The sequence below is a fragment of the Onychomys torridus genome, chromosome 6 (assembly GCF_903995425.1).
Source record: "Onychomys torridus chromosome 6, mOncTor1.1, whole genome shotgun sequence".
Taxonomy (NCBI): Eukaryota; Metazoa; Chordata; class Mammalia; order Rodentia; family Cricetidae; genus Onychomys; species Onychomys torridus.
In genome coordinates this window covers 61685380-61757468 of record NC_050448.1, presented here as the reverse complement: position 1 = coordinate 61757468, position 72089 = coordinate 61685380, and the positions used below count along the sequence as shown (strand labels likewise).

The 72089-nt window shown below is 46.3% G+C and overlaps 1 protein-coding gene across 1 annotated transcript; it reads right to left on the bottom strand.

Moving 5' to 3' along the window:
• Window positions 1–25819: 25819 nt before the first annotated feature.
• Window positions 25820–66687, bottom strand: Tmem154 (transmembrane protein 154). The gene is made up of 7 exons (XM_036190682.1): window positions 66502–66687; window positions 49293–49556; window positions 49167–49205; window positions 41514–41541; window positions 40488–40573; window positions 38437–38494; window positions 25820–27955 (listed from the first exon to the last, which is right to left on the bottom strand). Exons 1-7 carry the CDS (start codon window positions 66563–66565, stop codon window positions 27940–27942), a joined length of 555 nt encoding a protein of 184 aa, XP_036046575.1. The 5' UTR covers window positions 66566–66687; the 3' UTR covers window positions 25820–27939.
• Window positions 66688–72089: the final 5402 nt, after the last annotated feature.

Here is a 72089-nt window from a genome sequence, read left to right as displayed (position 1 = left end):
CGTTTCTGTTAATTAAAGTTAACCTTGAATCAAGAGGAGTAATCATAGAACATGAGAGGGCATCTAGAAGAAGATAGAGAGATGCACCAAAAGTAATAGGAAGAATTTTGAGTGGTGTGGCTTTTTTTGTTTTGGTGGAGTTGAAGGATGTGCTTTTGGGGAGGCACCAGCAAGAAGAGAAGGTTAGCCAGCTGCTGGAGGTAGCAGGTTTTCACACCAGCCTTTGAATCTCGAGTCTTATTTATAAATAGAACAATAGAGACTTAGTTAAATTTTCCTTTAGTGGCAGGGACAGAGCAGGTGCCAGGAGAACAGAACAGGCTGGTAACTGTCGAGCTGTAATTGCTGGTTGAAATAGCAGGAAATTAAAGCACAACAACTGTGCTGAAGATTAACCAATACTTATTTCCTCCCCTAGATCCTCCTTCTCCCTCTGTGACTTCTTTTCTCTTCTTTCTTCTAGAATTTATGGAGCTAGATAAGAGACTAATGTGGCTCTCAGAAAGTGTGAGTCTCAAACTCCTTCATTGAGAATTATCTGGGAGTTCTCCTTAAATGTGCTGACTGCTGGGCCAAACCCTGAGTTGCTCTTTAGCTTCTGGGATGATGACAACTTTTAGAAGTTTCTTTGGTCTTTATCACACACACACCTCAGCCTGAGAACTGGCTTCAAAATAATTTAACTTTGCATATTTATTTTGTAGGCGGGTAACCTGAGGCTCAGATAAGAGGAATACCCTTCCCTATGTTGCCAGCTAGCTAGAGGTCTTTGGGAGAGGAAATACATAGGTATTCTTTTCAGCAAAGGACACCTCAGGGTGTATAGATGTGAAACTTCCACAGATAAGCAAATGCCGAGTTCAAGCTTCTCTCCAGCTAGCTCTGGACCTGGCTACAGCAATGTAGGACTTATTGACATATTTCACACCAAGTATAAAATTCTACATTTCCAAATGGAGCCAGAATCTAGTTTATGCCCAGTGAAAACAAATTAATTTTAACAAGGGCCTCCCTTACAGTGTTTACGGACTTTTACATATTTCATCTGGTAATTTAATGCGATTCTGCCTTGAGTGCTGATATCAAATTGATGAGGTGTTTTTAGGACAACAAGGAAAAGACTGTAAATATAACTATTCTCCAGCCTTTTAAATTCCACAAGATAAAACTCAGATACAGTAGCGAAGAGTAGGTAACAGCAGAGGGATGGGCAAATGGCAATGGTAAAGGGAGAAGATGGCAAGGGATACTGACAGAACAGAGAGCTTGCCCGACCTCCAATCCCACTGTCCCCGTAAAGCATTATTGTGCATGTATTAGTTTATACAGCGCAATTCAGGGACAGAGTCCATGGCTACCGTCACCTTCAGACTGTCTGTCAACTCCGCCTTGGGAATGAGAGGAAGCACATGCTGAGGGGGTAGAATCAGGTGAGATGGGGAGTATGAGAACATATGAGGATGAGGCAGAGAACATGGAGCCAGTGAGGGGGCATTGGGTTTACCTGCTCCTCTAGGACCCATGTGTTCAGAGAGGGATCCAGTATTGGGGGGCTATGATGGAGGCGGACTGTAGTGGGGGCAGGGAGGCACAGATGCTCTCGGAGAAAGAAAACAAGAGCAGTAGAGCTGAAATTAAGGGCATTCTCGAGCCTGCCCACCCACTTCAGATCTCTTGGCATGCAAACAGCAAACCCGGCTGAGACAGTTTTCTGTTGTAATTTCATTCGTTCACTTTGTTCTCTGATTTGATTCTTCAAAAACTATTTGCTGTCCTTTAAACATGATGGCCATACAATGACCACCGTGTTGGTTTGTGTAAAAATGGTCTCCATAGGCTCATGAACTTGAATGCGTGGCCACAGGGAGCGGCAGCATTAGGAGATATGGTCTTGTTGGAGGAGGTGTGTCACTACAGGGTAGGCATTGAGATCTCAGAAGCTCAAGCCACACCCAGTGGAGCAGTCTCTTCTTGCTGTCTGCTGATCCAGATGTAGGACTCTCAGCTCCTTCTCCAGCATCATGTCTGCCTGTGTGCCGCCATGCTTCCCACTACCATGACAATGGACTACATCTCTGAACTGTAAGCCAGTCCCAATTAAATGTTTCACTTTATAAGAACTGTTGTGGTCATGGTGTCTCTTCACAGCAATAAAACCCTAACTAAGACACCCACCTACCCTGCACATAGAGAGGACCTGGGCCCCATAGAAGCTGGGGACTCTCCTAAGGACACAGCTGGTTGTCAAACCCAAGCCTGTTCCCATCTCTGAAGCTGCTGCCGCCATGCTGTATGCAATAAGCCCCTACTCAGACATGCTGGGAGTCCTGCTGCAACCTCCCCAGGGAGTCTGCTCTGCCACTTCACCAACGGGGTCCCACTCTGGTCCTAACTTTCTGCTCATGTGCCGTGAACATTTGGCCAAGTCTCTTCATTTCTGGGTTGGGTCTCTCTGTTAATCAGAGGCAGGTTGTGGCCTAGTCATCTTGGAGATTGCTCCTTCTCTGCTTCTAGGTATGCGCTTGGGACCACTGTCATTCCTTCTGGGTGGGAGAACGTTGATGTGACTTCATGTCTCTCTGATGACCTTGACTGTCTCTTCTAGTCATCATCCATTTCCTACCCACTATTCTGTAGCCACAGAACCTTTGACCTTGTTCAAAGGAGCTATCTCTAGGACTACATTTCCCAGATTTCCTTAGCAAGGTAAAGTCTTGGTCCTTGGGATAGAAGTAGAGCAGGGCTTTCAAAGGATACTTTTCACCTCCTTGCCTTGTTGTGGTTTGAATGTGAACTATCCCCCCATAGGCTCTTGTGTGGAATGCTAGTTCCACAGGTGGTAGGGTTATTTTGGGAGATGGGACCTCGCTGGAGAAAGTGGGTCACTGGGCATGTGTCTTGGAGGGTTAATATATGGTCCAGTCTCTTCCTGCCTCTGTTTCTAGTCCGGTATTGAGTGAGGAGCCTTATTTACTACAGGCTTCCATAACCACAATGTTCTCCCCAAGCATCATAGCCAAGCTCAAGCCTAACCAAGCATGGGTAGACCACTGTGAGCCAAAACACATCTTCCCACGTTTGTTTATGCTGCACTTTCTGCCACAGTGAGTAAAGAACTGTCACTAACTCCCCACAACCCCACACTGTTCTTTCCCTAGCTGCCAGGAAGATAAGTTTGATGGCGAGAACCCCAGCGGCCATCTCAGACCATAGCAGGCAGGGGACAGGACCTATGTGTTAAGTAGAGGGGAGCAGAGGTGAACACCACTCTCACAGGACCATTGCATCACCTCACCAGGACTGGACTCCCTACCCCACCCACCCACCCCAATTTCTTTTATTTGAGAGAAAAATAAATACTTCCATGCTTAAGCCTCTGTTAATTTTATCTGGCTGTATGCAAATAACAAATTATAACTCCTCCACCTTCAGAATCACCACTTTCCCTTTCTCTGGCTGAAATAGTTCCCTAGAGCTGTAGTGGTAAATCTGCTGTGGTCTTCTGGCTGGCCCAACTTAGTCACTTCCAACCAACATTCAAGGTGCCGCCTCACAGTCGTGCCTGGGCTGTCGTATCCCATGTCCCCGTCCTGCAAAAGGCAACAATCCTTTTCCTGTCACCAGTGACCAGAAGCCTAGTTTAGCTTTTATGCTTTCTTTCGATCGGTTTCCAAACACTATGCGTCCTTCATTCACTCATAAAACGCCGGGAGAACGTATGTCTCAGGAGAGGTAAGCAGAACACGGTGAATTGTTTCGGGGAGGCTTACAGTCAAGACGCTAGTTAAATAACCACACAGATGCACCGTGGTAACCGTCATGTGCTACCAACGGGAGATGCTGAGACAGCACGGAGGTGAACAGGACTGTGACTGAGAATAGGGAGGATGGAGACTCTGGGGAGGGGTGGAGCTGTAGTGGAGAGAGCACTTGGGGAGGCTGAAGAAGGGAGGGTCAGAGTGCATCCCATGAGGATGTAGGCTGAAGTACCAGGTGCTCACAAGGGTGAGTCCAAGAGGCAAATGCGGGCTCAGAGCATGACTTGGGACTTCTTCAAGGGCCAGAGGGAAAGCAGTGCAGGTGCTGTGGTAAAGGGCTGGCGGGCAAGGCCTGCAGGATCTTCCCGCCTCTCCTTTCCCTCCCTTTCTCCGCCTCTGCCCCTGGCTGCCTGTGGAGCCTGCAGTCATGAGCTCTCTCTTGCTAACCCAACCCCCTGCCTGACCTTGCCTGTTCTACACTGTATTGTACTTTTCCTGTCTAGTCTCCCTCTTTGGGCTGGAATGTCACTTTCCTGAAGGGCCATTTGTCTTCAGACCCATCTCAAACATGCCTCCTCTGTAATACAGGGCCGTGTGTGCTCTCTGGGGAATCCGTCACCCCCCCCCCCCCACCCCTCCCCCCCCCCCCCCCCCCCCCCCCCCCCCCGCACGCTCACTGTCTGAAGGAGTTTCTAGCAGGGGAGCCTCTCACTTCCATTCTGCTGCTGGCTCTTATCCGAATAAAGGGCTCAGTGAGAGCAGCAAACAAATGCTGCCCCCAGAGGTGGGCATGTAGAGTCTAACCAGACACAGTCACTGTCAGGGTGTTCCTCTAAGTGAGCCTGGGAACAGGCGGGCTGACTTTGAGCAGGGAGTAAGTATCTGGGTTCAAACTTCAGTTCTGTATGATCATGATTAAGTTGGCTCATCCCTCTGCGCCATCTGTAAATTGGAGATAATCGCCTCGGTAACCTGGGGAGCTGAGTGAGCTACTCACATGACACACTTCAAAGACTGTGGATCCTGTATCATGTCTAAGCTCTCAGTCCCTGAGGAGGCTGAGGGAGAAGAATCATGACTTCAAGGCCAGCTTGAGCTCCATAGTGAGTTCAAGGCCAGCTTGGGGAACTTAGCAAGGCCCTGTCCTAAACTTAAGGAAAACAAAAACAAACAAACAAAAAACTAGAAGAAGGTGCTTATCACGGTAAGCACTCACTATGTCTTTATCGCCATTCCTTCAAGTCCAAGTCCATGTAGAATCACTGTCACTGTGAAAAAATGCCTCCATGTCCTGGTGGCCTGCCACACAGTACCGGGCCTTGAGTGACATTGTCTCTTACAGACTGTAAGAGCAGAGCATCCTAGCTCCTCTAGACCAACACAAAGAACACAGCCAGCTCCTCCCCATGCTTCACAAACCACTGTGCTTTTCAACGGCTGTCAGTGTCTTTATGTAAAAAAAACAGAACCCAGCACTACACAACTCTTATCGCACCCGCACGTGGCTGAATCGACTCTTGTAGTTTTCCCAAAGAACTTAGGGAAGTCGGCGTCAAAGGTCAGGTGAACCAAGAGGCATCGTCAGCATTTACACACAGGCTCCTGCCACGGTGGGTGTTCAGCCGCTCTCGGTGCCTCTCACACCAGGGACATGCTCACTGTTTCCCGAGTGAGAATCCCAGGGCCACCTTCAGGAACACTTCATAGCACTTCCCAGTCAAAGAGTTATTATCAGCTTCTTTGCCACTGATCCACAGCTTCAGCGATCGGTCAACTTGACATAAATCTGGTGTCACCTGAGAAGAGGGAGCCTCAGCTGAAGAACTGAAGCGGTCAGACTGGCTATTGGCCTTGTCTGTGAGACATTTTCTCAGTTGCCAATTGATGTAGGAGGGTCCAGCCCATCATGGAAAAGGTTACCCCTCGGCAGTGAGCCCTGGGCTCTATGAGAAAGGTAGCTGAGCAGGCCAGTAAGCAAGCCAGTAAGTGGTGTTCTACAGTCTCCACCTAAAGTTTCCATCTTGAATTCCTGCCTTGGCTTCCTTCCCATGATGGGCTGTAATCCTGGAAGGTGAAACAACCTTCCCTAGGTTGTTTTTCATTATGATGTCTGTCACAGCAACATAAAAGGACACCTAGGACATCCTTCTGGTCACATCAGCACCACTGGTCCACACCTTGGTCTTTTCAGAAAGCCTGGGTCTCCACACCAGGCTCCTGGAGGACCGTTCTCCATGTAACTTCACTTGTGGGCCATTCCCAGGCCACTTCTTGCTTAGAGATAAAACCTCCCAAGGATCCCTAAAAAATAGGAAATACTTTGCTAGGCTGATGGAATTTAAATGATTTAAGATTTTTCTTGGTTGATAAATCCTGAAGCATCTATTAGCATATACAAATTTTACAAAATAATGGGTTACACTGTGACATTTTTATAGTAAATAGCATACTTTGATTGTGTTTACCATCCATCACTATCTCTTATCCATAACTCTTGCCATTCCTTCTATCCCTTTGTCTTCCTTATTAGTCTCCTCTACATTTATGGCTTTCCCCCGCTCCAGAATCCAGTATGGGAGAAAACACATGACATTTGTCTTTCTGAATCTGGCCTCTTTTGTTTAGCCTGTTGCTCTCCAATTCCATCCATTTTCCTGGGAGAAACGTGATTTTTATTTTTCATGCCTGATTGTGTACAATGTGCCACATTTTCTTTGTCTGTTCTTCTGTGGGGTGGCAGCCAGGCCAAATCCATGACCTGGGAGCTGTGAACGGTGCCACAATAAACATGGGTGTGCAGGCACCTCTGTTGTGTACTGCTTTTGATTCTTCTGGGTGTGCACACAGGAGTGTAGTAACTGGATTGTATCACAGCTCTCTTCACGTTTTGTTATTTTAGAACATGCCCACCAATTTCCATGCTGGCCACACTGGTTTACATTCCCACCAACAGTGGATAAAGAGTTTCTTTTTCCTTCACCCTGGCCAGCAATTGTTTCTCATTTTCTTGATGACAGCGATTCTAATTGGGCTGAGGTGGAATCTTGGTGCAGTCTGAGTTTGTGCCTCGCTGCTGGGAAACATTTTTCCCCCGTCATGTTGAACTGTTGTTTTTTTGTTTTTTGAATTTTATTTAGCTTTATTTTATGTGCATTGGTGTGAAGGTGTCAGATCCCCTGGAATTGGAGTCACAGACAGTTGTGAACTGCCATGTGGGTGCTGGGAATTGAACCCGGGTCCTCTGGAAGAGCAGCCAGGGCTCTTAACCGCTGAGCCAACCCTCCAGCCCCCTGAACTTTTTCTCATGTATTTATTGACCATTTATATCTTTTTTGTTGTTGTTGTTTTTTTGGTTTTTTTTTTTTTTTTTTTTTTTTTGTTTAGGGAACAGGGTTTCTTTGTGTAACTCTGCCTTTCCTGGATCTCGCTCTGTAGACTAGGCTGGCCTCCGACACACAGAGATCCGCCTGCCTCTGCTTCCCGAGTGCTGGGGTTAAAGGCATGTGTCACCACCGCCGGCCATTTGTGCCCCTTTTGAAAGGTGTTTACTTCCTCACTTCTTGGTTGGCATGTTTGTTCTGTTTGGTATGAGCTCTTTCTATTTTGTGGTATGAATTCTGGAGGAACAGCTGCAGATCTCTATTCCCACTGGGTAGACGCTCTCTCCTCACGCTCGTCATTGTCATTCTTGTGCCTTTGACCTTGATGGGATTCTATTTGTCAGTTCTGGACTGTATTCCTAAGCTGGTCAGAAAACCACCCCCCCATGCCGGTGTCTTCCAGTGTGTCTCCTCTGTTGCCTTTGGTGGTTTCAAAGAGCCAAGCGTTACATTAACGCCTTTAATCCATTTTAAATTGACTTTGGCACAAGTTAGACATAGGGATTGAGCCTTCTTCTGCAGGCAGATACCCAGTTCCCCCAGCATTATTTGTTAAAGAAGCTGTCTTTTCTCCACCGTATATTCTGGGACCCTCTTTGGGAACCCAGGAGCCAGGGGGATGCAGCTGCAGGGATTATTTCTGGTCCTCACTTGGTCGTGTGTCTGATCTCCTGGGACCCAGCTCCTGTAGTTACTATGTTACTATGGCTCTACAGTGTAATTTGAAGTCTGGTATTTTCTGCCTCCAGTCTGACTCTCTGCTCAGGTTTGCTTCGGCTACTCAGAGACCTCTGTGCTTCTGCATGAGTTTTAAGTTCGTTTTGTTTTTTTTTCCTATTTCTGTGAAGAATCTTGTTGGGATTTTGGTGGGGGTTACATTTTCTCTAATTTCACAGTATTGATTCTGCTGGTCCATGCACATGGGAGTTTTTCCCCTTCTCTAACATCTTCCATGTCTTTCTATGATATTTTATGGTTTTCATTGTTGAGCTCTTTCTCCTTCTAAGTTAAATTTATTCCTGGATGTTTTGTCCTTTTTAAGGTCCCTGTGTTTGGGATTATGTCTCTGATTTCTTTCCCAGAGCATTCATTATAAGTGTGAAAAAAGAAGCTACTGATTTTTGGATGTTGGTTTTGTTTCTTGCTACTAGGCTTTTTTTTTTTTTTTAAAGAATTTATTTTTATTATTTCAAGGTGTGTGTGTGTGTGTGTGTGTGTGTGTGTGTGCGCATGCATGCATGCATGAAAGTATCCTCAGAGGCCAGAGGCATCAGATCCCCTGAAGCTAGAGTTACAAGTGACAGAGACCTGTCCAACTTGGTGCTGGGAGCAGACCCTCGTCTTTGGAAGAGCTCCTAGCTACCAGGCCATCTCTCCCATCCTCCCGTACCTTATTCTTGAATAGAATCCCAAACTCCTGTGATGGAGACTTTAGAATCTTCGAAGTACAGGGTCATATCATCTAAAAAACGGATAGTCTGCTTTTGCCTGTTACGTCTCTTTTATTGCCATTTTATCCTTTGTTACTCTGGCTGACATGTCAAGGACTGTGGTAAACAAGAACAGCGAGAGGGCTTGGTGGTCTGTGCCCATGGCCTCAGAATTTGGAGCTGGAGGTGGGAGGATTAGGAGTTCAAGACCAGCCTCAGCTGCATATTCAGTTCAAGAGCGGCCTGAGCTACTCGAGATCTTGGCTTGAAAAGAGAATTTGAGTTGCCTTGTGCCTGGTTTTAGAAGAAATGCTTTCAGTTAGCCCCCACCTCCCATTCCGTACAAAGTGCATGGGTTTCTTAGATGTGGTCTTTACTGTGTCGAGATATGTTCCTTCTGAACTTATTTCCTCCAGAGGCTTTTTTTTTATTATCACAAAGTGATGTTCAAATGCCATTTCTGTCTCTAGTAAAATGATCATGTGATTTCTTTTTGCTTGATTCTATTTATATGATCTATTGCGTGTGATTTGTGTGGGTTGAACCATCCTTGACTCCCTAGGATGAAACCTTTATGAACATGGTATGTGATTTTTTTTTTAAGATTTATTTATTTATTATGTATACAGCATGTGTGACTGCAAGTTAGAAGAGGGAACCAGATCTAATTATAGATGGTTGTAAGCCACCATGCGGTTGCTGAAAATTGAACTCAGGACCTCTGGAAGAACAGCCAGTGCTCTTAACCTCTGAGCCATCTCTCCAGCCCCAGTATGTGATCTTTTAATGTGTTGCTGAATTCATCTGCAAATGTTTTGCTGAGGATTTTTGCCTCTGTTCATTGAGGATAGTGGTCTATAATTCCTTTTGATGTGTTTTCATCTGGGTTTTGTGTCAGGGTAATACAAGCTTCCTAGAGTGAGTTGGGAAGTGTTCCTTCTCTTCCCACTTCGTGCCCAACAGATGTTTCTGATGATGTGATTCCATCTTTACATGTTTGCAAAACTCCTCTTCTTTCCAATGCTGTTCATGTCTGACTCCATCCCATTTTTGATCTGGTAAGATTCGAGAAATTATTTTTTTTTTATTTTTAGTGTTTGTTGTGATTTGCTTTATGACCCAAAATACAATCTATTTTGGAGAAATTTCTGTGAACTATCAGGAAAGAATGCTTATTCTACAGTGTTGGGCTTTTCCTCTCCAGGATTTTTATCTTTAAAATCATTATCACTATTGAACGTCTCTTTCTTAGACTGTTTCATCATCCTTAATTTGTCAGTTCCCATCCACTTGTATTTTCTTAGGACTTGCCCCATCCTTTACAAAATGCTTTTTTCAGTTTTTTAGTATCTTTGCAGTCAGTCACTATAGGATTGTGGACTGTCAGAGGGGTCAGGTTGCCTTGTGCTCTCAGGCTTTTGTTTTTGTTTTATCTTCTCTGCTGTGATTTGCACGCTGTTTGGAGATCTCTTTATGAAAGGGCCTTCTCTGACATTGTGTGGCGAGCTCTCAGACTGTCATGAAGTGTGGCATTTCCTTCGGCCAGGAAATTAGAACGCTTTCCCTCCTCTTTGGTGGTGACTATTGTTGGACAGAACAGATGTTGCATCTGACCCTGAGGACCCTCCTTCTTTGAAGGTCTTACAAGACTGGTCGCTTCTAGTAGATCAGGCAGATGTGTTGCAGACAGTGTAATCCTTGGGCTCTGTGACCCACTCATAGTCCTGCAAAGGTGTATGACATGAAGGCTTTAGGAGTGAGCTCCATACACTATAGTCCCTTGAGGGCTTGGTGCACATGGTATTTTCTTTGTTTCTCCTTGTTGCTGTAGGGATGGATTTCCAGGAGCATGCTCAGACCCTCCACATCTGCTCCTACTTGGCTCAAAGTTTTGTCTTCCCTATTCTTGGAGTTAGTTGCCTGACATTTCAGGGGGTGGGCTGTGGGTGCAACAATGTGTGTTGACTCTTAGCTGAGCTGAACGTGTAGCTCAACAGCAGGGCTCCCCTAGTGTACTCAAGTGTCTGGCTTAGTCCGCAGGACCCTGTAGAAAGTAGGAAAAGGAGAACAGTAAGAGCGACAAATAGGTGTGATAAAGTAGAACCTCACACCAGAACCAGCTCCAGCATCTGTAACTATGGGAACAAACGGGTGGGGTGGACACAGGAATCGAGCAGTGAGCAGAAGAAAAGAAGGAAAAACAATGAAAAGGAAATGGAAATCAAAAGAATAATAGAAAAGTGAAAAAAATGTAAAGAGGAGAGAGATAGGAAGGGAAGGTGTACAGACAGAGACACAAAAGAGAGACAGAGACTGAAAGAGACATAGAGAGAACAAGTAACAGAGACACCCGATGAAAACAATGAAAGCAGACAAACAAAATGCATAAGCCACATCAAGCCAACCAACCAAACCAACCAACCAACAAAGTCAACCAAACTAACCAAACCAACCAACAAAACCAACCAACCAACCAACAAAGTCAACCAAATCAAACCAACCAACCAACCAAACCAACCAACCAACCAACCAAACCAACCAACCAACCAAACCAACCAACCAACCAACCAAACCAACCAAACAAACCAACCAACCAACCAACAAAGTCAACCAAATCAAACCAACCAACAAAACCAACCAACCAACCAACAAAGTCAACCAAATCAAACCAACCAACCAACCAAACAAACCAACCAACCAAACCAACCAACCAACCAAACCAACCAAACAAACAAACCAACCAAACAAACCAACCAAACCAACCAACCAACCAACCAAATCAACTAAATCAACCAACCAAACCAACCAAACCAACCAAACAACCAATCCAGCCATTAGGATGGAGGATTGCCTAGGGTTTGAGGACAGTCTAAACTACATAGTGAGTTTTAGGCTAGTCTGGCCTAGAGCAAAACTGTCTCAGAAAGCCTAAAAAGAGCAACCTGGGTTACATCTGAATGACTTGTTAAAAAACAAAACAAAACACCAAAGCCAATCAAACAAAAGCAAAAAGTAAATTAAAAAAATAAAACAACAAAAAACAAAAACAACAACAAAAAAACAACCCTAAGTTTTGCAAATGAAAGCATCACCTTTGCTGGGACAGCAGAGCAGGCAGCCATGGCTGCTGTCTCCCTCTGCCAATAGGCATGGTTTTCTGTGTCTTTCCAGCAGGGAGTACTGCCAGCTTCCTGTTGTGTGCCTTACTCCCCCAGTCAGTCAGTTGGAGCGGTTGGGTTGGAAGCTGACAGGAAAGCATTTCAGCTTCCCTCCCTTTTAGTAGGTGTGGTACAGCCAGAGTTCAATCCAGACAGACCTGCCAGCCCACTCCCAGGCACCAGTGCCTCAGAGAAGAGGGCCTGCAGGAAACTGTCCTGGTGCAGGGGTGCTGCGGTCCTTCGCATCCTTCCTCCAGTGACTGCGGTTTTCTGCGGCCCAATCTTCTCTGCAATCACCAGCCCCGATGGGACTGCTGACCATCTTCAGCTGGTTGCTAAAGATGAAGGACATGAAGGGAAAGTGGATGCCACTTCATTCCAGGTCGTTAACCCAAAATTTCTCAATGGATTTGCTTCACTGGCATTTTGCCAGGGTCCGCAGATGGACTCTGGCTAGAACGACCTGGCAATACTTGCCAGGAAGTCCAGGGGAAAGGAATATGTCAGGAATCTACTTCCCAAAATAGCAAGCTTGGACAGCGACCTTCTAATGAAGGTTGGAGCACCCCAGATGGAGAGCATGTAAGACCTCCAGGATCAGATGGTCTGTTCTGTATGTGTGTCTGAGCCAGCCTCCTTCCACATCTACCCCTTTCTTGTCAGGGGCAGGGTGGACTCATGGCTCACAGGCTCCCTCTGTCCCATTAACCACTCTTGGGGGCTCTCTAACTCTGCTACAAATAGTCACCCACCTAACAGAGAAGCTGTCTTCTGACTAAGCAGCTGGGAAGCATTGCTCACTTCTAACGGGCCGGCCGCCTTGGCTCCCCCCTCCCCTGCCCCCATCAAATGTTTTTTTTTACTGAACTTTATTTTCAATATGTCTTTTTTAACTCTATGAAAAATGTACAATGTCAGTTACAGAAACTTTAGAAATGACGGAAATGCACGAGAAAAAGAATTTAAAATGAAGGACTTTTTTTTTTTTTTTTTTGCTCTCTTCAAAATATTCTTTTGTATTAAATGATACTTTCGGTAAAAGAAAGGAACTCAAGTGATTAGATATTATGTGTTTCAGGGAGAAAAAAGACAAAATCTTTCCAGTTCTGCTTTGCTCCCATTCAGCTTCTCCAGGTTTTGACAATGAACTCCCTTCTTCCTCACCCCTACTGTCCTAGATGGTGAAGAGAGCCACAAGGTAAATGCAGATGCCCAGAAGCCACCTTGAGCATTCCACAGTTCCCACAAGGAATTGGGAGGGGGGGTGTATCCAAGTGTGGTCTGGATTACAGGAGTGCCATGCCTGTAACCCAGCAATGGACCTACCTCTGGTAGTGAGGGAATGAGGGAAGGACAGATGCACAGACATACAGACGGAAAAGCTGGCATCAGATGGTCTGAGCTTTCAGATGAAGAAACCACAGCATACCAGAGTGATTATTACATACAGCTGAACAGTGAGGCAGCGTTATTGTGTACAGCGGAGCAAGGAGCCAGGCACAGCTCACCTCAGTAGGAGCACTCTCCGGAGGGGAGCACCCTCCGGAGGGGAGCACTCTCTGGAGGGGAGCACTCTCTAGGCAGTAACCATCCAGAGGGAGAAAGCAACGATGGACATTTCCTCCGCACACTGTCAGCATTCCCGTTCAGACCACTAGAAGGCTTTGCCATCCCTCTGAGTCTCACCCAGGGAAAGCTGTCCCAGGAGCCAGAAGCATTGGCGCCCTTGCCATACACATTCACTCATGACTTCACCCACTCCCTACAGGAGTGTTTGTAAGAAACAGCATGGACACCTCCCACACTCTGGAAGTCATCTTTGAAGGGTCCTGCCTCTCCTTTCAGAATCTTTTCTCTTTAAAAAGTGCACATACCTAACTATAGTTGTTCAGGCTTGCAGGAGTAGTACATCTAAAACTGGATTCCTCTCCCTTCAATTTTGGTCTTTATTTGGTATTTGGTCTTTTTTAAAAAAATTGTTTTTATTCTGTGTGCATTGGTATTTTGCTTACACATATGTCTATGTAAGGGTGTTGGATCTCTTAGTACAGGAATTACAGACAGTTGTGAGCTGCCATGTGGGTGCTGGGAATTGAACCAGGGTCCTCTGGAAAGCAGCCAGTGCTCTTAACCACTGAGCCATCTCTCAACTCCCTGTATTCTTTTTTGTTGTTGTTAGGTTGCAGAAGTAAAAGTTACTTACTGTAGGACATTGAAAAGTATTAAACATGCTCAAAGGAGGAAAGGAAAAGCATCAGTAGATCCACCATCCAGAACACTTGGCCCATCCTCAAATTTCAACTCTGGATGTGGACAAGTGAGTGGAAAGGGAAGGAGAAACACATGTGGAGGAGAAGACTCCATGTCTGTCTGGTCCTAAACGCCAGACATCTGGTCACAGCATTCTCAAACTCTTTCTTTTGTTTTGTTTTGTTTTTGGTTTTGTTTTTCGAGACAGGGTTTCTCTGTGTAGCTTTGTGCCTTTCCTGGATCTCACTTGTTAGCCCAGGCTGGCCTCGAACTCACAGAGATCTGCCTGGCTCTGCCTCCTGAGTGCTGGGATTAAAGGCGTGTGCCACCACCGCCCGGCTCAAACTCTTTTAACACTGTTCCCTCTTGCATTCTTTCCCTCATAACCACTACCAGACCACCTACCTATTCACTCAGCCAACCATTCGACCAATCACCTAAACACCCAAATGTCAGTCTACTAATTCCAATGCTTTGCAGGGTTAGTCATTATCTTACTGTGTGGTTTTTTGTGTGTGTTTGTTTGTTTGTTTGTTTTTCTGCTGCTAAAGCAGTGTACCTGAGATTGGGCATTTATAAAGAAAGGAGATTTATTATGCCTTATCTTGTTAGAGTTTTATTGCTGTGAAGAGACATCATGAACACAACAACTCTTATAAAAGAAAGCATTTCATTGGGACCAGCTTACAGTTGCAGAGGTTTCGTCCATTATCGTCATGGCAAGACATGGCAGCACGCAGACAGACACGGTGCTGGAGAAGGAGCTGAGAGTTCTACATCTTGATCCATAGGCAGTAGAAGGAGACTGTCTCACAAGGCGTAGCTTGAGCATATGAGACTTCAAAGCCCGCCCCCACAGTGACACTTTTCTCCAACAAGGCCATGCCTCCCAATAGTGCCAATCCCTATGGACCAAGTATTCACATACATGAGTCTATGGGAGCCACACCCATTCAAACCACCACGTGGCTCCTGATCCTGGAGGATAGGGAGTTCAAGAGCATGGTGCCAGCATACACTTGCTTGTGCTAATAGACTTGTGCTTCTCCCAGTATGGCAGAAGAGACCAAGGGAAAGTGGGTGTGTGAAGAAGAGACAAATCCTGAGGGATAGACTTGCTTTATAATCCCTTGATCTCAAGTAACCCAGTCCCAGGAAAGCAGGAACTAACAGGAGAAAGGTGTCAATCACTCATGGGGGCTGCAGTTCCATCATCAAGCCCTCCCCTGGGCCACACCTCCCCATCCTGCCACAGTCTCAGTTACTTTAGGTGTTGTTGGAACAAAGTGCCCGGCAGAAACAACTGATGGAAAGACAATTTATTTTGGCTCACAGTTTGAAGGGATGCAGTCCACAGTGGCCTGAAGGTGTGTGGCAGTTGGACACAGGCAGTCACTTTGCATACCCAGGCAGGAAGCAGAACCATGAGTCCTGCTGCTCAGCTGGCTTTTTCTTTGTTGTTCATTCCTGGATCCCAGCCCATGGAATGGTGCCACCTACATTTAGGGTGGTTCTTTCCTCAGTCAGCCGACTCCAACAAATCCTTCACAGATACACTCAGAGGTTCATTTCCATGATGACTCTGTACCCTGTCACATTGATAGCCATGATTAACCATCATAGCCACATTGAGGAATTACGCTTTAACATGAGTTTTGGTGGAGACAACCCTGAAACCTAGATAGTTCAACCAAATCCCTCCTGGGGACTTTTATTAGTCTGAAGCAGAGAAAATGACTCATTTCTACTTCAGTAGTAAAAGCAGGAAGTCCCTTGGAGCTACCAGCAACAGCGTGGCAGTGCTGTGGGAAAGTTGTCTTAGAAAATGAAAGGGAGGAGCTGCCCTGTGTGCTCTGTTCTGCTGGTTCCGAGGCCCCCTGTACCAGCTTCCGCTCTGTGCTATTTTAAGTGAGATTTTTTTTTTCCTCCATGAAAGCCAGAGTCTTAAATAAATACACACATTACTTTTAAGGAGAGATGAAGGAGCAATAATTATTTTATTCACATGGAGTGTTGGGGCTCATGTCACCTGCTCTGGATAGGGCCATGTCACTGCCTCCTCCCTCAAATGGCTGTAGAAGGAATCAGAACAGGTGTCCTGGTGCTGTGGGAACATGGGAGGCATCTGAGGGTCTGTTTACCACTGTCCATCTGGATGGAGGTTTCCCAGTTAAACATGATGGATGGAGAACTTAGACAAAGAGAAGATATTGGTTACCTAACATCCATCTCATTCTCTGGCCAGGCTGACCCATGTTCATTGTGCGTCTGGGACCAATTAGAGCAGACTCTGACTAGCTCAGCCTCCTGGGGGGCAGGAGCAAGGCCCATTACTTATTTTTCCACTCTGACTCTGACTGACTCTTGCTTCTAGCCTGTCTCTGATTTTTACTTTTCCCCCTTTGGTTATAACAATAACCTTAGTTTAAAAAAAAAAAAATAAGATTTTTTTTTTTGAGCTGAGGATTGAATCCAGGGCCTTGTGCTTGCTATGCAAGTGCTCTACCACTGAGCTAACCCCAACCCAAGATTTTATTTTTAATTTTTTGTATGTCCATGTGTGTATCAAAGTGTGAGTATGCACATATGAGTGCAGTACCTGAAGAGGCCAGAAGAGGGCATTAGAGACTCTTGAGCTGGTGTTACAGGTGCTTATGAGCAGCATGATGTAAGTGATAGGAAACAAACTCCAAACCTCTACAAGAACAGTAAGTTCTCTTAGCGGCTGGGCCATTTCTTCAGCCTCCCAGCCCCTTTAAAAAAGTATTTTTATCTAACCTTAGTTTAGTTTGTTGAGTTAGAGAACTTTCTAAGAGCATTTATCCTCACCCTTCCATCTTGTTTTCTGTTCATGCCCCTGCTCCATTTAGAACGTGAACCCTACAGTTAAAGCATTTGGCTGCTTCCCCAAGTACATCCATTTCAGCTGCCTGAAGGACTGGACAGTGTGAGACAGAGGAAAGACACAAGTGCATTTAGAATGGAATGGGGAAGGGCAGGTGTTCAGCTTTCCAACACTGTAACAACGTACCTGCTGTAATCACCTAATACAAAGAAAAGGTTTAGGTGGCCGACAGCTTGGAGGTTCTAACTCATGACTGATTGGCACCATTGCTTTGGGCCAGTGATGAGACAAGAAGTCATGTTAGGGGCACATGGCAGAGTAACACTGCTCACCTCATGGTCAAGAAGTATCAAAATGTGAGGGTGGACCTAGGATCCACCCTCCCTTTTGAAGGCCACACCAAATATTTCTAAACATCTTCCATACCCCTTAGAGGGCCTACCACCTCCCAGCAGCACTTCCCTGGGGACCAAGAATTTAGCTCATGGGCTTTTGGAGACTGCCACAATCCAACTGTGGCAGTTGGTGGAGTACTCACAGAAGGGAAGAGCAATCAGTGGCCACTACAGTAAATTGGAGATACTGCTATGCAGGTAAGAGATGAAAGGGTCGCACAGGTTGCTGTCTTGCTCCATTGGCTGTAACTCTTTTTTTTTTTTTTAGAAGTCAAGCTCTCCCTATTTGCAGATGATGGCTGTAACTCTTAATCTCACCTATAATTGACAGTGACTAAAGAACATCTTGAGAACAACTTAAAGGACTTCTTATTGTCATTGTTGTTCTTTTGAGACAAGGTCTTGCTTGCTATGTAGCCCAGGCTAGCCAGCACTCGAGAGGCAGAGACAGAAGGCTCAGGAATTCAAGGTCAACTTCAGTTACAAGATGAGTTCTAGGCCAGTGTGGCTAGAAGAGACCTGTCTTAACAAACAAACAAAGCTAAGGAATGGATCCAGGTAAGGTGGTACCCACCTGTAATTCCAACACTCAGGAGGCAGAGGCAAAAAGGTCTCTGCAAATTTAAGGCTGACCTGGTTCTACATAGCAAATCAACCACACCAGCCTGGTCTACATGACAAGACTGTCTCAAATATAAAAATAAGAAAGATAAAAAGAAAAGGGAAAGACAGGGCCTGGCAGATGGCTCACCAGGAAAAGATAATTGATGCCAGGCCTGATGACCTGAGTTTGATCCCTGGACCTACAAGATAGGAGAGAACCAACCAACAACTTAACAGTGAGATAAAGAATGGTTTTAGCCCACAGAGACAGATGACCGGAGCTCCTGGGACCTGGAGCTATGGAGCCTGCAGGGGACCAACCTAGGCCCTCTGCATGTGGGTGATAGTTGTGTAGCTTGGTTGTTTGTGGGGCCCCTAGCAGTGGGATCAGGATCTGTCCCTGGCACTTGAGCTGGCTTTTTGGAACCTATTCCCTATGGTGGGATGCCTCACTTAGCCTTAATGCAGTGGGAGGAGCTTGGTCCTGCCTCAACTTGATGTGCCACGAATTGTTAATGGAGGCCTTACTCTTTCTGAGGAGTGGGTGGTGGAGGCGGGGAAGTGTAGAAAGGAGGTGGGGGGAGGGAACAGGAGGAGAGGAGGGAGGGGATACTGTGATGGTATGTAAAATAAATTTAAAAATTTAATTTAAAAAAAAGGAATGGTTTCAGGATCCAAATGGAAGATAAGGAAAATGATAACCAAGAAATAGGAGAAAATGGAGATACGGAGCAATGCCAGACTGGTGTCGGTCATCACAGACAAAGGCTGCCTGGGTCCTCAGGAACTAACACAGACTCTGCGTGTAAGGCACTGGGTTCATACAGTTGTTGGGAGCCCCTCTGCCACGCACCTTTCAAGACACAGAGGCCACTAAGACTTGATCCTACCCTTGAGGTGCCTTGTGTAATCCTCAGCACAGGGGGCCTTCTGTGCCGAGAGGGGTGCGCAGTTCTGTGGCTCATTCACCCGCAAGCCCTTCCGTGCCGTGGTTCGTGCCTCGTGCAATTGGTGAAACTAGTTCTACCACTTGGAGCAGATTGTTATTGGGATAGGAAACAAGGTCCAAGCCAAAGACAACCAGATAGGCGCTGGGCTCCTGGGAGGTCAAATAACCCTGACTCTCGGCAAAAGTTTAACTCATGGCTTTCCTACAGGCTGCATAAGGACACACCAGTTTGGGTAGATTACATTCTCCCAGATGCTGGCAATGACCCCCCCCCCCTCCCCACATACACATACATGCTTACTTTTCTCTCAACATGACCTTAACGCTCCTCTCACTGACTGGTCCTGGCTCATGTCTTCTCTTCTTTGAACCTGTGTAAGGCTCTGTAGCTACCTCAATACAGTATGGAAGAGGCCATACCACAAGACTAGTGTTAACATGTATACACACTTCCACATTGTTCTCTTGAGATACTTGCTCTTGGAATCCAGGAGCCACAATCTGAAGACACACAGTAGGGCATGGAAATCCCTGTGTGGCAGGACCAAGGCCCTGGCTGGGTTTCTACCCAAGAGTCAGCCATGTGAGTAAGGCATCTGAGGGTGCAGCCTGCAGCCCCAAGTGAGCTGCTCAGCTGATCCTGTGTGGAAGAGGAACCATCTTCACTGAACCCCACATCTGTGAGCAAAAGAACCCACTGTTACTCTGAGTCGCCGGGTTTTGAGGTGGCTGGTTAAGCAGTATCAGGTGACCGAAACCCGAAACCAACTGAGCTTTTCTGTCTTGGGATGGCAGATTTAGTATGAATGCTAAAGAGGCAGGGCACCTGAAGCCCGGATGAAGCTTTGCTTTCCACAAGTCTATGCACAAGCCAGGCTTGGCGGCTCTAAAAGCCAAACTGTGACTTTGAAAGAGATGCTAGTTTACACTACTTAAATTCTTGCAGATTCTCACACTGAACACCCGTTCCTGAGAGTGCCTTGGCATGCCTTTCCATTGCACCCAATGTCTTCCTTCCTTCCGTTCTTGGAAGTGGGCATTTGTTTTCTCCCTCATTTCCATACTCCTAATAGTGTCTAGGTTCAAGAAATGGGGTTTGTTAGTTTGTTCTCTCCCTCCCTCTCTCTCTCTCTCTCTTTCTCTCTCTCTCTCTCTCTCTCTCTCTCTCTCTCTCTCTCTTTCTGTGTGTGTGTGTGTGTACGTGTGTGTGCAGGCACATGCATGTGTGCATGTATTTGTGTAAGTATGGTGTGTGTGTGTGTGTGTGTGTGTGTGTGTGTTATATGCACATGTGTCCAGGTGTGCAGGAGGAGGAGGGATCAGGTATCTCTTACCACTTTATTCCCCTGAAACCATCTCACTGAACCCAGAGCTGGGTCAGTGGCCAGCAAGTCCCAGTAACCCTCCTGTCTGCGCCCCACACTGTGCTGGGTTACAGGTATACATGACCATGGGTACTAGGATCTGAACCCAAGCCCTCACACTTGAGCAGCAAGTGCTCTTACCCACTCCTCTCAGCCCCCAGGAATTAGATTTTGTGGTTATCACTGTTGTTCTAAGTTGAGGCTGTCTGTATAGCATGGTTTATTTACTTATTTATTTTTAGTTATTATTATTATTATTATTATTATTATTATTATTATTATTATTAAAGATAGGTTTCTTTGGATAGCCCTGGCTTTCCTAGAACTTGCTGTATTGACCAGGCTAGCCTCAAACTCAGAGATCTGCCTGCCTCTGCCTCCTGAGTGCTAGCATTAAAGGTGTGTGCTGCCACCACCCAGCCTGGGTAATATGATTTAACACTTCTAGGTCTGGAGTTCTGCCTTTTCTCTATGGCATCCCCACAACCTCTGGTACTTATTTCAGGGTGTGTCCTGTATGTGTCAGTGATTAGACTGATAACCATTGTCCTACTGTTAACTGTTGGGGGAAAAAAAGCACAATATAATATAGTGTTTAAAACTCAAGTGAGAAGCAGGTGTTTCAAAGCTGAGCTTGTGGGTTCTTTAAGTGGCCTTACAAACAGTATGATGATGACTGAAGTGAGATGATTTATATTGAGTGCTTAACACCTCCCAGCCAGGACTCTTATCTCATCAGACACCTGCTCCAAGAAACACAACCCTCTACTGTTGGCCATAATCCACAGACACAGAGTCCTCTGTGCCTAACCACCTCGCAGACTGGTTGGCCAGAGAGGTGTGGGAGGAGTTGCTTCACTGCGTTGGGACACAGGCTCTCTAACAGCTGCTGACCTGCTTGGGAGGCTCTCCCTTGGACCAGTTCCTTCTGTCTCCTTGTGACTGGAGCTCCAGGCCATCCTGTCAGCACATGAGCAGCCCAGAGGATGGATGTCTTGCACTGCAGAAGGTGAGATACTTAGAAGGATCTAGATTTTTGATAATTAGACTCATCTTTCATGTGTGAGAAACAATTTGCTTGTTTTAAGATTTTATTGATGCATGTGTATCTGGATGTATGCATGTGCACCACATATGTGCAGGTGTCTGCAAAGGTCAGAAGAAAGCATTGGATCCCCTCGAATTGGAATTATAGGCAGTTGTGGGCCAACTGGTATAGACAATGGAAACAGAAGACAGTTCTTCTGCAAGATGGACAAGTGTTTTTAAGTACCTAGCATTGCACCAGCCTGGGAAACAATTTAATTTGCCTCTAGTAGTATAGACTAAGCTTACTTTGTAAGAAAGTGAAGTTTCATCAAGACCGTGACTCTGTCCTGGTCCTTTCTCTTCACTGTAGAACTGTCTGCTGTTTGGATCCAGCCATCTTCAGGCTGACCTGTTACATTGCTGACTAGCGTCTGGTGGAGATAGGGAGGAAACGCAACTCGAGGGTCTGTTGGGGTGGACGGATGCGTAACTGATTGAACTGTGGGAGGATTCTTCCCGCTCACTGTTTGTCGATGCTCTGTTGGTCTTTGTGCCTGCGTCCCATTCAGCATCTCTTCATCTCACCCCTGTGTTCTGAATTTGTCCATTCAGTCTCATTCAGGTTCAAGGCCAAGGCAGGGAAGACGAGGTCAGAATGAACGCCATGAAGAACAGTTCATCATTAAGAAGGGGGGAAGTTTAATCCCCAGGATTCGTTTGACTTTATTAAAAATATTTTAAATTACATTCCCATAAACAAGGTTCATCCATTCATGCGAAACTGTTCAGAAAGGAAGGATAAAGACAAGAACAATGTTATCTTACAGAGATGTAGAGAACTCAGTTTGGGGGCTAGATGACTTTGCATAAAGCAGATTTGGTTGCAAAAGAATGTTCGGGATTGGGATTGTTTCATTTATTTAAGGAGTTATGTGGATTAAAGCAGTGCAATCCTGAGGGTAACCGTTCCTTTTACAGCCACAAAATTACATGAATTTTCCTTAGCAAGATGCACAATAAGCCCTTTATTTTTGCAAGCAACACGTTTTGTAAACATGTATGTTGATATCCATCAGTGGGTATGGAAGCAATGTCGTGACAAGCATCCCTTCTCCTATTTCACAGTTCTCCATTCTTAAATTAACTTAGAAACTCCTTTCAACCTATCACTGCTGAATGAGCAATTTGGTATACAAATCCATGCGTTTTAATTCACTTTTATGTTTAAACATCCCTAAAGATGCTGGAGAGATGGCTCCGTGGCTAAGAGTGTTGGATGCCTTTCAAGAGGACCCAGGTTTGATCCCCAGCACCCACATGATAGCTGACAACTGTCTGTAATTCTGGTTCTAGAGGACCTGATACCCACTTCTGGTGTCTGTGGGCACTTCGTAGACAGTGCACAGACAAAGGTGTTGGCAAAACACTCATACACATAAACTAAAATAAAGTTTTAAAAATGAACCTGAGAAAAGAATAATTCCCACACGTACACACGTGTATTCTCGGCCCTGATAAAACTGCAAAACATGAGAAGTATTATCATGTATTGTTCTGACATGTAAGACAAGAGAAGACCTCATTTCAATTAGTCTTAAAACCTGGATGGCTTTGCAAATCGGTTCTAATCAGCAGCGATGGGCCAGTTCCTCTGTCCTTGCTACCGTTCCTGCTGGGATGGGTCCTCTGGCCTTGCTCATGCTGGGCAAGCACTTTGCCCTGAACCAGTTTTCTCCAAGTGGACAATCCTGTACACAAAAGCACTTCTTGTTTACATTTTATGTACATGCGTGTGTGTGTGTGTGTGTGTGTGTGTGTGTGTGTGTGTACCATGGTACACATGTGGAAGTCAGAGAACAACTCTCAGGAGTCAGTCCTGAACCTCCTCCCACATGTGGGTCCCAGAAACAGAACTCAGATTGTCAGGGCTGGTGTCAAGGGCTGTTACCCACTCCCCAGCCATCTCATTGGCACTGGACAATTCTCACATAAGGGCAGCAACCTAACTGTTCATTGCTAGGACAGAGGCAGGCAAGGCATATCTCTTACCTATGGTCATCTGACCTAACTGACCTCCTAGAGAAACAATTTAACTGCTTGTAGAAGGAAAGAGCTGAACACAGCATTTTTTAGTTAACCGTAAGTTCAAGATGTATGTGGACATATACTGAAGTGTTAAATTATTACTGAAGTACTACTTTTTTTTTTTTTTTTTGCTTGCTGAATGCCCACAATCCTCATGATTTCAAAAGCTGGCCTTTTAATCATGCGGTCTTCATGCCTCTGACACTATTTTATAATTCAGAGATTTCATCTGAGAACAGCACAATGATCATTCTTCATGGCGGCTGCACATCGGCCACTCTTCACCTGGGAACCCAAGAAGGGAAAGGGAAGAGTGTGCGTGGGTACCGTTCACATGTCCACTTACAGAGCAGTGAAGGCTGAGGAAAGCGGTATGAGATGGGCTGAGAGGTGTGCGTCCGCCTGAGTCCTGCACCTGTTCCAGTCTAATCATAAAGAAACACAGGCCCCTTTGGTTGTGTTGGACATTCGGAATCACACTTCTAATCTCACACAATACCGAGCACTTTGGTGTGTGTATTTAATTTCTCAACACACTTCAGAGTTTGGAGGTGTACAGAGGTCGTGGTTTTGTACAGTTATATTGGTTACCACCTCAGGAGAATGGCATATGATTGAGAAAAGTGGTGGGACCAACAACAACCCAAAGCGAAACACCAGGTACCTAGAAGCAGTACATCTCAAGAAGAGGGAAACCGGATTTCGGTACCAGACAACACAGTGCCAAAGCAATGTCAAAGGGATATTTGAAAAGATAAAGGACCCAGGTAACTGGTTGTTTAGGATATCCAGGTTAGACAGATGCCAGTCCCCAATGGGCTACAGGTTTCCTTCTGGCCTTTGTGGTTGTAGAAACGTGTCTATAAGGGAAGCTGTTCCTAGCTGCTTGTTGTAGCTATTAAAAGAAAACTCCAGAATGCACCCTGAATGTCTTCAGAATGTGGAAAAAGTCACATGTGTTAATTGAATTCAGTATAAAATGTCAATGTTTCCCCCACAATGATGACTTCAGCATTGTCTTCCCAGTGGGAAATCATGTCTTATCACTCCACAAGGCTCAGAGTTTGCAATAATTCTGACAGGAGATGAAATTAGCACCCGCATTTTGTTTACTCAACAAAAGGTCTTTTTCCAGAGATGGTGTAAATTGTTATCTTATATAACCCAATTGCGAGATCACACTGAGGTATTGGGTTTTTTTGGGTTTTTTTTCCAGATTTCCAGTTGTATTGGTATTATTTCCATTGCTAGAGCTCTGAAAGTCAAAGGAACGTGCCACCCATGGAGGCCAAGCTTGATCCAGACTGTGTCCATGCATATGAATACGAATGCCCTCTTGGAGAGAGACGTCCTGACACTGCAAATGGCCTGTTTAGGGTGGAGCACTCAGCTGTCACTCGTTCTCAGCACCCTGAACAGCCGTGGGTCTCTGCATTCACTGACATTCACCACAAAGAGAAAGAAGCCTCTCAGATTAAGGATAGGAGTAACATTTGTTTCTAAAGATACTCCAGGTTAAACACCGCCCCCTTCAGATTGAGAGCTCAAGAATCTTTGCAGCTGTAAGAGCCGGCAGATAGAGAGAGGGCTGTGAAATCTGTCTCTTTTGGCTGGGCACAGCAGTTGCAGCCATAACCTCACAGTGGCTGTGACTGCCTACACAAGACAGCCCATCACCAGGCAGTCACAGATTGGAAAACTGTTGGCTACTGATGGATCCCTGGGGAGGCACAGTCATTGTCTTCAGTTGTATACTCACTTAGGAGCCCACTAGTTCCAAACCCTGGGCCCCACAGACAACCCCAGTTAAACTCAATGTGTCTCAAAACCAAACTAAAAGGCATATCATGTGGAAAGGAGACATGTGGGGAGAGTGATGGGTGGGAAGGGGATTAGAGAGGGTGAGGGTTACAGTGATCAGAATGTACTTCATACATATAGGAAATTGTCGAAGAACAAATTCAATAGCAGTTATTTTTCTTTTAAAGAGTCACAAATGGAGGTTTTTATGTATTTATTGAAACAAGTTTCCAAAGGAATTCTGCCAGGCAATGTTATCAACCCACTTTGCTTGAAAAATACACCAAAGCATGTCTCTTTAAAACATTTTTTGTTTAGTTTTTTATTTTTGAGTCAGGGTCTTACATATTCCAGGCTGAGTACAAACTCACTATGTGGCTGACAGTGACCTTGAGCTTGGAGGAACAATCTTCCTGCAGCCACACTGAGTTTATGCAATGAGAGGGATTGAATCCAGGGCTTTATGTTTGCTGGGCAAACAATCCACCAACTAAGATAGGTTCTCTGCCCATCTTTATTTTAGAATCTGATTTGTTCTGATTGGCTATCCAGCCAGAACAAATTGATGTTTTTTTCTACTAATAATGCAAAAGATATTTTGTTTTAAGAATTCTTGGAGGGATGGAGAGATGGCTTAGTGGTCAAAAGCTCTGGCTACCCTTGCAAAGGTCCTGAGTTCAATTCCCAGCAACCACATGGTGGCTCATAACCATATAATGGGGATCTGATGCCCTCTTCTGTCATGCAGGCATACATGCAAACAGAGCACTCAGATACATAAGTAAATAAATCTTTAGAAAGGTAAAAAAAAGAATTCTTGGAATTGTCATCTACATCTGCTGTGCTCCAACTGTACAGTAATAAAAAAGATTCAGGCTCCTAGGGTTAAACTGAGTCTCGCCAGAGCAAACTAACTTTGTAGAAAGTTCTTGTGCTCTGTGCAGCTGCAGAAGTCCACACAGAGGTAAACTCAACATCATGCTGGTGAATTTGTTTCTTTGGGAGTCTGAGAGGTTATTTAAGCATATTGAGTGAGAATTTCATTATCATCTCATGAAACACTGCTGTATCCAAAGTAACAGTCCAAGACCTTAGACACTCCTGGGAACTTCTGAAGTCTGATTTTGGACAGGATTAGATCAAGGTCAAAGGCCTGGGTAGTCAGCAAGGGTCTTAGACAATCCAAGGAAGAGGGAACTAGGCTTTTCAGAGAGAGAGAGAGACAGATTTACAGTAACAGTCAGGGGCGGAAGAGCAGACAAGAGGTGATGACTCAGAAGACGGCATCTGCTGGGTGAACGTCTGAGAATCAGAGAAGATGATAAATTGACTGTGGGTGCCCACTGGGGCAGGGACTCGGGTGTGTCAGGGAGAATGCTGGGAACATGACAAGCAAACCTGTTGAGGATGCACTGTGGAACACTGTCTTCTGTCAGAGCATTGCACAGGCCCAGGACAGTGGGAGAGCCGGGATTCAATGCAACCAGAGTTGTCTTTCACTGCATCGAGAAACCACCCTAGCCTGCAGCTCTGTCTATAAAATGATCTGCATAGCTTGGAAGGTAAGAGCATGATAGAGGGGCCCCAGGGAGGCAGAAGGCACTCCATGGAGCGTCAAGGCGGCCTTTCAAACACAGACCCCAAAGTCAGCAGCAGAAAGTTCCGTTAACTTCATCTCCCCTTGGTTTATACGTGGGTTGCAGAATAAAATTTTCATTCTGTTTCTTTCCTGGAATAAAATACCAAGCATCCCAGGAGAGCTGAGGACTTGATTTGCTAGATGGCCTTCCTGAGGTCAGAATTAGAAAGCTAAGGACTAAATAGGACTGACGTGATAGAGAAGAGGTTCATTCTGCATTTTGCTCCAATGTTTTTAGCACATGGATGTCAAGTAATCTCATGTAGAATGTCTTCTCTCATGGCCTGATAGCCACCTCAGAGTGCTGTGTTGAGGATTGGGGACTCTCCCCAGACCTACAGGAAGGGCTGTATCCTGCAGGAGAGACCGGAGAGGACAGCGAGGTACAGCTGCCACGGGGACAGCTATATCTTGTTCAGCCTTGAAGATCTCCATGATGCAGAAGGATGCATTCCATGCCCCATACCTGCACAGCACAGGCCAGGCCTGTGGGGTGAGACAAGCTGGGAACTGCAGCTTCGAGATGTTGCAAGTGGAGATGATCTTAGCAGAGAAGGAAAATGTTGCTTCTCCCTTTAAAGATTGCTGTTTCTTCCACAAAGTTTCCACAGTGACTGAGAGGTGGCTGAGTGTGGCTGAGTGTGTGTCTACAAGCCACCCAAGGATGTCCCATGAGGACTGTGCACTTTCTTGCTATGTTTTCTTAGCAGGTAAGAAACAAGCTTAACAACTCCCTGGGATGGTGTGGCTCTGAACGACTTGGCTTTGTTTGGTGTCTTTTCCATTGCACAACGTAACACGAGAAAAGTCCCCAGATGAATGGGGTTGACCGTCAGAGGACATGAATAATGAGATAGTTAGTTAGATAGTGAGGTGACCTGGAAGAAGACCAGCTTCCTGATTTGAACCCTCCTCAGGGGTGAAGCAGAGCAGTGACGGCGAATTAAGGGTGATCAGAATGAGGGAGAAGGCAGTGAGGAGGGACAGCCACTGAGTAGAAGCCAGCGCCTCAGCGCTCCTGCACCCTGAGCGGGATGGCGGGAAGCCAGACCCTTTCTGAGGACTTCAGTCCTTCCTTCCTCCAAGTCCATGATGTCGTCTTCTGAAGAGGGCTGGTGGGAGAAGCAGTAAAAGCTTCTTGTGTCTACACTGATTTGAAATTAATTCAACCCATCTCCTCTTCATCTTCCCTCGGCAGGCCCAGCAAGTGTCCTCAGGGAGCGTGCTCTTGGAAAACATCAACACTGCTCAGATTTAGGATTCGTTGTCACTGGAAAAGAAAGAAATACAGAACAGAACAATAGCTCATTTCCAAGCATCAAGGGAAAGGTGATCCCCGGATTGCAGAGGTGAGTCTAAACAATCCGAAAGCCAGCACTGTGTATCTTACGATTTCCCAAATAAGGGGCAATTTGAATTTTATATTCCATTGTTGAAGAGGAAATCCATGTACACCAAGAGACAATCCCTAGCTCTCCTAAATCCCTCCCCAGTGACAGGAGAGAACCAGATGGAGTTGGAGGTTCTCTCCTTTAATTAAATCTAATCCCATTCCCTGTGAACACATGCCAAATGTCTTTTCAAAAACAAACAAACAAACAAACAAAACACACATGTGTTGTTTTCCCTCAAGAGTTTGTGGTCCTGGCTTATTTTCAACCGTGCATCTTGTCAGGCCCATAGAGGGGCTAGGGCATGTTCTCTGCACCATTTAGAATTCTGCCATGGGTATCTTGGGGTATGAATGATTATAAATTAGAGACATAGTATTTGAACATGACCATGCTGTTGGCTAATTCATGCCTTTTTGTTTGTTTCTAGTTTGGCTATCTTTGTCCAATATCTGACTTCACAGCTTTTTCCCAGTGTGGCAGGGGCTCCACTTGCCTGTCCTGGAGAGCAGGTGGAGCCCGGCTACTTGCTTCCTGCTTCTCCTCTGGGTTTGGTGTCCTCTCTACTCACATTCTAATGCATCTCTATGGTCAGTCAACTCTGTCTCCAAGGAAGAGCATGCATGAGCACAGTGAAGAGCTGTGCTCTCTCTCTCCCTGGCTCTCGGGTAGGTGCAGTCTACTGCAGCCTTCTGACTGGTCCTACAGATGCTCAGTAAAGCATCATGTGTTAGCCAAGGCATACACCTGTAGTCCCAGCAACTACAGCCTGGGACACAGTGAGACTGTCAGAAAAACAAACAAAACAGCCACAATAGATGATAGATCAGTCATCAGTCAGTATATATATATATCAGTGTGTGTGTGTGTGTGTCCTTGACAGGGGAGAGAGACATAGCACCCTCCCCTCTGTGTGTGTGTGTGTGTATCCTTGACAACAGAGGAGAGAGACGTAGCTCTCTCTCTCTCTCTCTCTCTCTCTCTCTCTCTCTCTCTCTCTGTGTGTGTGTGTGTGTGTGTGTGTGTGTGTGTGTGTGTGTGTAAGCTGTGGAAACAAGGGAAGTATAGAAAATGGAGAGGAGAGGAGGGCAGAATTGTATCCAATGCACTGATGCAGGGAATAAACAGAGAAATGGCTTCTATAACACAAAGCGCATTAAATGTGGACAGTGAAGGAGATTTTCCCCCCTCTAGGGGTATAATTCAGTGACAGACAGCTTGTTTGCCACATGTACTCTCCAGGCCCTGGGTTTGATTACCAATACCAACAAACCTTTGATTATGTCACTCTGAAAACCTCAAAGTCGGCGAGTGAGGCTTCATTCCTTGGAAACAGGGAGGTACCAAGACAGTATAGCTAAGGGCCAGACGACCATCTCTGTGGAGCCGAAGCCCCCAGACTGCATCTTTTCCTTTATGGCCTGTTCCAGCAAGACCCTCTTTCATCTGCAACACTGAGCTCTGTCCGACGGTTTTAGCAGAAATGGCTTTCAAAATTACTGAAAAACCAGTCCATGTTCATGGTTTAAAAAAAAAAATGGAAAATACAGGGCCAGGGATGTAGCTCAGTGGTAGAATGCTTAGTTACCATGTGAAAGGTCCTGGGTTCCACTTCCAGCAAGCCTACCACCCAAAACATAGAATAAAAACACCAGAAACTTCACTATAGCTAATACTTTGGCACTTATTCTTTCAAATATTTTTCTGTTCTAAAGGTATTTTCTCCTTTGTTCAAAAATAGGATCTTAATATGTACATTGTTCTGGAATCTATTTTTCCCAGTCCTGGTCACACAGGGTGGGGTATGGCTCAGTGGTGGAGCTCTTCCCAGTACACAGCAGGTTCAATTCCTAGCACAACAACCTACAGATTCAGACCTCCCCCATCTCCCCCTCCTCTCCCATTTTAGTAGCTACATAGCCTCCCATTAACCCATTAGATATGTTTTAATTGAGGCTTAGGAATGTAATACAATAGTAGAGTGTTTGGCTGGCATATGCTGAAGCCTTAAATTAAATCTCCAGTACTAAAGAAAGAAAGAAAAAAAGGAAGGAAGGAAGGAAGGAAGGAAGGAAGGAAGGAAGGACAACTAGGAAAAGATTATCAAACCAACAATAAAAGTTGTCTCTAACCAATGCTTATTATAATTAATTCTTTAGGCTACTTCTAATTTTTAACTTTTATGAACACTTCCAATCATTCCCTTTGCAGTAAGTCTCTGCAAGAGGAATTTCAGATGGCTCCAGGCCCCTTGGTAAATGGTCCTTCTTCTAGGTGAGAAAGCTATTATATTTACTTCACTATGCTTTTGTTTATTTTTTAATACTAAGAAGAATATACTTTTTCAAACATTTATTGGCAATTTCAATGTCTTCTCTAGCTAAATTACTTATTGATAAAATTTGTTCATATTTAAAATAGGTCAGTTATCTTTCTATTGGTTCAGATAGTAAGAATAATTTGACTCATTATCTATAACTGCAAAAACATTTCCAGTTTTTAATTTTTGATACAATTTTTTTTGAGTCGGGGTCTCACTCTGTGGCTGTTCTGTAGCAATTTCTTCTGAGATTAAAACCTTCCATCTTAGGGGTTGGGGATTTAGCTCAGTGGTACAGTGCTCGCCTAGCAAGCATAAGGCCCTGGGTTCGATCCCCAGCTCAAAACAAAACAAAACAACAACAAAAAAATCTTCCATCTTGCTGGGCGGTGGTGGTGCATGCCTTTAATCCCAGCACTCGAGTGGTAGAGGCAGGTGGATCTCTGTGAGTTCGAGGCCAGCCAGCCTGGTCTACAGAGTGAGATCCAGGACAGGTACCAAAACTACACAGAGAAACCCTGTCTCGGAAAACCAAAACCAAAACCAAAACCAAACAAACAAAACACCCTTCCATCTAGGAGGAAAGCCAGTTAAGACCTACCACGTTAAAGGGAAGGGAGACAGCAGGCTGGTCCAGAGGGAGGTGAAACAGTACATCTTGCAGGGAAGCTTATCAAGACTGAATGTTAACAAAAGCTTCAGGAAGTCCCCCAAACTGACCAGATTCACTAGGCCCCTCCCTCCTCAAGCTTGTAAAGCAGAAAGGACACGGGAAGACACTCAGACCAGCCACACTCCAATCTGTTGAGCTGCCTACAGGCTGTGCAGTGCGTGCTAGGTTCCCAGCTTTTGGGAGATGTCACCCATGTCACAGCTGTTTTTGAGTCATTTCTACTCCTATAAATAACCCTAACAAAACTCATTGGTTCACAAGTTTGGACTCTTGTGGTATCCTTACTTTGGTTTATCATCAAGTTCCCTATCTGGAGCGGGTAGATGCTGTTCACACCTCCTAAGAATGTTAGTACCCAACTTTAGCCTGGATGCTTAGAACTCGCTCTTTAAACCAGGCTAACCTTCAACTTGTGTGATCCTCCTGCCTCTGCCTCCCAAGTGTTAGGATTGCAGGCATGTACCCCCATGCCAGGCTTTTATTTTGTTTTGCTTCTTTTCCAAACAGGGTTCTACTCTGTAGGCCAGATTATCCTTGAACTTACAGTGATCTTCCTGCGTCAGCTTCCAGAGTGCTGATTACAGGTATGAGCGATCACATCCAGCTCTCCATTAAGGATTCCTACCTGGTTCCAGGGATACAATGTTAAACATATTGTGTTCCCTGTGAGTTTTCTGGCATCCTGTCCTAGCTCACATCCTGGCTATCTGTGCACAGTCACGTTTCCAAATGAAATATGCACCGGGACTTGGAAGAGATAGGGCTGAATTTGAAATGATAACTTCACATTCTCGTTGAAATGAAAAGTATCAGCTCAGGACCCCTAAGACCAAGTTCTCAGCATACAGGAGATTTATTTGCCCCAGGGGAGCAAAGGGTAGAGAACAAGATACAAAGACAGGAGACAGAGGATGAGGGAGAAGGGGAAGGGAACAAAGGAGAGACGGGGCAGGAGTCTTTGTCCCGGGGAAGAAAGGACTGCCTCTGGATGGAGAGGAGACAGATGTGGCACATGGGAAAATGGCGGTTTATAAAGGTAAAAGGAGAAACTCCAAGATGAGGTGTTTAATTTTAATTGGGCATGTTAATTAGGTGAGCCAAAGGCAACTTTTGATTGGTGGACTTCAATACTTTGGGAGCTGGACCTTAGTATTCAGGCTTAAGAGGAGGAAGTGACCAAATATGGGAATAGACCTTGGTGGCTAGCTTTAGGAATGTCCTCTAATGGTTTTTAGCAAGGCAGAGGGGATGGGGAGAGGGGCACGGCCTGCCAGAGCCGTGTTTGCCAGGCCCAGGCTGGTTAGAGTCCCTTCATTCGTCTTTGATTTAGCAGCACACTATGGCTTCCATCTGGTCAACTCTTTTACGTCCCTCAGTAAAAGGACCGAAGGTTTAACTCAGCAGTAAAGCATATGCTTAGCATGTGAGAGTTTCTGAGTTCAATCCCCAGCATCAAGTAATAAATTAAATAATAAGTAAATAAATTTGTACATATGGGGGGCCATGTATGTATGTGTGTGCTTTTATGTTGGTGAATGTAGGTGCTTGGCGTGTGTAAGTTGGAAGAGGGTGTTGGGTGTCCTGTCTGTCACTCCCTGTCACACTGTCCTTACTCTCTTAAGACAGTGTCTCTCCATGAGTGTGAAGCTAGGCTGCCAGCTAGCAACTCCATGACAGTTCTCCTGCTTCTGTCCCCACAGTTCCAGGGTTAAAGTCAAGTGTGGGATCACACCCAGATGATTTATGGTGTGTGCTTGGATCCAAGCTTAGGTTCTCATGCTCAAAATCAAGAACATTTACCCACTGTACCCTCTCCCACCTACTGTACCCTCTCCTGTTCCAGTAACTAAGTGTTCGAACCTTTAAAACTATAGTTCCATGCATCTTGTTGTAGGTGTCAGTGCTGGGTGGTTCCCATTTGGCGGTGGCTTTTATGATAATTACAATGTTGGGGTACACTAACAAGTGGATCCTTAACATAGAAAGAAACACTCAAGTTTGGATCAGGGCCCAGTTACTTCCTTGCTGTGTGACCATGGGCAAGTTAACCTTTCTTAGCTTTAATACCCTTGTCTGAACTCATCTGCAAAACACACCTAATAATTATATAGCTTACAGGGTTGTTGTAAAGCATAAATGAGGGGTTGAGGTGTAGCTCAGAGGGAAAGCATGAGGGAGGCTCTGGCCTCAGTCCTGAGTACCATATACTCAAAGAAGAGAGAGAGAGAGAGAGAGAGAGAGAGAGAGAGAGAGAGAGAGAGAGAGAGATTGAGACTCAGGTGAAACCCCATGTTACAGGCCTGCCACTTAGATACATGCCTACTGGTAATGCTTATTCTGCAGACTGGGCACTGGCGAATGTTTGCTAGTTATCTGGAACATTGCCTCAAACACTCAAAGGCTTTAAGAAAATGTCTGCAGAAGCACACTTTAAATTTCTAAGGAGAAGCATTTTGCTTAGTGGTGTCATTTACTTAACTCCTCCAAAGCAGGAGTGCTCATGACCTCTGGAACATCATTCTGGGACAACACAGACCCAACATAGACATAAGCTGCTTCTGCTTTGCTGAGACACCAGGCCATTTCCAGACAGCATTTGCCCTCCTGGTGTTTCATATGGTGCCATGTCCACCAGGCCAGTGAGTGAGTCAGCAGCCTCCCCCCTCAGCCCCTCACTGGCCCCCCAGCCCTCCACGCCCCCCACCTGCAGTCTCAGCACAATGACCCAGGTGGTCCCCCATCATAGGCCCATTCTTTTATTTAGTTCAATGAGCTCCCTGCTGCCTCTGGTTATCCATCATCTCTGGGAAATGATCAAATAAGCCATGCATTTTTAACTCTAGCAAATCCTGGAGTTCCCTGTTAAAAATACCTTGGCGAGCTGCCACTGAGCTGCAACCAACACAACAGTGGCTCCTCTTTGAACCTTCCCTGTTTGCCATGATGCGCACACGTGCAGTTTTAGCAACTTATTTCTGACAGCAGCATTAATGAGTAATTTGTCTTGGGGTGTTACATAAACATGTGAAGAACATGGAACACCTTTCCACGGCATACACAGGAACAGAAGGACAAACCGTTAAACAATATTCAAGAAGGCACTTAGTTGGCACGCTGCCAGCAGAATGAGGGCAGATTCAGCTCCAGTACCTCACCTCATAGCTGCGACTCCGTTTGTCCAGACTGGACGGTCATCCCGTCCTCCTGACCCATCTACCTTGCAGCCATGCTGAGTTACGGCCACAGCTAATGCAGCCATCTCTGAAGATGGCAATGTGCCATCACTAAGCCCTTCGAAGGTCATGATGCTCTGACTCAGTTTCAGAGAGTATAGAGTTCAGTTTGGCACAAAGTCACGTAACAATTAAATCAAGCTCCTTTCTCATCAAGTTCTTCTTTCCGACAGAGGCCTGGCCTGGGTGGAGTTACTGAGAAGAGGCTTAGAATCAGCCCAAGACACAGAGATCGTGCCTGCTGTGGAGACATAATCCGGTACACACACACACACACACACACACACACACACACACACACACACACACACACACGAGCGCACGCATGCACGCATATGCACACAGCACCTGTTTTTAACAATGTCATTCTGGGTACCTGACTGGAGGGCACAAACTATTACTTATATCCCTTGTGATACTGAACCTAGATTTGAGCAAAACTAGTTCACTTTTTTTTTTTTTTTTTTCTGAGACAAGGTTTCTCTGTGTAGCTCTGGTTGTCCTGGCACTTGCTCTGTAGACCAAGCTAACCTCGAACTTAAAGATCTGCCTTCCTCCGACTGCCTCTGCCTCTCAAGTACTGGTATTAAAAGCATGTGTGACTATACCTGGCTAGTTCACTCTTAATGTTTGCTGATTTGAAGGATACTTCTAATAAATTTGTTAAATCTTTTAAAAATTTTATTTATTTTTATTTTATATGCATTGGTGTTTTGCCATGGGTATTGTGTTCCCCTGAAACTGGAGTTACTGACAGTTGTGAGCTGCCATGTGGGTGCTGGGAATTGAACCCGGGTCCTCTGGAAGAGCAGTCAGTGCTCTTAACCACCAAGTCATCTCTCCAGCCCCTTTTAATGATTTTTTTTTAAAGGGACTAGACAGGGAAAGAGGGCAGAAACTACCAAAGGAAACACTGGAGGGGCCACAGACATTTCCCAGTACCCTTCTCTGCATGGTTGCACAATATAAACTCTCCTCCTGTGGAGAGAGATGGGGAGCAGACCACAGGCACTTGGTTACATTTGCCCCTCCCTGGCTGAACTCATGCAGTCTGAGGTGCAGACAGAGGCACTGAATGTCTGACTAGAAACAACCCAGGAGAAAGGCAGAGGCTGGCTAGCCAGGACCAGGTGGACTCTGTCTGGGTTGTACCTCTATCTAGTGGCATTTGAGAGGGGGTGTGGGACAGGTGGGGTCAGACAATGGAGAAGTGTGCTTTCTCTAGAGACTTTGAACAGCTGATTATAAAACCCACCAAACAGACCTGTTCTTAACATCATGTGTTGGCAAAGCCTAACATCATTGGTGATAAAAGTCTCTCAACTCTGGGCTACCGCTACCCCTGTCCTCCTCCAATGCTCTGAATACTGTGAAAGGATTCCTCTGTCTGGTGCAAGCCATGTAACTGGGGATTATGGGGAAAGTCCACTTAGGTGGGAAAAATAAGAATAGAGAACTTCTCCCCCAAACTCCTTTGTTGTCTTTTCCTATCATTGTTTTTTAAACATGACAACCTTACTGCAAAGGTCTTGACATATTTTGTACATAGCAGGTCCTTACTAAAAATCCTGTTTGGGAGCTGAGCATCTGCACAGTAGCAGAACTCCAGCCTAGCTAGCAGGGACAAGGTCCAGGGTTCCATTCTTAGACTCCTAGACCAGAAATTTGATTCCATAATTCAAGTAAAATGTCCACTCTGAGGTAAAGAGTTTAGAAATAGTAATGGAAAATTTGATCAAAGTATAATATATGGATATATGAAAATATAATGGCATCTATTATTTTGTCTATATGTATGTATATATATACTTAAAATGTCAATCTGTGTCAATACTTCCATCATCCCAATACTCTGAAAGCTGAGGCAGCAAGATTATGAGCCCAAGGCCAGCCTGGGCTGCATAGTTAGACCCCAACTCATGAAAGAGGCAGAGATGGAGGGATAAGGGAAGAGAGAAAGAAGGAAGGAGAGAAGGGGGAAGAGCATGGAAGGGGCATAGAACAGTGCAGTCAGTGAGAACAGGGCAAGTCAAGGGCTGGGAGGGACTCTGACAGGCTGCCCTTTCCCAGAATCCAGAGGACGTCTGACATCCAAAGAGGATTCCAGAAGTCTTCATTCATCAAGAGGATGGACAGTGTGGCATCCATTAAATCCCCTACGTATTTGCTGTCCCCTACTTTCTGGAGCATTAAGGTCACCCGATGAGTGGGATGTCTCAGGGGTCAGTGCCAACAGTTACTTGATGGTGACATAGCAATTGTAATAATGTGTCACCTGTGGGGAGGTGTTGATGATGAGCTGGGCTGTGAATGAGTGACGACTAAGGGCATGTGACAGTCCCTGTAAATTCATTCTGCATTCATCATCACATGCCTGTGGAAGTCACTAGAAGGGATGTGATCAAGAGCTGAGACTGGCCAGTCTAGAACTCCAGTGCTGGCTGCCCAGACAGGGAATGGGGTGAAGCCCTGGCAGGAGCCAGATGGTTCCAGGCCCACAGAGGATTCTGGATACTCACTTGCAAAATGATCAGTTCATATAGAACAACTCTTCAGACAGATAAGGACCTTTTTGTCTTATAGGCAGTTTATTTCGAAACCAACCTCTCTATATTTAAAAAAAAAAACAAACAAGATTTTTAATAAGATTTCATTAGCATACAGTTCTGTAAGGGCAGGTTTCTTCAGTGACATCAGTAATTTCAGAGTGAGATTCAGGTGCACAGAACTACTGCCACTTCTCAACACTGAGGGTGCAGCAAAAATGTTAACGGAGTTTGAGGGTGATCTGTACTGGCCTATGCACCGTCTCGTTAGGAGAAGGTTAAGCTATGTGGAAAAGATTCCTCTCTAATGCCCCTTGTCAAGTAATGATGGCATTATTTTTCTTTCTTTTGTCTTCTTGTTTCTAGCATTTAAGTGAGGTAGGGTATTTTCTGAACTAGAGATGAATTGGAACATATAAATACCCCAAGAGGTAACTGGACTTAATCTCTAAACATGGACTTCCGGGTCAGGGCTGAGGCTGGCCTGTATAGGACTGTGTCAGTCCGTGACTAAGACAGATGCAGGATGGTGTATTATTAGGTAACGTACCGGGATTCTAGTGGAATAAAGGCTGAGACAAATACCCCAAAGGAAAACCTAAGAACATTGTTACTTTCAGCGCTGTGGCCTCGGGGACAGCCTGGTGACACGTGACTGCATTCCAGAAGCCTCTAGGACAAGTGAATCGATAACTTGTGTATTCTTGGTTATTCACCACACTCTCAAGCTTCATTCTGTATGTTTTAATGCAAGCGCCCCATTACCATCGCAGCTCAACATCTCTGCTGTCAGGTCATCTTTGTCACCCCAGCAGATAACCTGGTGACCCCTCCCCAAATCATAGTCATGCTCTGAAGAGCAAGTCCCCTCTTTAAATCCTTCTAGCTTTGTTCACATACTGAACAAACAATTCTCTAATCACAAATCCCACACACTCACTAATTTCCCTCCTCACAAAGATGGTATCATTTAAATGATACCATCCAGGGCTAATAAATTACCCCTGGCCCCAAGGCACTCAAATTTTCTATCAAGCAGAGCCACCTAGTGGCAGAATGGAATATTTTTTCTTTTTCTTTTCTTTCTTTTTTCTTTCTTTCTTTCTTTCTTTCTTTTTTTGAATATAATTTTAAATTTCATTTAATTTCTCTCTAATAGGAATCCCGACTTAGTGGGTTAGGGTTCTTTCTTTGTTGGCTTGGTTTTTTTAAAAGAGTCCTCCTAGTCACAATTATTGAAAGCCACCTCCTTTGGGGATGTCCTCTCCACCTGTTTCCTCACCAAACATCTATCTATCCACGGCAAATAACCTCACGATTCAATGTACTATAATCAGCAAATTTTAGGACTAAAACGGAAGCCAGCTCCATGATGTCTCTTTGAAACGTCAAGGGCATGTCAATACCAATTTATATCTAAGGATAAAGAGCTACTGGGATAGTTTGTATTTTCCAGAACATGCTTCCTGACCACACATTCTTCCATGTAAACAGACATATTTTTAGGCATAGAGAAAGTGAGTAAATGCTGTGCTGTGGCTGTGGTCCTCTTCTGTTCTACCTGACCTCTGAGAGAAACCAGACATACCTTGGGCTGAGATTTGGTTCCTTTTCTTCCTTCAAAGTAGGTAAACCTTCATAGTCGGCTGAGACAGAAGAAAACAAACTCACGTTAGTCACAACAATTGCCTTTTCTACCCACAAAACTGACACAGTCGAGCATGGACTATACCCTCTGTGCACAGGACTATACCTGTGAAGAAACGACCCCACTAGGGAGTTCTAGAGGTTCAAAGATTAATGATGCTGGGGCTCTTGAAACGGTAAAGAGCAGGATTCACACAGATACAAGACTGCGATGTTCTGAGCCCCTGTTGAAAAGGGCACCATTAATCATCGCTTGCTCAGCTGGTCCCCTGAAGCCCACTGAAAGCCAGAATACGCCTCTTGAAGGCTAGACACAGGAATAAAATGGCTGTGCTTCAGGTGCTGAAGTGTCTACAGAACAACTTTATAGCAGAGGCATCAGGAAAGTGGGGAGTGATCACCTTCTCCCAGGGAGCTACTTTCTACTTTATCACATACACAGTCTCTCTCTCTCTCTCTCTCTCTCTCTCTCTCTCTCTCTCTCTCTCTCTCTCTCTCTCTCGTGTTATTTCTGGGATGTCATATGCACATTCATGTATGCTCATGTGGAGGCCAGAGTTTAGCATTGGGTATCCTCATCTATGGCTCTTCACCTTATTTTTTGAGGCAGGGTTTCTCATTGGACATTCAACACCCTCTTCTGGCCATCATGCATATGCACAAATGCTCTTACTTGCACACAAATGTGAACATACATTCACATAAATAAGTTAGTAGATAACTAAATAAATCTGTTTTTAAAAATACAAATGATTGAACTGGAGAGATCATCCAGTAGGTGAGAATGTTTACTTAGTGCACAAGCATTCAGCACTTGAGTTCAAATCCCCAGCACCCATGTAAAAACCTCAGTGTGGCTGTACATGCCCACAAGTCCACTCACAGTGTACATGTGTATGTGTGTGTGTGTGTGTTCACGTGCACACATGTATGCAGGAGGAACATATGGGCAGAGATATCCTGCTGCCCATCTGTCTAACCAAAAAGCAGCAGGCTCCAGGTTCAGTGAAAAATTCTCAAAGGAATATAAATGGAGTGTGTTAAAGGGCAGCACCAGATGTTTTCCTCTGCACACACCTGCACACACACACACACACACACACACACACACACACACCACAAATGGAACACATACAAATACAAATAGCATGGTAATATAAATCATGGATTTTTATCAATTTCATGTGAGCATTAAGAAAAATGTATTGATGTTTAAAGAACACACGCCTGTTTCCATTTTAAAGACTTGAAAACCGTTGTTTGGAAACACCCTATTTCTACAGTGGTCCTGTCTGACGGAACTATCTACAGACTAGAGCTGTTCTCGGGTCCTCTTGTCAGATGCCATTCCCATTGGTCACCATTTGTTGACCATTCGGCTACTAAGACTGTTTTATTTTTATCTAATTAAATAGGCACACAGCTCTCACACCTTTTGTATGGGAGAGTGATTCATGTAAAATGCGCTTGATGAAGTTGTAAAACCACATACAGATTGAACGCCTCTAAATTCAAGAAAATACAAGGTCATGACAGATTTCCTCCCCCAGATAATTTGATATCAGATTTCCAACTCTGAAGAAAAGGATGAAGGCTGGGGATGCAGCTTAGTGATAAAGCACGTGTCTAGCATGTGAGAGGCTAGGTTGGATTCCCAGCACCACACACACACACACACACACACACACACTCACACACATGCACACACACACACACACACACACACACACACACACACACACACCTTGTGTACAAGTTGAAATGGGACTTTTCAAGGGGAGATGGTGCTGTTAATTGTTGCTTTCTGAGCATGTGTAGCATGTGTACACAAATTAAAAACAAATGGTAACAACAATACAATGGTTACGATTAAACTGGACATCTAAGGACCATGCAGACCCCGTGCCGGATAGAGAATGACTTCGAAGGCAGGGGGAGCCTTCCAGCCTTCCATCGCCAGAGAGGCAGACAAATACTCGGGTTTCCACGTACCGTTCCTCGTCATGCTGCTCATCCATTTATCAAGCTCTTCCATCTCTATTTCCATAACAGAGGGCGTGTCCTCTTCAAAAATAGGGCTAGACGGAGAGCAGAAATACGTGCTTTAAAAAAGAACAAGCCCTATAGGCTGCATTTCATCTGGGGAAGAGTCTAGAACATTGCCTAGTTAGAAAGAACGCGATTCAGCCTCTGATGCCCCAGTCCAGCCCAGGGTTAGTGCCATTTCAAAGGCATATCAAACAAACAGGAAGAAAGACGAAGTCTGCAAGAAATCCTGATCTGTCACTAAGGCTGGGCTGAATGGCACAGGGGCCTGGAGTAGACTGAAGGAGAAGCGGCTCCTTGGAGACGGAAGACGCGGTTGCCAGGGTGCTCAGTGGCTGCCTCGTTTAGCTTCCCGGTCTTGCCGACTGTTGCTTCTCTTTTCTTGGAGTTTTGATCAATGACCCAGATCAAGAGGCCAGCCATCAGGGTACTTTCATCTGGTCTCCTTCAATGCCCAGGCTTCTCTAATTAGGAGGGATGGGGCTGCAGCTCTCAAAAAAAAAAAAAAAAAAAAAAAAAATGTCCTGGTCCCATCTCCCAGGCTTCAAGGGCATAGATAGGGGCAAAAGCTCTGGTCAGGACGGATGGAGCCGGAGAGGAAAGACCCCAGTTCTGAACGCACTGTGGGCGTGGCACTGGGAGATGAAGCAGGTAGTGTCTACTTCCAGGGAGCTGATGGGACGGGCAGGAGAGGCATCACTAGGTGTTTTTGGTGTTCGCCTGGGGCCAGAATCTTTAACTGCCATGCATTTGGCCCTGGTAGCAGCCAGACGAAAACCCTTTTCTGGCAGGTGACAACAGCAGAGAATACTGGGTAAGGTTTGGAGGCTAAGATACATCTCCCTTGTGACAATGGGGGCTGTCGAAGTCCAGAGGTACTAGCCACAAGAGAAACCACCAAGGACCCCCACCTCCCACTACTCTTGCCCACACCGCAGGGGAACTGAGGACGGGCAGGGAGGGCTCACTCACACTTTCAGGTTTTCACCAACTGGTTCATCTGAAAGAGAACAGATACAGGAATCACACCAGCTCTGGTCACCTGCCGGGATTTACGACAACAACCCCTAGTCTCCTTTGCAATGGGAAGGAGAGAGCATCAAGTAACCACATTTTTAAAAACTGGTTTTCACTGTATCTGTTTTGTGCACGGCGGGCGACCCACAGCACTTGAGTGCAGAGAAGGGGACAATCTGTGGAAGTTGGTTTTCCCCTTCTACCATGTAAGGTCCAGAGGTCAAACTCAAGGCCTTTACCCACTGAGGCACCTTGAGGCCCGTGAATCACACTTCTAAAGGAGCAGTTATTAGCCTCCAAGTCACACAGTGCAGTCCGCTACAGGGAAACCAGATCCAAATCCCCACAGAACCACGGACTCTGATTTCTTTAGAGGTGGGTGCTCCCCGAGAGTGCTCACCTTCCTTATTATTTTTGCATCCATGTGAAGAGGAAAAGCATGGTTAGGAAAGAAAGGAAGTGTTAAAACAAACAAACAAAATCAAGGGTTTGATTCCTGATTCCCTTCCATAAAATAATGTTCCAGCATCATGTCCTTATGACACACCATTCTGAACACCACATGGGCGACTCCATCAAGGGATGCCTTTGAAAGTCCTCTTCACCCTGCTCTTTGAATGGCTGGATCGCTCCACTTCTCAGTCAGTCATCCCCACCTCTATTTCAGGAAGGTCCATCTGTCCCATTGGTCCCCGGCTCTGCATTTCACTTGCTTCCTTCACAGTACTGGCCAGTTTCTCACCTGTTAGACCATCTGCTTGATTCTCTTTCGTCTGGCTCTCCCACTAGAGCACAGCCCCCAAAGGGCCAGGATAGCATCTGCCTTGTTCATTGTGGCATGCCCCAGCCCCCATCCTGCTAGCACAGCTCCTAACAAACGCCTAGTAAATATTCACTAGACAGATGAACAGGTTTTAATCTCAGTTGTCTAGCAATGGAGTGAAATTCACATCTGATCTTTGGGACCTATCATTATTATAATAGTGGGACTTCCAACCAGCTTGTTTTCGATGGCTGCTGATCGGGGTGAGAGTCAGGTACCATTTGACAAAACAGCTCTAATGCGGATTAGACCCCAGATGAACAGGTGGCAAGGATCATAGCCTGTTGCCTGGCCCAAGTGAACTCTGTTTAGTTTGGTAGGGAGACCAACATCCCCTGAGAAGGGAATCAGCAAGTAGGTGCACTGTGAACAAGACAGATGCTTTGGAAGGCAAATCTTTGTCGGGGTCCCCAGATAGGTCAGATGCTCCTGACCCGGACAATCAGAGGCCACCTTGTGTCTAGCCTGCCGAAGTACAGTCATCAGCGAGGAAACACAGCCAGCAGGCAGCTGGAACTGAGCTCAGGGTGGCACAGCTGGTATATCTTGCTGGTTGGCAAGCTTCAGCGGCATGGCTAATCCAGGAGGGCTGGTGCAGGTGTGGGTTTCATGCCATCACTGCTTGCCTTGAGGGCACTGTGGGTCTGTCTTCCTCCCCTGAATAGAATCTGAAGCTTCCTGTAATTCTTGACTCTCCAGAAGCTGAGGTAAGGGTGGGATGACTTCATCTTACACGTTTTGTGCCTACAGTCTTGTGGTGGTTGTTTGAGATGGGGGGCATCTCACATAGTTCAGGCTGGCCTCAAATTTGCTATATAGTTGAGGTTGACCTTGAACTTCTGAGCCTCTTGCACAGGCATTATAAGCAGAAACTCCTGGTTTCTGCAGTGCTTGGGGACTGAACCCTGTAGAGAACCCCCCACCCCATCACCCTCCACTTCCGACCAAGCCCCCTTTCCCTGCTTACTAGCTTCCCCACTCATTTCTCAGAGAGCACGTGACTCCACGGCCCCACCGTGAGCACAGATTTCCTTCTCTAATCTGGGCTCCCCACTGGCGTGGAGGTGAGCGGGAGCTGACCTGCATGCAGATGATGGAAAAGTTTAAAAATCCATTACCAAAGTGCTCCAGATACACCAAATGAGAAGCTCTGTAATCAGTATTAAAAGAGCAAAAAGCCTTCTGTGGCCTCATCTTCCCTGCGCCAGGGCCATTACCTCTGCCCCAGCCACCATGGCAACAGAAACACATCTGGGAGAGAGGACAAGAGCGGAGCATTAAGCCAGGGGGAGACCAATTACTTGTCCTCAGCAATCAGGTCCTGTCTGCTCCACTCCACATGGCCTACATCGCTTTATTAATAGCCACCGACTCAGTGCACCCACCCCTCGGGTTCCACTTTGTCCCTTTCCAGCCTGCTATGTCATGGCCTCCCTCCCCCTTGTCTCTCTCCTTTCCAGTCACGTATCTTGACGAGACCCTCGCCAGCTCCTCTTCTTTCTGTACCATGGACAGTGGGATCGTTGGCACAGTGGCTGAGGGAAGGAGCCCCAGGGGGCTCTGGCCACCTGCTTTTCTGACTTTCCTGACTGAGCAGGAGACTCACTGAGCAGGGCCAGGCATCGGGGAGCCATGGCCTGTTCTAAGGGAAGACTTCCTGCCCATACTTCGCAGCAGTTCTTTGAGAGACACCTAGCACATCAAGACAACGCTGAGAAAAGCATGACCCACCCTACCTTACTCTAGGCTGTCTAAAACAGTGAGGACTTTCTTCCCCCAGACTGTCTTTCCCTCAGAGATTACATTTTTGCAAGAGGAACTTGCCTTCGTTTTGAGGTGGAGGATGACTGTGGACCTGGGTGGTCCTGGGAAGGGCATCACCTATCCAGGACTACCCATACGGCACACAATGAAAAATAACTTATTAAAAAAGGGTGCCACTGGGTAAATTTATCAAAGTAAGTTGAGACTGTAGCTGCACTTGGGTGGATTAAGCCATAGAAGGAAAACTGGGCCTGAGGTTTTCCTGACACACCAGGCTGCTGAAGTTTCTCAGCTGAACTACAAAAACTGGATGGTTGACATTGTGACCGCAACTCCTCTACCCAACTGTCATCTGACCACTCGTGTGTGTGTGTGTGTGTGTGTGTGTGTGTGTGTGTGTATAGTGTGTGTGTGTGTGTGTGTCCTGTGTGTGTAAGAGACAAAGACAGAGAGAGACAGACAGAGAGACAGAAAGAAGGAACTGATAGGCAGAGAACTACAGATAGAGCCTCATAGAATTGCTGTCTGTCTGTCCATCTGTCCATCCTAGACCCTGCCCTGCCCTTTACCTTCACCGCCTCCCCTGCACCTCAGTTGGGCCGCTCAACTCTGACCCTGCAGCCTGACTCTGTGGCAGTATCTCCAGCAGCAGAACTCCAACCTGCACTTCGATTTTATCCTGCAGAAAGTCTTTGTGGACCGGTCAGGTTCCCAGCTTTGGCCTCTCAGTCCTCTGTGGAGCACCTTGAACTCTACTGTGGCCTCTCAGAGTCCTCTGTAGCCATTCAGGAACTTGAATGGATGGATGGATAGATGGGTAGATAGATAAATGATAGGTAGATAGATAGATAGATAGATAGATAGATAGATAGATTTATTGATTTACTGTATTATATATAATAGGTGGCTAAAAATTAATATTATAATAAGGGTTAAAATATAAAACTTGTGCCTGCTTTGATTGGCTATCAAGAAAAGCAAGATTAACTGGAAAATTGTTGCCAAACAAACTACCACCTTGTGAATTTATTGTTATTCAGTAAATTCTGATGGTGTGAAAAGGATGCAAATGTGCTTGCCTATGTTTCTGGTTCGTAGGCATTCATGACCCTTTATAGGTATTAAATAACAACTGCAGACATAATGTTGGAGGTCTAGGATAGAGGACAGCAGACTGTCCCACTATACAGTGTCTCCCTTTCCTGGATAGGAAAAGGAAAAAGGTGGACTGGAGAGCTGGCTCAGAAGTTAAGAGCACCGACTCCTCTTCCAGAGGTCCTGAGTTCAATTCCCAGCAACTACATGGTGGCTCACAACCATCTGTAATGAGATCTGGTGCCCTCTTCTGTATACATAATAAATAAATAAATCTTTAAAAAAAAAGAAAGAAAAGGAAAGGAAAAAGGTGATCTAGAGGCTGCGATGTACCTCAGTGGTGCAGTGTACACCTAGAGCAATCGAGGCCCCGAGTTCCCTCCCAGACACACCGATAGAATAATTTCAGGTCAAACAAAGGGCTATTTTAAAAGTGTTGGTTAAGTCCTCTCCAGCTGTAAAATGTAAAGACCCATTTCCTGGATGTGGAGGAAGGGTCTAGGCTCCACCATACAGAACGGAAACAGGATGTATATTTCTACTTCCTGGGGGTTTTCCTGTACACAGGTGTCCACCTGTCCCACAAAGCAAGTCTGCTTGTTGAACTTAGTGTGACAGTTTTATTTTTCCTGGAGACCCAAGTAATTAAATGAAACTTGGTTTTTTAAAATATTCTTTGAACTTAAATTATGATAAATGCAAATGAGTAGACTTCATAAGAGGCATTTAACCTTTCAGCATTTACTTTGAGAAAAGGGAATTTGTATTTACATAAAAGTAGTGGTTAGTATAGAAAAAAAATCAAATGAAGATCTCTATCAAAAACTTTTCTGGGGCAGAGGAGACGCTCAGTAAGGTACCTGCCTCACAAACATGAGAATTTGAGTTTAATCCCAGAACCTTCAGCAAAATTCTGGGCATGGGGGTCTATGCTTGCAATCCCAGCCCTGAAGAGGTGGAGTCAAGCAGATCCCAGGAGCCTGTTGGCCAGGCAGACTAATCTCTTAGCAAATGCAGGACACTGTCTCAAAGGAAGGAGACAGTGTTTCTGAAGCATACACTACAGCTTGGCCTCTGACCTCCACACACATGTGCACACCCTCCTGCACACACATGTAGTGGCATATATATGAAAACACACACACACACACACACACACACACACACACACACACACACATATTCATAAGCACATGGAAATAACTTCTGAAATCTACTGTTTCAGTAGTCTAAGTTTTCTGTGTTGTATTTTCTTAAAATGAGGCGTATTTAAGCTAATATGCCAATCTGTAATAGGGTTAATGTGCAAATCTGGGCTCTGTTGTTCTTGAGACAGAGTCTTGCTTTGTAGTCCAGACAATCCTGGAACTCAACATCCTCCTGCCTCAGTTCCCGAATGCTGGGATGACAGGCTTGCCTCACCATGCAGTTTTGGAATTTTGTTTCTCTATCTAAGAGTGTAAAGTTTTCTTTAAAAAGGGTCTTGACATCCATTTATTCATTCATTCATTCAACAGCATGTATCAAGCAGAAGACATACTACAGACTGAAGATTACATTAGGTAAACATATAATAATAATAATAAATGAAGGGGTAGAAGGATGGATGGCTCAGTGGTTAAGAGCATTTATTGCTCTTGCAGAAGATCAGGGTTCAGCATCTACAGGTTGGCTCACAACAGTCTGTAACTTCCATTCCAGGGGATTTAATGGCTTCTTTTGGCCTCTGAGGCACCTGTATAAACCCGATGCACATAAACTCACACAGACAGACAGACAGACAGACACACACACACACACACACACACACACACACACACACAATGTCTTTACTAAGTAGATAGCTAGCCTTTAATAATCTAGGCATTTTTAAATGACATCACTCAGTTCTCACAGCTCTACAAGGTGGGTGTTGAACTAACTAACTTTACAGGTGAGGAAGCTGAGTCAGAGGACTCATAGAGCTAAGCAGCCAAGCAGTGAATTCCTACTGCCTCTCTCTCCTCCATGCCACAGTGTCTGTCAAGCAAGAGGGTTAAGACAAGTTCTTGATTTTTCTGGACTTCAAAGAGGGCATAATGTGACAGACCAAACCAAAACAGAACAGAAAACAAACAGCAGGCATTCCGATGAGACCGCGTGAAGCCTGGGAATGGTAAGTGTGGATGGAGCACTGAGCCAGCATGAGGTGGGCAGGCACCAAGTCTGCCCCAGGAGGGATTGCTCAAACCTCATAAAACCCAAGAACTGGTCAGCGAAGGAAGGGGTGGCAGTTTGCCAAACGGACCAGAGGAAAGTCCAGATGAAAGGAGTGACTGTCTTCACCAGGCCTCTGGCATCCCAGAAGTCAGGTCAGGCTCTGGAGCAGCAGGTGCTTGGACAGCGGCTGAGTGTGGGATGCTTAGAGGATGCTGGGGCCCAGACTGAGGGCGGGGCTGCTCCTCACATGCAAATGCCTTTGGGACTGAAAGACTTGAACCCAAGAGTTCAAAGAGCTCTGAAGCCTGAGCCCAGCTCTGGATTCCTCTGGGTACTGAGGTTCCCCAGGGGACTCCTGCTTCCTCCAGGCTAAGAAAGGAGGCAAGGAGGGAGCCAGGTTCAGTGTCACATGCCTGTAGCCCACAGCTGCTTTAGGGACGATGCAGGAGGACTGCTCGAGTGAAGGAGTGGAGTCCAGCCTGGGCAACAAGGGCGGCAGCAGGGGGGGGGATGGCGGGGTCCGGGCAGCCCCACTGGGTCTTGCGGTAACTGTAGATTACAGAGGAGCTCCCCTGAGACTACTGTTGCTAGGCGACTCTACAATATCAAGTGGTGGAGAATGGGTTTTCTCTTCCTCCTTTGTCTATCTTACCAGTTCCTTCTGTGAGAGAAGAGGGTAGTACTTCCTCCCCAGCTCCATCTACCTCATCTGTTGGCTGTGCATTAGTCATTACAGCACCTGCCCGGAGCTTCACGGCTGTCCTGGTGTGGGACAGAGAGCACTGACATGGAGGTGACCTGTGAGCAGGCCTGAGGACACAGGGCATTTTCTATGGGAACCTGCCTAGGCATCGTACTTGAGAAGTTCCTAGCCTTTAAATGAAGCTTGAAATGACTTAAGAGCTTCCATTTAAAACTGAAGCCTGCGTCAGTGAGCTGGCTCCCAGGTAAAGATGCCTGCTGCCAAGCCTGACCACCCGAGTTTGATCCCTAAGACCGACTCGGTGGGAGTAGAGAACCAATTCCTGCAAGCTGTCCTCTGACTTACACATGTGCACCAATGTGTATGCAGGTTTGCACACACACACACACACACACACACACACACACACAATTTCAAATAAACAAACAAACAAACAGACATTGGAGTCAGTCACAGCTTACTCTCACAAGTCTGCTTGGAACCCAGAGAGCCCCCAAATTCTAGCGTTCCTCATTCTCTCCTATACTTGAAGAGCACACCTGTGACTGGGAGCTCCCTAGCTTGGTTTCATTCGCCCATCTTTAGTCGGTTAACAATTTCCATATAGACGCAGCCTCAGTGGGAACAAGAAGAATGTTTCTCTCTGCCCTTTTCAAGGTCAAACTGGAACGTGGGCTGGGGAAAGCAATATCCATGCAGTAAATGTGGGCAAAGGACCCCTTTTCACGGGAGAGTGATGACCCCTTCAACCCTTTGACCTGAACTCCAATCTGACTCACACGTCACCTGCCTGACCCTTTCCTCCCACAAAGTGAAATGTCAAATTATTTTAGTAGCCAAGATTCTCCGGGACCCTGGTCTCAAACATGCTCTGATAACAGCAGTATATTATAATTTCAATGTAGACTGAAAATTAAAAAACAACAACAACATACAGAATATCGAATTATTAACTTCTTGAACATGTCAGTGAGATATATCACTCATCAGTTACTATTACCCCCAATACCAAGCAGATACTCACATGTCTGCAAGACACTTTGAGATCCTTGGCTAGAAGGCTCTGCACGAAAGAAAAGAGCATTTTGTTTCTGGTGGCTCATTAAGGTGTAAAACAATTGTCTGCAAACGGGACACACCCCTTACCTACCTCGTTTAGGTCTCTTGCTTTTAAGGTAGATGGCGATGAGAATCACTGATAGAAGGAAGACCAGCACAGCCAGTGGGACCACCACCATTAACACAAACTGCAGCTGGTGTGAGGGGTCGACAGTCTCACCAGTGGAGGTAGAATTTGTGTCTGCGGCCAACACTTCTGTGGTCCCTGCAGCCAAAACGCTTGTTGTTGTCTCCTCGTCTAGTATTCCTTCTTCTGTGGTGATGTATCCTGAGTGTTCCAACTCCTCATCATTGCCTGAACATGAACAAAATCGAGACTGCCATGGAGATAAAGCTGACATGTCATGGTTTCGATAAGTTTTTTGTTTGGTTTTGCTTTGCTTTTTCAAGACAGGGTTTCTTTGTGTAGCTTCGTGCCTGTCCTGGATCTCGCTCTGTAGACTCACAAAGCTCCACCTGCCTCTGCCTCCCGAGTGCTGGGATTAAGGTGTGTACCACCACCGCCTGTCTCGGTAAGTTTTAAATGCAGCCTAGATGCATTCGGTGGTGAAACTGATCCACTGTACTTGGCTTTTCAGTTTGGTGACATGGACTGTTGATCTGACCAAAATGAAGCTCAAGATGGGAATGTGTTGAACATGAGCCAAAGCCAGAGTTAAGCCTCTCACAAACACAGACAATCCAGCCTCAACCAGACACTTCAACACACTGACAGGGCACTCGAGGCTCTGTCATGTCATGAGCCATTTCCCAAACCATAGGGTATCAGGATATTGTCATATTGTTTCTGAATAAATCTAAATGTGCACTTACAGGATGTGAAATGCATGCCATAAAAAAAACACATTTAGATGTAAATAAATGGGCTGGGAGGTATAAGTTGGTGTAAGAAGAGTACCTGCCTTCCAAACATAAAGCCTAGGTTCACTTTCTAGCACCACAAAATGATAGATGGATAGATAGACAAAATATAGATGGATAGATGGATGGATATGGATGGATAGATAGATAAAAAGGTAGATGGATGGAGAGATTAGATGATAGATAGATAGATAGATAATAGATAGATAGATAGATTGGAACAAATTCTGCCTTAATTTTTAATAAAGGGCACTTATTCATGGAAAGGAATTCTTTGATATTGGGATGACTTGGGTTTTGGTGTTGCGTTTTACATTTTGCACAGCACACAATCTGCCCTTGAGAGTGTCTGACATATCCTCGTGGATTTTAAATAAAAACATGGTGTCTATCTCATTTGTCAAATAAGATTCTCAAGACAATCATTAGGAGAATAAGAAAACCCACTGTTTATAACGGTTTAGGAAAACGCATTGGCAGGTGTCATGGTTAACATCGACTGTCAACTTGAGAGAACCTGGAATCGAGAGGGAGGCAACCCCTGGACATGTCTGTGAGTTTCTAGATGAGGTTCATTGAGGTGGGAACACACACACACACACACACACACACACACACACACACACACACACACACTGTGGATGGCACCATTCTATGGTCTGGGGCTCCAGATGAGTAGAAAGGTGAATGTAAGCAGATCATCAGCATTTAACTCCTCTCTGTTCTGACTGTGGACCCAATATCACCAGCTTCTTCCCTCTTGGGTCACAATACCTTCCCTGCCATGATGGACTGAATCCTTGACCTGTGACCCAAAATAAACTGTTGTCTTCTGAAGTCGCTTTTGTCATAGCAACAAGAAAAACCACTACAGTGGCACTTTCCCTAGTTCAGAGTATAATAGAGATGACTCTGTCTGACCTTGAGTGCAATTTAAAAGCCTGACACAGAATGGGAAAGGACCTCACCTAGCTCCAGTGGAGATGATGTGGGTGGAGGAATGTAGTGGGTTTTGTTGTTGTTGTTGTTTTAACTCTTTGCTCTACAGGGGCCTGCCACCCAGCTCCTAAATAAATACACAGAGACTTATTCTTACTTACAAATGCTCAGTCTTAGCTTGGCTTATTTCTAGCAAGCTTTTTTTTTTTAAACTTATACAATATACCTTTTGCCTCTGGGATTTTACCTTTCTCTATTTCTGCATATCTTTTCTTTCCTTCTTATTCCATGTCTGGATGTGTGGCTGGATGGCTCGACGCTGGTGTCCTCCTCTCCTCCTTTCCTCGATCCTCCCTCTTTATCTTCTTCTTTTCTCCTATTATTTTCCCTGCCTGCCAGTCCCACCTATCCCTCTTCCGCCTCACTATCAGTTGTTCAGTTCTTTATTAGACCATCAGGTGTCTTAGATAGGCACAGTAACACAGCTTCACAGAGTTACACAAATGCAACATAAAAGAACGCAACACATCTTTGCATCATTCAACAAATATTCCACAGCATAAACGAACGTAACACATCTTAAAATTGATATTCCACCACAGAGGAACTTTGTCCTGTCATGGTGTGGAACGGCCTCATACTCACCTTGGTCCAACAGAGGAAACATATTACATGCAGAAAACACATCAGTAGGTGAAAAGTTTTTCTGAGGAAAAAGGTGTGAAGCCCAGGGAGAGGTCAGTGGCTTAAGCTGCACTCTGGCTAGGCTGTGCCTCCACAGGATGACCAAGCCGGACAGCACAGGGCCACTCGATAGTTTACCTCTCATTGTAATTGCGTAACTGTGAATTCCTCTGATTCACACTGCAACAATCAAAATAACTGTTTACCTACACCTATGAACTACTTGAGGATCCCCCTCCACTTCCTATATTGATCCCTAGCCTCCAATGTGAGAGTATTAGGAGATGGGGCCCCCAGGATGAGGTTAGTACCCCTGTATGAAAAGAAGGAAACCAGAGGTATTCATATTCTTTCCCCAGCCCCTCTTTTATTGGGGGCACCACACTAAGCAGCATGCACATGCAGAGTGTGTCCTCTACCCCTGAGCTATGTTTCAGCCTGCTTTCCTGTCTTTTGCCTACCCTACTGCAGCTATAGGTGCCATCACCTACTTCAGGCTAGTCTGTCTTCCTTCCTTCCTTCCTTCCTTCCTTCCTTCCTTCCTTCCTTCCTTCCTTCCTTCCTTTCTCTCTTTCTTTCTAGAAGGTCTTGCTACATAGCCCACACTTGCCTCCAACCAGGATCCCCTTGCCTCAGCTTCCAGAGTTTTGGGATTGCAGGTATGTGCCACTACACTCCTGCTTGAGAATTTATTAAGAGCCAAGCCTTGCCCAGTGGTGGTGGTAGCACATACCTCTGAGTCCCTCAGAGGCAGAGCCAGGTGGATCTCTGTGAGTTCAAGGCCAGCCTGGTCTACAAAGCAAGTTCCAGAGCCGCCAGGGCTACACAGAGAAACCCTGTCTTGAAACTCCACACACACACACACACACACACACACACACACACACACACACACACACACAGTCATGCCTTTTACCTGCATCATTCTACTTTACCCCCTCTGTGTCTGCAGACAGATACAGGGACAGAGCTCACACAGCTTGCTCAAGATCACAGAGCTCACATACATGAAGAAGGGCAGATCTGTATCCCCACAGACTCATGGTAGAACCTGAGATTTTAACCTAGTAACACATTTTCCTTCTATTCGGAGGGAATATGATGCTGATAATCATGGACTTTGGCTAGCAGGCAGAGAGTCAGAGTGGGCCCCAGGTCCTTGTCCCTCAGCCTAGAACAGGGGTAGCTTTCTGGCACAAGGGCAGATTAAGAAATGTCTGAAAGGGCTGGAGAGATGGCTCAGAGGTTAAGAGCACTGGCTGTTCTTCCAGAGGTCCTGAGTTCAATTCCCAGCAACCACATGGTGGCTCGCGACCATCTGTAAGGCAATCTGGTGCCCTCTTCTGGCCTGCAGAGATATGTGCAGACAGGACACTGTATACATGATAAATAATTAAAAAAAGAAAGAAAGAAAGAAAGAAAGAAAGAAAGAAAGAAAGAAAGAAAGAAAGAAAGAAAGAAAGAAAGAAAGAAATGTCTGAGGTAGCTCAGCATTGCTGGGTTCTTGCTGTGGTGCCTCACCTTGATGCACCACAGGTAGCAGGTAGCTCTGCCTGAATGTGCGCCATTGCTGCAGCTTCTTCCCAACTCCTCACCCTGATGCAGCACAGGTAGTTCTGCCTGAATGCAGAGCATCGATGCAGCTTCTCTCCAAAGGGAGTCGATGAACCAACTTCCCAGTGGAACACTTAGCGTCCTCACCCCACTTGACCTGTGGCCCCAGAGAAAATAGGGAAGGATACAGGCCAGGAAGAATAGCGAGAGGCTTCTGACAACAGGGCAGTGGAAAGGAGAAAAAGGGTGAGAAGCGGCCCAGGTGGCCCGGGGCTGTGTAGTCCTGGTGGCCCTCGGTGGCACTGTGGAGTGTAAAGGGGCAGGCGGCAGGCTCTCCCTCCAGCAACCGTGACAGGCTCAAACATGTTTTCCATCAAACTCTCCAGTGTCTAGTTAAGTAAATGAGAGCTGAGAGTTCTTTCTGCCTCTCTCTCTTTCTCTGCTCTTTAAATTAATTTTGTGGAACTCAGGGACACTTGCATGCTAAGCAAGTGCTGTACCACTAAGCTACACCCCAGAGTACTACAGTCTCAGCCTGCCTCTCTGTCTCTCTGTCTGTCTGTCTCTCTGTCTGTCTGTCTGTGTCTGTCTGTCTGTCTGTCTGTCTCTCTCTCTCTCTCTCTCTCTCTCTCTCTCTCTCTCCCTCTCTCTCTCTGCTTTTTGTTTCTCTGTTCTGCAGGCCTTCATTTTCAGAGACTCCCTCCCATATCTCTCCCCCTACCCTAGCCAGGCCTAACCTCATGAATGCCCCCCCCCCCGAATAAATAACAGTAGATGAGCTGAAGTGTAGCAGGAAGTTTCTCTGGTCCTGCCTGGCCCTCGTGGTCAGGACAAATATCTCCTATTGGTAGTCCTACAGCCACTTATAAAATAATCACTAAGAGGCTTATATTAATTACAAACTGTATGGCCTATGGCTTCAGCTTATATTAGTTAGCTCTTTCAACTTAATTCAACCCATTCCTATTAATCCATATGTTGCCACGTGGTCGTGGCATTACTGGTCTGCTGGCATCTTGTTGCTCCTTGGGCAGTGGGCTGGCGTCTCCCCGATTCTGCCCTTTTTCTCTCCGTGTCTCTGCTTGGATTTCTTGCCTGGCTGTTAGCTTTCTTGCCATAGGCCAAAACAGCTTTATTTATTATCCAGTGGGAGCCACACATATTCACAGCATACAGAAAGACATCCCACAGCACTGAAGGGAGGCTTTTTGTATGCAAAGTCCTCTGATAAACCCCACTCCCACAGACACATAGCCCACCCACCCACAATGTCATCTAACCTGAACTTTAAAACTTTACTGTCCACACTTTGCATATGAATGGGTGAGAATGTCTTTCCCTGGGGAGCAATCCTGTCACTTGGGCTACATTCTCAAGATGCACAAGGGAGTTGTTTTGTTTTGTTTGTTTGTTTTTCTTTTTGAAAATGGGTGCAGCCGGACAGGGTGGTTCATGTCTTCAACCCCAAAGTGTTACAGGGGTGTTCTTTTGTTTTTCTCCCACAGCCACTGAGTTAAAGCTGCTTTTAACCCAATGGACATGCAGGAGCCCTTAAACCATTCCTTAGCCTCATACACCCCACGAACGCTTGTGTTTTCTAAGGAACTCTTGCCTGTGCTTTGTGAGTATCAGTGACATTTTCCCTAGCAGTAGGGTCTAGCACCGTGGAGGAGGACGGAGGATCCTCAGGAAGTGAGTCTAGCTGTGGACACCGCTAAACTCCCCAGGGCTTACAGCTTTTCTGCTTTTGACCTCAGACACCCTGCACACCCAGGACTTCCCTACTCCATGCTCATAACCAGGAGTCCTGGTAAGAGTCTTTTCCATTTTAGAACCTGCTCCCTAAAAGTACCTCCAAAGTCCTTCCTGCCCTTCTCATAGCATCACTGAAGGCAGGTGAAGTGGTAAAAGTGAAGTATGAAAAGCTAAGTGGTTTCTGGCCCCCGCAGTATACACACACCAGGGTGGCCTATCTGATATTACCTTTGTCTCCTACCCATCCCTGGTTGCTTTTTAGCTGTGCCCCCCAGGACTGCTAGCTGCCTGCTGTAACTTCCTCCTTTATAGTCTAAATTTGGATATTGTTCAGGACCTGAGTGATAGGGATGGGGATAAAATTGGCAAAGCTGGGGGTGGGGTGAGTACAGCGTGGGTGTGGGAAGGAGAGGTGTGAGCAAGCACAAGGCAGAGGAAATCCTGAAGTAATGTGTGAAGCGCAGTAGGCCCTGTGGAGGTCACCGTGCCTGTTACCTGTCTGCAGGTCTAAGAGGAGCTTTGAGAGTAATCTAGGTGGCTTAGTCATGGTTATCTCAAGTGACCCCATCACAAACTTCCTGGGTGGCAGGAGCTGTCAGTCACTTGAAGATGAAGCGAACCTACATTTCATCATCTGACCGTTAAGGCCCGAAATGCCAGGTAGCCCTGCAGGCTCCCTTAGAAATGTCTGTAGACGGTCTTCATGCCAACACATCTGGGACTCAGTGCAGACATCTGGTGAGGGTCCTGGGGAAAATCTTCATGAGTGGGGGAAGAAACGAGATGAGATCCGGAAGTTCCAGCAGCTGAGCCACATGGATGCCTTCATCACCATTTTGGGGATGGCCACTAAGTGGAAATGACTTGGCTTCTTGGTGAAGCAAGCCCATTAACTTCTCATTTTTGAAAGTGGAACAAATGTGTAATCAAGATGTAGGTTTTGCGGTTGCTGCTGTGCTGTTTAGCTGGTGCTGAGAGCTGGGAATGAAGAATACTTGGTTCTGTCATGCTGGGGATCTTGTACATGTAAGCATATGCTCTACCACCGAATTACACCCCAACCCTTCTGGGTTTTGAAATGGGGATGTATTTTGTACCAACCGACAGAATACCACCACACTGCTGATGTCCTGTGAAATAAAGCACTGATAAAAGGAATGTTTCCTAACTCAGGATAGCATGAGATGCTATCAGCCAGATGCCCTGTTCTTGCCTTTAGTGATTCTGCAAGAGTGTGTGCCCAAATGATTTAGGTACTTACAACGCAGACAATGAAATGGAACAATGCACACCAGGTGCCCTGTGCTCTCTCTCTCCTGCTCTGGAGTAACTGACCATTTCTGTGAATCTGAGGACGCTCAAGAAACTAAACCCAAGACTTTCACCCATGTGTCACCCCTGACATCTGCAAAGAGCCCAATTTGTGTTAGAAGTAAGAAAGAAAACAGAAGAGAAAATTGAGGGGGGCGGGTAGGGATGTAGTTCAGTTGGTGGAGTCCTTGCTAAGCAGGCGTGAAGCCCTGGCTGAAACTTCAGCTCTGGAGAAACTAAACGTGCCTACAAGCCCAGCTTTTTGGAGGTGGAGGCAGGAGATCACAAGTTCAAGGTCATCCTTGGCTCCAGGAGATTCTATCTTGAACAACAAAGTTTAAAATCCAAGGGCACCTCTGGTAGTTCTGTCTCAGCTGCACATTCCCCCTGCCGGAGCACTTAAAAGCCTGATGCTCAGATCTCACCCCAATTCCTGGTGTCTGCATCTGAGGCTGGGGTAAAGGCTTGGATGCTCACCAGCAGACCACAGGCTGCAGCCAAAGTTGAGACCAACCTCTAAAGTCTTTCACCTCTAGCCTCCCTTAGGCTACCTCAGCTCACCCTTGTTCTAATCTTCATTCTGTAAACTTGACAAGAATCAAAAGGCAGGGCCCTGGAAGCCTAGTACCTAATCTATCAGCAGAACCCAATGGCTGAAGGTCATTACTGAAGGCTGAGCCCCTGGTAGGTGCTAACCAGGGTATGTTAGGAGAGGAACACAAACACAGAGCACTCCCCTTTCTGAGTAAGTTGGAGAGATGTGTGCTTGGCTTTAGGACCCGCCTCTCCCAAAGAGGTCTACTGATGGTATTAAGCATAGCAGTGGTTTAAGTCTATAGTTGCTGGAACTATATGGGAAAGTTCATAAAGCATAGACTTTCTGGTACCTCTCTTTGTGTTCTGATGTAGTGGGCTTGAGTTAGATCCCAAGACAGTTAGTTGGTCTGCAGGTTGTTGCCTAACTAATTTTGTGGTTAATAATGACCAGCTGTCCCCAACAGCTACTGTCCCTCAGCTTCACCAGCTATTCGATGCTATCTAGAGATGTAGCCTAGGTAGCAAGGTGTGTGTCTTGGAATCAATCCTAGGCAACTGCGACACACATACTCCACTGCCAACCTATAGCCCTGCCTGGTCCCAACAGTAAATATGCTTGCTGGGCTGGGACCTACTGAGCTAAATCATAAATGAATGGACTATTTTAATTTGCCATGACTCTTGGTGACACACTTATAAGTGTATTGGGATCATATGCAGAAAGGAGCCTTAGGAACGAATCGAATAGGTGTATACACTGTTAAGCAGTTGATTTTTTTCCCTAGTGATCACTTTTAAAGAATTAATTATTCAGTGTTTGTACATCCTGATTGTAGGGTGGCCAGGAACAAATGGCCATACCAGACCTAACTGGTACCAGTCTGGTTATGGAGGATTGACTGTGTGTGATACATAGAGATGCTAATGCCAAGTAGAGGGATGGTACCAGTGGGACAGCTTTGCTCGGGGACCTCAGATGGTGCCCAAAGTGCCCTGCCCTTTCCCAGTTCACTGCCCACAAAGCAGCACCAAGTTATTATTATCCATGCCAAGCAGTGGTGGCACACACCCTTAATCCCAGCACTTGGAAGGCAGAGGCAGGAAGATCTTTGAGTTCTAGGCCAGGCTGGTCTAGAGAGTAAGTTTTAGGACAGGCAGCACTACACAGAGAAACCGTATCTTAAAATATATATATATATAATTATCTGAAATGATTTACACCATGCATGTCTCTATATGGTCTGCTCTTTGGTTGTTTGGTACTTTGCTGGCACCTGGGAGTCTGGTATAAATAGATGTGTACAGACTGAATGACTGAAGGAAATGTTCAATAGGTCCATAGGTCCGGGACTGCTACTTGGTGGTAGAGTGCTTGAAGCATTGGGTTCCATGGCCAGCATTGCAAAAGGGGGAGGGCAGGTGGGGCTGGGGTGGCATTGTTAGTCACCCCTGTTTTCTGGCTACCAAGCTGGATACCTTCCTCACCCTAATAACTTTCCTCCTGGAAGCACGTGGTGGGTCCCTAATCACAGAGGAACAGAGCCTGAGGGGGGTTTCTTTCAAAAGCTACCAGGACTGAGAAAACAAAATATGGGCAACAAACGCTTAATACAACATGGTAAGTCCCCTGTGATGAAAGGTTATGTCCTTGGCTTTTGTGCCCCGGGGGTGAGAGAGACAGGGTGCTTCATTAGAACACCCCCATGTGAAGGCATGCGATCCCTCCCCTCTGGTACAGAGGCATTGCTGTTTTCACTGGATACTCCAGAGTTCCGTGGATTCAATAACTTTTATGAAATGACAGTAGTCACTCACTATGTGTTTGCCCTGACACATGTCCTTGAAGAGGCTGTGATCAGAATACACAGTCAGTTGAGGAGAGGCGAGGTAGAAGTGTGGAAGCTGCTGTCAGGTGTGGAGAGCTGACCAAGCACTCTGGAGACCCACAGTATTCCGATGCCTTTTTCATTTCCAGTATTTTGTTATTTATTTCTTTCGAGAAAGCTTGCTTATATTTTACCAGACTTTCCTGGAACTTAAGGCTGACTCTTGTTTGAGTTTTCCACATGGGTAATGTGCAGATGTGCATGGTGGCATGTGTCTGCGATCCTAGCGCTCAGGAAGCTGAGGTGGGGAAATCACATATTTGACGCCAATCTAGTCTATGTAATGAGCTCTGGGCTACGCTGTCTGAGAGTCATTTAATTGGTTCTCTCAGATTTTTATTTTCTAAATCTGGCGATATTAATCGTAAATGAACATGCATGATTTTTTTGGAGAGAGTGAATGAATTTTTAAGTAAATCAGTCGCTGGTGTTCTGGCACAAAAACGACTTGATGGCAAACCTTGACAACCACTGGGATCTGGTTTCTGAAAATCACAGTGGGGGAAGGGAGCAGGAATAAGATGAGGGCTAATTCCCCTAAAACAGAGAAAGTCTAAAACCAAGACAGACCCAGGGCTGAAGCATGCTGTAAATCCAGCACTCAGAAGGTGGGTGCTGGAGGATCAGGAGTTCAAAGTCATCCTTGGCTGCATCGTGAGTTGGAGGACAGCGTGGGGTACAAGAGATCCTGTCTCAAAAAGCAGTGAGACAAGAGACAACCCAGCACCGAGGCCCTTCTCTTCCTCTGCCTCCTTTCATTTTCCAGGCATGATGTCTGTGTTGTGCTCACCAACCCAGCAGAGCTTCCCATCCATTTCATGTTCCCTACACTTTATTTCAAGTTTGCAAAACAGCTTTTACTAGATTGAAGGCTAATGTCTCTGGAACTTATACTCCAGTGTGGTTCTTGCAGAAGTTTCCCCTAAAATGCCAGTAACCACTGTCCTTTCTAAAAATGTTCAATGCAAATGTCCTGGGTCCCAAGTTCTTTCCATTTCAAGGAGGTGGGGACAAAGGCTTGTTCTATCCAACCCAGAGGTGGAGGAGGCAATAACTGTTCTGAGCTGAAGATGCAGAATGGAAACTCTCACACATTAGAAGAGTTGAGATTGTTATGTTGTATGTGCATGTATGTTGTAAGCATGTGTGTGCCTCACCAGTGCACATATGTGTGAAGGTCAGAGGTCAATGTTGGGAGTCTTTCTCTGTCACTCTGCCCTATCTTTTGAAACAGGATCTCCAGTTGAACCTGGAGCTTGTACTTTGGCAAGGCTGGCTCACCATTAAGTCCCTGGGGTCCAGCTGTGTCTACCTGCCATCGCTGAGGTTACAAACATACATGCCTCCATGCCAGGCTTTTACATGGTTGTTGGGGATCCAAACTGAGGTCTTCATGCTCGCCCAGCAAGCAGCTCACCCACTGATCCAAGTCACCAGCCCTGAGATTGTTGTTTTAGTCTCAACCATCTTATTGAGATGAGAGCTTTCTGGGGAGCCAAGCTTGGCCTCAAACCAACAATCCTCCTGCCTCAAATTTTCAATTGTTGAGATTATAGGTATGCAGTACTACATCTGGCTAAGATTGAGGATAATTAACATTTTGAAATAGAATTAGGAAACTGGATAAGCTAAAAATACTATTGAGCCAGGTATTACTAGTACAGACGTTGATTATAGCAAGTTTTAGGTTACAAGATAAATTTCATGTCGTTCATTCAGTGGGCCAGTCAGGCACCACATTTTATTGTATGTCTGCTGGACCAGTGCCAAGCACTAAACTAAATCTGAGCTACTAGAGTAAATGAGAGAAGACCAGGCCCTTGCCTCCCAGGGCAATGACTAAGTCAGGACAATAACATCCAGATCTGGGATTATGAGGCCAATGAATAAAAACTGGACTATGCTCATGTACAGAGAACCATAAGGGTATGGAAGGCAAAGAGATCTGTGCATATGGGGCTACAGTCAGGATATCCTCGCAAATGCTGGCATCTTAATAGTCCATGGAGCAAAGACCACAGGGAAAGGTGGAAGAGCTGAGGGTCGGGCACACAGAAAAGCCCAGTATTCTCACACAACTTGGCACCGTTGAGTGGTTGCCTCATGAGGCAAATGGTGGGATGTGACCAGGGTTAAGTGAGACAAGAGGTTAGGCTCCGTTCACATGGTGTCCCGTCATGACCTCAGAGCATGTGGGGTCTCGCCCGGGAGAAAAACACTGAGTGGGTGAGTACAGGAAGGTGTCTGCATTTGTGTTGCAGCATGATTGCTCTGGATTTATGTGAGATGGCATGGAGATGATACCAGAGTTAACGAGGCTGCTTAAGATGTCAGCAGGGTATCCCAGATAAGATGCAGGATGGGTGCGAGCCACCGGGGATCACAGAATGAGTCCTGTTTCCACATGCTGAGCTGACAGCACCCATGCTGCACCCAAGGGGAACTGAGGATGAAGACAAGTTTACAGACGGATGGAGATGCCTGGGTAGAGGTGAGTATTCAGGAAGTACCTCAGCCTAAGAGTGGGACGGAAGTCACACATTGGTATGATGGCCCAGGAACACGGAGCAGGGCAGAGGGGGGCAGGGAGCAACAGTAGTGTGAAGTGAGCAACTGGAAAGGAAAGATCTGTAATCCCAAACTGAAAAGGAGATCTACAAAAAAATAACATAGTAAGACCCCAAGGAAGAGGGCTGGCTTCAGTCGTATAACATTTACAAGTATAAAGGCCACTTGAAGCCCCAGGGCCAGGGGACAAAGCAGCGCTGGGGGTAGGATGGAACCCAAATAGCCCATTGCTCGGATTTTGCTAGGCCCTGGATTATCATCTTTAAATTTTTCTTTTCTTTTTTTAAAATTTTTATTCGTGTGTGTGTGTGTGTGTGTGTGTGTGTGTGTGTGTGTGTGTGTTATTGTGTTAGGCTGGGTACCCACACAGGCAAGAAGAAGGCATTAGATGCCCTGGAGCTGGAGTTACAGGTAAATGTGAGCTACCTGACTTGTGTGCTGGGACCCAGTCCTCTACAAGAACAGCAAGAGCTCTAGCAGGGCTTAGTGGCCCATGCCTTTAATCCCAGCAAGTCAGGAGACAGGGGCATGTGGGTCTCTGAGTTCCAGGCCAGCCTGATGCAGGACAACCAGGGCCACACAGACAAACTCCGTCTCAAAAAATCAAAACCAAAACAAACAAAAAAGAGCTCTTAACTTCTGAGCCATCTCTCCAGCCCTTTGTCACGCTTTTCGTCTGAAGGAAACAGCACCACAGATATTGTATGGCTCTAGAATTGTTTCCCCACATCTCATGTATTAAAGGCTTGGTTGCCAGGCTGTGGCACTATTACCTGGTGAGGGAATCTTTAGTAGGTGGGGCCCAGTAGAAGAAAATTAGGTCACTGAAGGCACGGCCTTGAAGGAGATGCTGGGACACAGTCTGCTCCCTGTCTCCACTTCCCAGCTGCCCACAGTGAGCAGTTTTCTGCACCAGAGACTCCTAGCCATGGTGTATCTTCTCACCACAGGCCAAAGCCAACATGGGCCAACTGACCCTGGACTCAGACCATGACCTAAAATAAATCTTTCTTCCTTAGAAATTCATTTCCTCAGATATTTTACTTTGGTTTTGCTCATTTGTTTGTTTTGGTTTTGTGTCTTTTTGTTTGTTGGTTGGTTGGTTGGGACTGGGGTTTAAACTAGGACTTCACACATGCTAGGCAACTCGGCCACAAAGCTAATTTCCTAGCCCTTCCTCGGATATTTTAATTACACTGTCAGAAAGCTCAGTAAGACAGGAATGGCCATGCATGATATAATTTCTACCCTTACTCCCAAAGCTCTATTCCCCCTTCTGCGGATGGACATTAGATTATTTTTCTCCCCTAGTTTTACAAATGGCACAGTCAACATTGTTGGCCTGGTCTCTTTGCTGCACATTCCTGAGTGATCTGGAATAAACCCTCACAATGGCAGAGTAAGGACGTTTCCAAGCCACCCTCCAGAAAGGCTGCGCAGAAAAACTTCCCTCTCCAGCAACCCGATCCATTTAAAAAAACGTTCCCAGTGGGCAACAGCTAGAAATACCAGATGAAATAAGAGAAGCTGCCTTTAAATGTCTAAAGAAATCTCAAGAAAGCAAGGATAGCATGTCTGGGGGCGGGGCAGAGGTCCCTGGTAATCCCAGTACTAAGAAAGTGGAGGTAGGAAGTCTGTGAGTTTGAGCTAACCTAAGCTAGAGGCAGACCTATTTCAAAAAACCAAACCAAAACGACACAGCAACTAAAAACCCTAAATACAAACAAGATTATAGAGGAAATGAAAACTCAGAGCCTACCGGTTACGAGGATTGCCTCAAAGACTTGGGCTCCAGGGATATGAGAGACTACGCAATGCTTTTAAGGAACACCTCTCCAATAACTGTGTCTAAAGTTAAAGCTACAACACCAGGCCATGGCCTAAAGGGCATGTCGGAGTGGATAACGGTATTCGGCGCTCAGTGTCAGCTGGGACAACACCGACCCTGTTAGCAATCCTTACCTTTCTCACCGGCCACCTCCCTGTCCCTATGGTTAGTCCTGGTTATTGACTGGCCTCACTGTTGGATCTGCTTTGATGGCTCACATCTTTCCAGAGGTGCTGACACCCTCCTCATGCAACCCTCAGAGACTGAGTCCTACTGTCTGCCTGTCCCATGGCTGAGGTGAAGCCTGAGGTCCAGTCATAACTTCCTCTAAGCTCAACACAGCCCTGGCTTCATTCCTCGTGTGTAGTATAGAGGAGGATGTACTTTCAAGGAGTTAGAGGCTGATGGAGAGAATCTGGAGTTAAGCAGGTGAACCATTCCCTGCATGGGCAGGCTCTGCCCTCAGTGCCCTCGAGACTTTCCTCATGATTGGGAAGCCAACAGTCATGTAGCAAGCAGCAAGATTCAGTCTATACTAATGTTAGAAGAAAATCATCCAGTAGATAACAGCACACATAAAGTGAGCAGGAGGCCCAATAACCAACCTTCAGTAAAAACTAAGAAAAACACATAGATGTTAGACTTTCTAGAAATTCAAATAGTGATCACTGAAATCAAAAGCTCAGTGGGCGGGTTAAGCTGCAGATTGCTCTGCACAGTTCCTGTTTCTCCACATCGTGGGCAGCCTTTGAGTGAGGGTGGTGCAACCCGTAGCAGGCTGGCCAAGCACAGGGCACGCTGCGTCTTCACAGAACTGAACTCATCTCGAAAGGCCCTCCCCTCCCCGTTTCCTGGAACCTGGAACTGTAGACACTTTTGAGCCCCATCCCCTGCTGGGTTGGATCTGGTTTGCTGTTGTTTCTGTTGCTATTGTTGTTGAGACTGGGTCTCTCTATATGGCCCAGTTAAACACTGACCTCCGTCCTTCTGAGGCCCACCCCACCCCGGTGCTGGGATCACAGGCATTCACCATCAGTATCAGTATTTGTCTTTTCTTCTGTACTTGCTTTTCTTCCCTTTTTTTGTCTTCTCTCTCCTCTCTTCCCTCTCTTTTCTTTTGTTGTACTTTTATATCCCTAATCATGCCTGGAGTCAGTTCTCGGCTGGCCATTCTTTCTCTCCCGGTTCCCACACCCCCAAGCCTCTTACCTGACAGCTCTAACATCCTGCTCTTCTAGCTTCTGCTCTTAACTCTGCTTCTCTAATCGCTCTACACCTATCTCAGCTCCTACTTCCCTTACAGTGACCCACAATACACCCAACTATCACTGTCCCTTTTCCTGTGGACAGGTCTTGGCCAAAGCAAACAAGTGCCATTCTGTTACTAATACGCAGGAACCACAAAGCTTGGCTTTCCTATATACAGACCTTAATTCCAGCCTCCTGAAGATCCTACACTGGCTGAGATGGGCTGTCCAGAGTTCTTTTCAACTATACTCACAGATTTGGTCAAAATCCAAGGAAAGCTATTTTCCTACTTGCCTCCTGTTTGTTTCCCAGGAGATAATTGCACTTGAGATGGTTCTCAATTCTGACCCTAGCTGTCCATCAAAAGACAGGCTGACACACAGGGAATGAGGCCGACCTCCTGCAAAAGTAAATTCTACATATGTTTGTTGTTACAAAGGCTTCATTTGGGATAGACCCCAGAAGAAGCTTGCATTAGAGAGACTGGCACTGTTCAGGAGTTTGGACTTTTCTACTAAACATCCACAGACAATTTATTTTATAGTAACTAAAGACAGAAAAAATAACCTGTGCTCTAATTCATATTCTTAAGCACCACTGGCTCAAAAGGATATGCAGTGATTACTTTAAAAACTAAGCTTTAATGTGGAATAGCCTTTCCCTGGACTAATGTCCAAGTATGCAGCCTTTATCATCTAGCTATTTGCAAGCAGTATCTTTGCATCTTTTAGGCAGTGAGGATACAGGCAGGGCCCAAGCAGCATGGTGGCTGATGGAGACTCTCTGAACAGCACTGCAACCATGCTTTCACCTCTGACTTCTGATTTTCCTCTGTACTGCCTGCTTCCAGGGCTCTGTGGTTCTTAAAGATCAGCCTCATAGCCACTCCAGGGATGACTTTAACATCTATTAACAATTACAGAATCTGTAGTGTATGCTAAGCTCTGGCAGAGTTTAGGAAATTCAAAGATAAATTAAAGAGGATTTTTTTTCCTGCATATGCTCATGCTTGTAGCTTCCTCCCAGCTCCAAAGCACAGTGCACTACACAAGTATGGACTTCCCATCTCACATTGAAGGTAACACACACCCACCCCTCACATGCTGCATCAGACACTTGGACACACCACACAGAGTGCCCTGCAAGAGAGCCTGAGAGGCTGGGAGAGGCGTACCTGCCAACCCCTAGGAAGCTGCCATCTCTGTGACATCAGTGTCTGATGTCACCACCCTATCTAAATGACCATAGCACGTTTTCCTTCTGCTTTAGATACAGCCCTTCCCTAGAAGCAGGCATGATACACCCATCCGCAGAAACTAGGGACTGCAAGTGTATCTACAAAGGGCAAGTCAACAGAACCTTCAGAGGCGATTGAGGGAGTGTGTTGGCTTGTTGTAGCAACTGCCAAGAGAGCCGGTCAGCGGCTGCTCAGCCTGAAGTATTGAGATGTAGTACTGTCTCTCCCAATACCTGACTGCCTGCTATCATATTAGCCTTTAAAGCAAACGTTCATTCGTAACAATGGGTACAAAGAAAACATCCCCAATGGTACCAAGATCAAAGAAAACCAGATCAAAGAATTATCTGCATGTTAGAGAGTGGACGAATGGATGCCTGATAACTTATTTCACATTTACAGCTTTTTCCAAATCCTTTCCAGGAGTAAAGTTCCATGCCCTAGTTGTTTGGCTTTTTTTTTTTTTTTCCTCCAAGAGGTTTTTGGAACCAGCAGAGTTCTTGGCTATTAAAGTGAAGTCATTACTTCTGTCTTTTAGCAGACTGGAACATTCTTTTCCATGAACTGCCAAAAAGTTTATGGTTTTCTTAATATGCCCAGTAAAGCTGATTAATTACAAGGATCATAAAAGGCCAAGATAGCCAGGGGTTCAGAACAAGCGAGAGGCTGCGAGGAAAGAAAGATCCATCCTCCAGCCCTGCCCTGCCCAAGACAGTTTTCATTTTCTTGGCTTTTAAGTTTCACCGAAAGGATTAGGTTTTCCCGAAAGAGTCCCGTAGCCGCGGGCACCCACAGGCTTCGGTATTCTTGTTCCCAGCTGGAGGTCGCTTACCCTGGTCGGAGTGACAGAGCGCGAGTCCCAGGACCAAGACCAGGGCGACACACAGCGCAGTCATGTCAGCTGGCTCGCCCGCGCTCAGGATGCTGCGGAGCCCCGGTCTCCCTCCGACGCGCACATTTCCTGTTTCCTGCTCCTTTGGGTCGGTGCTCACTTGAAGGAGAGGTGTTTGCCTGATTTTTAGGAAGTGATGTAACTCTGCAGGAGCCTGTCAGACTGGCAAGGGTTGCAACAGAGGAGCTGCTCGCCCAGCACTGATTCAGTTAGCAACTCCCTAGCCTTTGGGAGCCTGGGCCTCCACCTTTCTGTCCTTGAGAAACCCAGTCCGTTGCTCAGGTCAGGTGTCATTCGGCATCAGGAGGGGGCCTGGACCACAAAGACGTTCTAACTCGGCAAGTTTGCACGTCTCTCTGGCGGATCTCTGGAGCTGTCCAGAGCCTTGGATAGCGCTGACCTGAACTCAGTGCTGATGGCATTGTCTCAGATCAGCGCTGTCTGGGAATAGGCATTAGCCACATTGTCCTGTGCACTGGGCTGAGCCTCGTGTGAAGTGAACTTAATTTTAAATTTAAACAACTTCACGCACTTAATGGCTGTCGGGATGGACAACATAGGCTGTCCAGACAGCAGAAAACTGGAAAATGGCTCTCAAGTCAGCCAGGCTCTTTCCCCTGCCTCAGCCCTCCAGTACCTGCTCCCCAGAGGCCCCATTTGGATCTACGGACAGCACTGCACCTTGCTTCCCTGGGAGAAGACTTTGCACACGGGACATGCAGGTGGGAAGTGGACCTGTACCTCCTGACCTTTCTGTTACACAGCAATGCATTTCTGTAGGGCTGTTAACCAGCAAAACAGGACTGAATAGGATTAGGAGAAGGCTGGAAATCCTACCAAATGGAAACAATGAAGAAGGTGTGTGGGGCGCGGGGGGGGGGGGGGGGGGGTTCTTTTACATACTCCAGCGGCTAGAATGTGTTGAAGCCCTTCCCTTGGTTGGATTAGCACCCATGCACACTGTTGATTACTTTCCTCATTGCTTTTGTTGTGGTGCCTAGAGACAGGGGAGCAAAGAACAGCATTAGACCCCTCTATAGCCGAGTGTCACCTCCTTCCCATCCTGTCCCAGGCGAGCTGCTAGGTGTGAACATACCAAGTGACCTGGGTTCCTCAGGCCCTGACACAGCCATGAACTTGTTCTTTGGCCCACTGCCTTTCAGTGTTTACCTCGGATCTTGTCTACATAAAGAGTGGTGATTCACATGACAATCGGTGTGTTCGTGGATGTGACACTATGCATTTTAATGTCTTAAAGTGACAGTTAAAGCCACTCTTGATACACCACACTTTTGCACTTCGGGAACAATGCAAAAGACAAGAGATGTGTTCTGAACCAGATGATAGATCTGAAAGCGGCCAAGAAAGACCTATTCATCACACTGGCTGAGAGTCAATAGGACCCTGGCTCCAAGCCACTGTGGTGCAGAGTTTGGGTGGCAATTACTCCTGTGGGAGTGAGTTTTTCTTCAACTGTGACACACACCTGCAGAAGAGAAGGCCCGGGACCCCGGAATTCTGAGCTTCACTGTGCCATCCTCCTAAACACAGATTTGGCTCTTGGGCTGAGGCACACATTTGACAAGGGTGCGGCTGTCTGCCCCGCTCCTTCCAGCTGGTGTTGAGCTGAACTACTACAGGTCTCCCACTGAACCCCAGGCATGGGCAGAGGGTTGAGTTTCCACAGGCAGGCTGCTCTGTGTCAGGTCTGAGGAGCGGGAGAGGCTCTCTGTTAAAATGATGGGCAATGAAAGCAAGACTGCAGAGACCACCCCCCCCCACACACACACACACAGCGCATCATTTTCCCTTGACCTCTGTGCTCGCTCAGACCCTCAGCATGCTGCATTGGATCTTAAGGGGAAGAAAATTACCATCATTGATCGGAAAGTGGTAACAGCCCAGAGAGCCGCCCACTGCAGCTAAAATCACCAGGGAGTGTGTGTCAGGCAAGGGCTGTTTACCTCTGTTTGTTCTCAGTTCACCAACCATTCATTCTGGAAAGCGACTGCCAGGGCCTCAGATTAAATTCTGGTACATTCTTGGCAAGAAATCAGGACCTCGGTCCTCACCCAGAGACCCTGAGCTTCGTGACTGGCAGGCCCATGGGTGCTTGTAGATAGCTGTGGGACAGCAAGGAGAAAAGGATCATGGGTGCCCCGAGGCCTCACCAAGCTCAAGGGCTCACAGAGGTGAGCTGGCCTCTCGATTTGGTTTTAAGGTTGCCTACTCCCTTCCCCAGAGAGTGACTTTTCCAGCCATCCATTCAGTCTGCAGAGGTGACTCCCTGCCACTGTCACTGCTTCCTGTCTGTGTCCTGACTTCAACTCCATGGACCACGGAGGGTGAGGAAGCCCAAGGATGCAGTTGAGAAGCATGGAACTCTCTCGCAGTGAGTGCTAGCTTTCTGTCCACAGTCCCCTTCTGCCCAAACTGTGCTCTTGCTAACCTACACAGGCACACGTGCGTGGACACACACACACACACACACACCCCTTCACGTAGTGTTACGCACATGCAGCACCACCTCACACACTCATGCACATACACAGTGGTGCACACAGCACACACAGGTATACCCATGCTTGTGCACACTCCCCCCTCACATCCTCATAACTGCACTCACAGCTCCCCCTCCACACACATTCCCGCACACCCTGGGACAGAGCAAACAAGAACCAACAGCGGCCAATTAATTCCAAGCTCATTCTAGCAAGGGAGCTGGCTCCGATCTTTGGCAGAAACCTTCAGACGGGCCAGGGCTGGGAAAGCTTCCCAGCGTAGCAAATGAAAGGCTGCAGGCAGGCAGGCAGGCTGCGTGGAAGGCTGTTGGCCACAGGAACAACAGCAAGTTCAGGCTGTTGTTTTCAGCAACTGGTGAACAGCCTGCCCTTGGCGTCTCCAGAATCAGACGGTGGGATAAAAATCAGAGTCTCCGTCAGATAGTGACCTTCCTGCAACTTCGCTTTATAGCAGGCTGTCTTCTGAACTGGCTGCTGGGGACAAGAGGGAGGTTTCCTGGGCTGTTGCAGGTCCAAGTGCTTTTGCACAAATGATCTGGTATTGCCGTTTGTATGTTCGGCTCTCTATGATCACCCCATGTACGCTCACATACTTCTGCAGTGTTCTCACACTCCAAAGCACGCACACTAATGCATGCTTTCCAGACCACTTTTCTGTGTCCAGAGAAGGGGCTGGCAGCTCCTTGGTACTTCCTAATCAGGAGCAGGCCCTCAGACAAGGCTACTGACAGCAGTGGAGGCTGTAAATCCTCTTGAAGGCAGCATGAAAGGGGTGTGTGTGTGTGGGGGGGGACAACAAAGGCCCCAGGAACCAGACAAGCCAGAGAAGGAGGGTGGAAATAATGGCTGGAACTAAAGAGGAGAATAACCCCAGTGGGTGCGGTGCAGAGAGCTGCAGTAGGGGTGGGGAGGGGTGAGGTGGGAGAGTTGGGGCAGGGGAATGAGGCTGGCTTGCTCCCTGCCTTTGGAGGGGCAGTACGTGACCCTGCATGTCCAGCTTCCTCCTGACAAGTCCAGCTGCACCATTGGAGTCCCTGTCCTTACATCCTGGCTGCCAGCCCTTGTCCCACACTCTTTGCTGGTCCTTTAGGTGGCTGACTCCTTGTGAGACACATGAGGGGGACTAACTTTTCCCCCGGGCTCTGGGCATGTCTTAGGTATTTGTGAAGCATTCTTTAAAACTGTTAAAGCTGCTCTTTCTTACTGCCTCCAAGCATGCCTTCCAAAGCTCATTTTCCATAAGGAAGCAAAGACACAGGGGACAATTTGAATCTCTAATTAGCAGGTACGGAACCCTTTATTGCTGTCTAAGCTGCCCTGAGCAACCTGTCTATAGGTTTTACAGCCAGCTGGACCATCCTTATGCTAGCACTAGTGATCTTGAGCATTCCACAGAGGACTAAGCCTCTTAGAAGATTTCCATCTTGGCCAAAGGGAGAGCACTTCTCCTGGTAGAGGAAATACTCTGGCTGGGGGCGGGGGCAAGGCCATGATTGATCCAAAACACAAGCTTTCACCACCCTGATTGGTTCTAAACCAACAGTGTGACTGGTCAAACAAATGGGCGTGGTGAGCGTAAGCATTCCCTTTAGTCCGTGGCCACAAAAGCAGGCTGCTGAGGCTCAGTCTGCTGCCCAGTGCTTTCCTGTGCTGCTCCCCAGCACAGCAGCATTGAGTGCTCTTGCCTTCCCTGCTTTCAGTGGTGCATGCTGAGCTGATAAAAGACAGAAACAGTGGCAGAGAATGAAGCTTTACAGCTAAACAAGCATCCAACGAAGTTGTAGTGGCTTTGGCTTGGATCTGTAGGCACTACGGACCAATTGTGTGAGCATGTGCACACCTCCTTCCCATCGGACAGGTAAAGATCTCAGAGGTATCACATGGGACTCCAGCACCCTGACCCTGTACTGCACAATGCATGGTTGTTCTCACATGATTAGAAGCAGAGAGCTGACAGGAGAGAGCAGACAGCTTATAAAAGGATAAGGGGCTGTCAGGAGCTAGAGAAGAGAACCCGCAGGCCCCCGTCTCTGGAACGGTTCCAGAGAGATCTCACATCTTCTGAATTAGAAGGACCTCAGGTCCAAGACTGAGAGTGGTAACTCAGAGTTCCATTACCCAGGATCACAAAGGAACTGTTTCCCCCACCTGCTTGCTGATGACACGGGGGCTTTCCCCCACAGACCCCAGCCCTGGCCTCCTTCAGTACAACATCTTCCAAGGCAGAGAGCATGGCTTGGCTACCACGAAATGAAAGGGAAAGGGTTGTGAACAGGGGTGAAGGCGGCAGCTGGCCCATGGAATGGAGTGCAGAGCTGGGGTGCAGTGGGCCCTTGGGCAACATGTCAGGGTATCAGGGAGCTGGCCCCTAAAGCTGATGTTTCTCTGAGATTTGCTAGTCTTCCCAAGGACTGGGACCATCTGTCTTCTCCAGTCTGTCCTCAGCACTAGGACAAATGAGTAAGTGAATAAATGTGCTTTTATGATAGTATTTTTTTAAGTGGGCTTTTCTAGGGAGGACACCTACATTAGAGTTATATTGGGTAACTTATCAGAGTTCAGTCCTGGGCTACACCCTAGAAATACTGAGTGACGATCTCCATGGCAGCAGTCCAGAACTCTGCATTTGTAATGATGTTGAGGGGGTTTTTATACACTAAAAATAAATCTGAGAAACCTGCTCTAGAGTTTCATTTTTAGTTCCCGGGGAAAAAAAATGTGTCCCTTTTCTCAACAAGCAGGAACTAAATAGCCACCATTTTCCCCCATTTGCCTTCACTGAAGGGAGCTTGAAACTAAAAAAAAAAAAAAAAAAAAAAAAAACTTTGTGACTGTCATCTGCCCAGGTTTCTTTACTGGATGATCTTTCAAGATGAGAGACTTTCAGATAAGTGCCTCCCCAACCTCCCTCCCCAACCTCCTTCCCCAGCTCCCCTCCCCAAGCCTTGTCCAACTCCCCTCCACAACACTCCCTACAACCACTCTCCCCAACCTCCCTCTACAACC

What these genes read in the sequence shown, in the direction of transcription:
- Tmem154 (XM_036190682.1), bottom strand. Translation starts at nt 66,565, where the DNA reads ATGACTGCGCTGTGTGTCGCCCTGGTCTTGGTCCTGGGACTCGCGCTC. An exon ending in AAGCAAGAGACCTAAACGAG is followed by an intron (nt 49,206 to 49,292) that starts GTAGGTAAGGGG and finishes TCTTTCGTGCAG; the next exon opens with AGCCTTCTAGCCAAGGATCT. An exon ending in GAGCAGCATGACGAGGAACG is followed by an intron (nt 38,495 to 40,487) that starts GTACGTGGAAAC and finishes CTTCTGTCTCAG; the next exon opens with CCGACTATGAAGGTTTACCT.